The 72,075-nt window shown below is 38.7% G+C and overlaps 3 protein-coding genes and 1 pseudogene across 5 annotated transcripts; 1 reads left to right on the top strand and 3 right to left on the bottom strand.

Moving 5' to 3' along the window:
* The first annotated feature begins 6,988 nt into the window (after positions 1 to 6,988).
* On the top strand, positions 6,989 to 7,969 carry LOC111138858 (olfactory receptor 11H4). The gene has a single exon (XM_022490781.1). It carries the CDS (start codon positions 6,989 to 6,991, stop codon positions 7,967 to 7,969), a length of 981 nt encoding a protein of 326 aa, XP_022346489.1.
* Positions 7,970 to 32,139: 24,170 nt separating this feature from the next.
* Positions 32,140 to 49,413, bottom strand: LOC111140626 (tetratricopeptide repeat domain 5). 2 transcript variants are annotated; one of them, XM_022492823.1, is made up of 10 exons: positions 49,345 to 49,413; positions 45,552 to 45,684; positions 43,924 to 44,135; positions 43,411 to 43,561; positions 42,261 to 42,352; positions 40,321 to 40,377; positions 39,623 to 39,769; positions 39,224 to 39,438; positions 35,416 to 35,560; positions 32,140 to 32,693 (listed from the first exon to the last, which is right to left on the bottom strand). In XM_022492823.1, the coding sequence occupies exons 1-10, from the start codon at positions 49,393 to 49,395 to the stop codon at positions 32,574 to 32,576; spliced, it is 1,323 nt and encodes a 440-aa protein (XP_022348531.1). In that variant the 5' UTR covers positions 49,396 to 49,413; the 3' UTR covers positions 32,140 to 32,573. The 2 variants fall into 2 exon arrangements, with proteins under 2 accessions (XP_022348531.1, XP_022348530.1); XM_022492822.1 differs by having other exon boundaries at positions 45,504 to 45,684; positions 49,345 to 49,397.
* Positions 49,414 to 50,519: 1,106 nt separating this feature from the next.
* Positions 50,520 to 51,149, bottom strand: LOC111159149 (annotated as a pseudogene).
* A 1,728-nt stretch (positions 51,150 to 52,877) lies between these two features.
* Positions 52,878 to 62,388, bottom strand: LOC111140709 (cyclin B1 interacting protein 1). 2 transcript variants are annotated; one of them, XM_022492915.1, is made up of 4 exons: positions 60,999 to 62,388; positions 59,155 to 59,487; positions 55,720 to 56,053; positions 52,878 to 53,688 (listed from the first exon to the last, which is right to left on the bottom strand). In XM_022492915.1, the coding sequence occupies exons 2-4, from the start codon at positions 59,449 to 59,451 to the stop codon at positions 53,486 to 53,488; spliced, it is 834 nt and encodes a 277-aa protein (XP_022348623.1). In that variant the 5' UTR covers positions 59,452 to 59,487; positions 60,999 to 62,388; the 3' UTR covers positions 52,878 to 53,485. The 2 variants fall into 2 exon arrangements, with proteins under 2 accessions (XP_022348623.1, XP_022348622.1); XM_022492914.1 differs by lacking the exon at positions 60,999 to 62,388 and having other exon boundaries at positions 59,155 to 59,541.
* Between the last annotated feature and the right edge of the window lie 9,687 nt (positions 62,389 to 72,075).

Below are 72,075 nucleotides of genomic sequence, written 5' to 3'. Positions count from 1 at the left end.
TATATATATTTAAGTTGTACAGTGAATTTTTTGAAGATATACAAGATGATGATTTAATATATGTATACATTGTGAGGAAATGAGTACCACCTCAAGTTGATTAACACATTTATCACCTTTCACAATTACACTTTTGTGTGATGTGAACACTTAGGATCTATTCTCTTGGCATATTTCCAGTATGCAATACAATATTATTCATTATAGTCACCACACTGTATAATAATGCCCCAGAATTTAATCACCTTATAACTGAAAGTTTGTACCCTTTGACCAACATCTCCCCATTCCACTACCACCCCCATCCTTGGCCACCAGCCCCTGACAGTCACCATTCTGTTCTCTGGTTTGATGAGTTCAACTTTTTTAGATTCCCCATATAAGTGAAATCACCCAATATTTATCTTTCTTTGTTTGGCTTATTTCACTTAGCATCACATCCTCCAGTTTCATTCATGTTGTCACAAATAGCAGAATTTCCTTCTTTTTTATGGCTGAACAATATTCCATAGTTTTGGCCCTTTGGGTCTTTTGTGGTCTCAAACTTTTCATACAAAGTTTAAGATTGTTTTTTCTACTTCTGTGAAAAAATGCCATTGAAATTTTAATAAGGATTGCTTTAGGTCTATAGATGACTTTTGGTAGTACAGACATTATAATAATATTAATTCTTCTAATCCATGAACAGGATATCTTTCCATTTATTTATGTCTTCTTCAATTTCTTTCATCAATGTCTTAAACTTTTCAGTGTACAGATCTTTTCTCCTCCTTGATTAAATTTATTCCTAAGTATTTTTACTTTTTGATGGTTGACAGCAGGAGTGCTCCTGGCCTGTGACTCAATTAAAAGGCCATTTCAGGATCTACAGTTGGACCAAGCTCAAAGGGCCTGCCTCAGGGACGTGGACTTGGCATATACAACTAGTGGCTAAAAGGGACTAGAACTGGGTCACAGGCCATTTCAAGGTCCACAGCCAGACTGAGGTTGGCAGGACTGCTACCTGTGGCACAGGTGAATGTGGCTTCTACCAGGTCCTTTGGTTGATGGCTGGTGCTGGTGGGGAGACCAAGACCAAATATGGTTTAGCAAAGTTCACAGGGAGATGGGGCTGTTTCCAAATCTGTACCTAGGGATTAGATCAGTGAGTTTTCCACCTGGGCATGGGTCTGCCTATACAAAGTGGCCCTATTTGATCATGAGACACACTGGGGTTTCACAATCTCTTTTCTAGATCCCAAAGCTCCCACAAAGGCACTTTTGTCCATGGATGGCTGCCAAATTATTGGTCCTGAGGGGGAATACGAGGCCAGCATTACCAAAACCAAAGAAAACCACACTACAAGGGGAGCCTGGGTGGCTCAGTCAGTTGAGTGTGCAACTCTTGGTTTTGGCTCAGGCATGATCTCAGGGTCATGGAATCGAGCTTTATGTCAGGCTCTGTGTTCAGTGTGGAATCTGCTTGTCCCTCTCCTTCCCCCTCTGTCCCTCCCTCTCTACTCCTCCCCACCCTCTAAAATAAATAAAATCTTTTAAAAAGAGAGACTATTCAAATAGAAGACTACTGCCAATATCCCTGATGAATATACAGGCAAACATTTTCAACAAAATATTAGAAAACCAAATTCAACAACACTTTAAAAGGATCATACACCATGATCAAGTGGAAATCATCCCTGGGATACAAGGATATTTTAACATAAGTAAATCAATATATGTGATTATACTACATTAACTAAATGAGGGATAAAAACCACATGATCATCTCAATAGATGTAGAAAAAGCATTTGGCAAAATATGACATCCTTTCGTGATTAAAAAAAAAAAACTCTTAAAAATGTAAGTGGAGAAAAAACACACCTCAACTTAATAAAATTCATATATGACAAGCCCACAAAAAACATCGTACTCAATGGTAAAAGGTCAAAACTTTTCTGCTAAGGTCAAAAACAATGTCATGGTATCCATGCTTGCCATTTCTATTCAACATAGTACTGGAAGTCTTAACCAGAGCAATCAGACAAGAAAAAGAAATAAAAGGCACCAAATCGGAAAAAAAGGTAAATTGTTTTTGCAGATGACATGATCTTATATAGAGGAAGTCCTAAAGACCCCACCAAAAAACTATTAGAACTCTCAACAAGCTGAGTGAAGTTGTAGGATACAAAATCAAGATACAGAGATCAATTGTATTTATATACACTATGAAATATCTGAAAAATAAAGAAAGAAAATACTCCCATTTACAATAACATCAAAAACAATAAAATACTTAAGAATAAATTTAACCAAGGAGGTGAAAGATCTGTACACTGGAAACTATAAGACTTTAATGAAAGGAACTGAAAAAAGGACACTGATAAATGGAAAGGTATTCCCTAATCACAGACAGAAAAAGCTACAATTGTAAAAATGTTCAAATGACTGTCCAAAGTCATCAAAAGATTCAATACAATTCCTATCAAAATTCCAATGGTGTCTTTTTACAGAAATAGGAGTGGGGGGAAGCCTAAAATTTGAATGGAACCACAAAAGATCCTGAATATGCAAAGCAATTCTAAGAAAGAACAAAGCTGGAAGCATCACATTTCCTGATTACAAGCTATACTACAAAGCTATAGTAATCAAAACAGTACAGTATTTGCACAAAGACAGACACATAAACCAACAGAACAGAATCAAGAGCCAAGAATAAACCCTTACAAATATGGTCAACTAATATTTAACAAAGGAGCCAAAAATACTCAATGGAGAAATGGTGTAGAATGTCCTTGAATATCAAGTTTGCATCCAAACTACCTCAGTAACCAGCAATGCAGATTTTCTCATTTATCATCACTGTCACCTTTGCCTAAGAGTCACATTTTGAAGATGTGGTTTAAGAAGATCCTCAGAAGAAACCTCAATTTTTTTAAGAAGAAAAACAAAAGACCAATGATTAAAAAAAAAAAAAATCTCTTCTGTTTGCACTGGTTTCAAATTCCCCACTCTTAGAAAGGGAAATCATAATGGAAACTGACAATTTGATTAATTCAGTCTATTAAATGGCTCCTGCCATCTTGGATTTCAGTCACCCAAGACAGTTCCTTACCTGTTACCAACCATCTTGTCATTACAGTGGAAGACTCCAGAAAAATGCAGTAGATTTAACTTTAAAGTGACCAACAGAATATAGTTTCAGATTTCTCTGTTGCAACACCACTTAAGAATTTATTCACAAACATACTCAGTTTCAGAATTTGAGTCATGGGCAAAACTTCTATTTATTGCACTAATCTCCACAGAGGATGATTCTTTTATGGAATGTAATCTATGCAATAGAAAGTCTCCTGAGGGATTATGTTAAATGAAGTAAGTCAAGCAGAGAAAGACAATTATTATATGGTTTCACTCATATTTGGAACATCAACAATAGTATGGAGGACCATAGGGGAAGGGGAGGGAAATCCAAAGGGGGAGAAATCAGAGAGGGAGATGAACCATGAGAGACTATGGACACCGGGAAACAATCTGAGTGTTTCAGAGGGGAGGAGGGTGTGGGGAGGGTGTAACAGAGTGGTGGGTATTGAGGAGGGCACATGCTGTGATGACACTGGGCATTATACTAACTAATGAATCACTGAACACTACATCAAAAACTTAGGATGTACTATATGCTGGCTACCTGAACATAATAAAAAATACCAAAATATTTTAATTAATTAAAAAAAGGAAACCTCCTGAAATTTATTCAGTATCCCCTGAATTCTCTGTTTAGCTATTAAACAGAGCTAATCTACTAGGAGCTAATCTTCTAAAACCTGGATGAACCCCAAAGACTGAAAAGAGGATGCACTCCAAGGGAAACGTGAGGAAGCTACTGAAACCACTTGGGGCGAGACATTGAGTTTTAGAGTAATCCCTGAGAGGGATTAATCCCTGCAATTAAACACTGTTTTGCATGTTAAAATGTCTCAGTAAACTCCTAGAAAACAAGCTTCTGAAGCCTCCAGAAATTAAGGAAGTCCAGTGAACCACATATAATGTCCTCACCTGGAGTTTTCATCATCAAAGCCAATGAGGAGATGATTCCTTTATGTTCAACTTTATGTGTCCATTCCTCTTTCCTAGCTGAGCCAGGAATCCCATCATTGTATGTAAGAGAAAGGGACTAATTGTCCATATTATAACCACTGCTGTGATATACTATAGACTGCCTTTTACTAATTAGACATTGTTCCTCTGTAGTAGTATAGTGTGAACATTCCATATGTGAATACAGGACATTTGCCTTCATTGGGTAAAAAGTCATGTACCCTCTGGGAAGCTTATCTGTAAAATGAACAGAGTAAGTTATCTGAATCATTTTTCCCCAATTCTATCATTTTTTTAATTATTAAGGACCATCTTTCTGAAAATAATCTCTTTCCAGGAATAATCAGGTGTTATATTCTTCTCTCAGACTACCTGAGAAGACAGTATATCAAGTGAGGGACATGTGGAAGGAGACGATTTAATCAAACTACTATTCTTGGGGTGGCCACCCAAGAATGGTGAGTTGATTGGTTGGCTGGTTGGTTGGTTGGTCGATTTCTTGTACTAGAAAGGAGGGTATGAAAAAGCTAGTCCCTTGGATTGTAGCTCATACAGTGATTTATGAATGCTAAAAACATGAAAATAGCATTTTTTTATAGTATAAAATGGTGGATTTTCCATTCTAATATCCCACCTATTCTGATCAAGTGTTTTGGAGGCTTTCAAGGGTGGAGTTATGCGAAATTTTATGGAGTCAGTTTAGCCCATCAGTGGTTAAAATAAAAATTGATTACTCTGGCTTTTCCATTAAGCTCCCCACCCTTTGATTATCCCATTACTTACCAACACTTTGACCAAAGATTACAGGAAAAATAATGTTTCTGCTAATCAATTTTACAAGGTATGGTGTTAGAAAAAATGAAGGTAAGTGTGAAGTTGTTGGTGTATAATGGAGAGTGTTTTGAACTGTTATTTGCCCTAAGCAGTCATGGTCCATTTTTCATAAAGAAGGACAGGAAGCATAGATTTCAGGACCCTGGTTTCTAGTTTGACTCTGTGAACCTGGACTCAGTTCTTGACCAGCAGAGAAACTAGTTTATTTATACTTCATAAATAACAGTCTGGAAATTATCTATTGAGCACCTAATTCAGTGAAAGTGGAAAACAAATGTCTTTCAAGTTCAACATTGATTGGAAAACTGGGCAAATTTAGAATATGGATGCTCAAACCTCCTTTTTATGCTTCCTTCAAAACCACCAACAAGGGACTAGTAACTTTGAAGTCCAAATCTCGTCCTTATTTGCCTTTCAAATTTCTTTATCTTCCATTCCTGACAGTTATAACTGGTGACTTCCAATAGATAAGGCAAGAGGTCTGAATTTAATAAGAAAACTCAATATTGGAAAAAAAAAAAAAAGGAAAGAAAGAAAACTCAATATTGAAACTACCATTTCTAAGACTCTTAGTGCTGTCCATTATTCATTAAAGATTACTCTGTTGTTTAAACACATAAATTGGAACTTTTTGTTCAATTCTTAAAAAACTCTTAAAAAGTACATGCCTAATGTAGGGAGTATGGGGGGTAGGGAAGGAAAAAATGAAACAAGACAGGATCAGGAGGGAGACAAACTGTAAGAGACTCTTAATCTCACAAAACAAACTGAGGGTTGCCAGGGGGAGAGGGGTATGGAGAGGGTGGTCAGGTTATGGACATTGGGGAGGGTATGTGCTATGGTGAGTGCTGTGAAATGAGTAAGCCTAGCGATTCACAGATCTGTACCCCAGGGGCTAATAGCACATTATATGTTAATAAAAATAAATAAATAAATTTTTAAAAAGTATATGCTTATCCAAATATTTGAAAATGTCCTCTTCCTTTCAAAAATAAAATTAATTCTACTAGATAAAACAAAATTAATTCTACTAGATAAAATTTTCCTAGATAAAAGTGCAGATACGACCCTATTCAATCTCAGAACCCTTTGTTTTTAACATCCAAAATTACTTACTAATTGAACTAAAACTTTGTACTGAAAACATCATTTTCTTTATTTTAACTAAGTAGTATCTGAATATGAAAAGTAAAACTGCATTTTTTGTAGCATGTGTAAAAAACATGAAAATAAACACTTGCAATTGGAGATAATTGAAACTAATATCCTCACTTATCCTTTAGAGGAAGATATTTGATATGGTTGGTCTTTTGTGTATTTTTAAGGTGTCGCCCAACTGTTAGAGTGATATTTTTTTTTTAATCTTTAAAGGAAAATTTAAGAACAGCCTTGAGTCTTGAATGTAGTGATGTCTATAACAATTCAGTTGATTAGACTATTCTGAAAATCCCATGTCCTGTAGTAAGTTTTATATCCATGAGTAATTCAACTAATTTCGTTCTGTTGTCAAAGGTTTAACCCATCCTCACATCAGCTGTCCTCAAAATATTTGTCTTTATTTTTATAAACAAGGTAAGCTGAGTAAGAGAAAGTGGATGAGTTTGTGCATTGAGGACCCGTAATCAATATTAGGAAAACAAACCAGAATCATAAAAGGTCTTCTTAAGGATCAAAGAAATCAAAAAAGAAAGAAACTTGTTCAGTTGTACCACTGATGTAGGAAATTCTTGGCTGCATTGGATCCCAGCAAAAGAACACTAAGATTTAGAACCACAATCAATTCAAAATAAGGTAAGAGGGGCACCTGCATGGCTCTGTTAGTTAAGCATCTGCCATCAGCTCAGGTCACGATCTCAGGGTCCTGGGATGGAGCCTAGTGGGGAGCCTGCTTCTCCCTCTCCTCCCTGCTCATGCTCTCTCTCTCTTTCACAAATAAATAAATAAAATCTTTAAAAGAAAAAAAAAAGATTTATTCCCACCTGGTCTCAAAATATCTCATATTTTCCTGTAGAGTTTGAGGTCCCTTCTCAACAAAGTCCTTGAGACATTTAGGAAGCAAAGAAACTTTGTGTTACACTCATGTCTTTCTTCTTCATAGGTTTAAGACCCATGAACTGGTCAGCAGCACACATTCACATAGTAACTGAGTTTGTTCTTCTGGGATTCCCTGGTTGCTTGGAGATACAGATTTTCCTCTTCTTGCTCTTTTTGTTGGTTTATGTCTTGACTTTGCTGGGGAATGGAACCATCATCTGTGCAGTGAGATGGGACCCAAGACTACACACCCCAATGTACTTTCTGCTGGGAAATTTTGCCTTCCTTGAGATCTGGTATGCTTCTTCCACTGTTCCTAACATGCTAGTTAACATTCTCTCCAAAACCAAGGCCATCTCATTTTCTGGCTGCTTCCTCCAGTTCTATTTCTTCTTTTCCCTGGGCACAACTGAATGTCTCTTCCTGGCAGTAATGGCTTACGATCGGTACCTGGCCATCTGCCACCCACTGCACTACCCCACAATCATGACTGGGAAACTCTGTAGAATTCTGGTGTCTCTCTGCTGGCTTATTGGATTCCTTGGTTACCCAATACCCATTTTCTTCATCTCCCAACTCCCCTTCTGTAGATCCAATATCATTGATCACTTCCTGTGCGACATGGACCCACTGATGGCTCTGTCTTGTGCTCCAGCTCCCATTACTGAATTTGTCTTCTATTCTCAGAGCTCCTTTGTTCTCTTTTTTACTGTTATGTACATTCTTCGATCCTATATGTTGTTGCTCAGAACTGTTTTTCAGGTCCCTTCTGCAGCTGGCCGGAGAAAGGCCTTTTCCACCTGTGGTTCTCACTTAGCTGTGGTGTCACTTTTTTATGGGACAGTCATGGTAATGTATGTGAGTCCTACATATGGCATCCCAACTTTGATGCAGAAGATTCTCACACTGGTATATTCAGTAATGACTCCTCTCTTTAACCCCCTCATCTATAGTCTTCGCAATAAGGACATGAAACTTGCCCTGAGAAACATCCTGTTTAGAATAAAAATTAGTCAAAACTCTTGAGCCAAAAATGTCCACACTTCCAAATTCTAATGATGAGTAAGTTGGAAATGTGTAAGTTTTTTAATGGACTTTTAGTTCTTACTCGGAGTAATTAAAATCTTTTCTTTTTCCCCCAGAAGTATGCTCAGTTTAAAAACCAATGTGGACTACTAAAACCTAAATTCACTGCAACGTCAACATCCAGTGTAATTTTTCTAAAGGCGATCATCATTGGAGTGATGAAATGGAACTACTATACTATAGAAGTCAGACTTCCCTGAAAATTTTGCCTTCAGATTTAGGACAAGTCTAATGATTTTTACCAAATAGTTAAAGGTGCAGTGACTTTTTTAACAATTTTGTTTAGGTGTAATTTATATAGAAAAGGACAGCACGTGTTTAATGTACATTAAAAGGGCAGTAGATTTTAACTAGGCATGAGACCTTTCTATAAGTTTTAACAGACACTCCTTTCTTACCCCTAGCCTAACAATCTTATCTAAACAATCTTATCCCTGTATTAAAAGAGAGGAGAAAAAAAACTCTCTTGGCCAGTAGGAACTCTTCCAACAAATTTTCTTAGATGTATAGTTCCTCTGTGGTACGTTTGAGATAAAACTTGGATACATGCTAAAAAATCATTTGTTGATGTTTCTCTTAACAGTTCAATTATTACTTGTACCTTATTGTGGCATTATTTACTTATTCACATGTATTTCCCCCTGAGAGAGCTCCTTGAGAACAGGAATTGCCTTTTTCCTTCCCGGATTCCCAACACACAGTGACAGAAAAGAAGGCAGCCCCTGGAACTGGGGAAGTGGTCTGGCAATTATCACATAAGTCTTGGTGTGGCCAGGAACCTGCCTAGCACTGTCCGCCAGGCCATGGTGTATAAACACGTTGAACATAAACAATTACACAGAATGGCACCCACAGACCAGGCCACTATGTGAACATGATGGATCAAGTCAAAAAAAGACCACTCCACAATCACGTCTGAGCAAGAACAGTCCCAACTATAAAAAATGATCAAACATCCCCTTCTTTAGGCTAATATTAGTGGCTGCTGTCTCTTTACCAAGTAAAGCTTTAACCCAACTGCCTTTTAGATAAAAATTAAGATACCCAATCATAGACTTTTCTCCCACTTTCTGACAACATCCAGAGAAAATCTCTATTTCTTTAAATTCTCTCCAGTGTCAACTAACAGAAGCCCAAATCATATAATAAATCCCTTCTAACACCTTCCTTTTGGATGCCCCATGTTCCTCATGACATATGTTCTCCCTTACTGCAAAAAGCCAATAAACTTATCTTTGTTCAACTACAGGTGTGTTCCTGATGGTCTTTGAATGAGTGGGAATCAACAGTACTATGATGCCTAGCATAGAGTAAGAACTCAAAATGTTTGCTTAATATTTTTATCTCAATTTTTTTTACTTATGAAAATAATATGTAATTGTAACAAAGTCCAGCAATGAAGAAATGTATAAAATGGTGGATTTCTCATCTTCACTCTCATCCTCACCAGTCCTTCACTCTATTCCTCAAAGTCAACATTCTCAATTCCTCTGTCCAACATTCAACACACTTCATAGTATGGCTCCACCAAAACTACTTTGTTTTCTTTTCCTTCCCAAATGAACCCTCAGCTCTAGTGAGGCTCATCATCTAACTACTTCATTCTCTACCATCTCCACACTGTTGCCTGGGCTGCTCTTTAAACCTGAGAAGCCTTACTTCGTCTTCTTCTATGAAACCTGACACTTAGATTCTTAGGGCCTTATTTTGTAAAAAAGAGTATATGACTTATATCTTGAAAATAAGACCTTAAAGATTAAATGAGACAATTTATATAGGGACCAGACATAATAAAAGACACATAGGAGGTTCTCAGCACATGTTTGCCCCCCCCCCATCATTTAAATCCGACCATGGATAATTGGCTGGTTATTCTATCAGGTTTTCACTATGCTCATGAAAACCTCTGTTGCCAAATGATATACATATAAATTCATAGTTAATGCTTTAAAGTGCAAACTCTAGAGTCAGAGTTTCCATATCCTGCCTTATCTGCTAGCTATGTGACCTTGGGCAAGCAACTTAAATGCCACAATTTCAGCTACTTCACCTATAAAATAGGATGATAATAATAATAGCTATCTCATAGGATTATTATGAGTCAATATTTTTTTTAAAATGAGTCAATACTTTTAAAGCTCTTAGTATTGTGCCTGGTAAAGAGAATTCAATAAATATTTTTAAATCAATAAAATATAACAGTATATTTTAAAGTCAGTACATATAATTTTACCTCATTCTAATAGACATGGTGTGTTCCATTACATGAACATATCATAATTTGTTTACCAATTACTCACTTAAGATACTTTATTGTAGTCAATATTTTACAATTAAAACAATGCTGCAACTAATGTCCTGAAATATAAGACTTTCTATAGTCACATCAGTATTCCACAAATTAGAGAAAGGATGGGCACCTGGGTGGCTCAGTGGGTTAGGCCTCTGCCTTCAGCTTGGGTCATGATCTTAGGGTCCTGGGATTGAGCCCCACATCAGGCTCTCTGCTCGGTGGGGAGCCTGCTTCCCCCTCTCTCTCTGCCTGCCTCTCTGCATACTTGTGATCTCTGTCAAATAAATAAATAAATAAATAATATTTTTTTAAAAATAATAAAATAATTTTTAAAAATTAGAGAAAGGATTTCTGGGATACAAGAAATGTATATTTTTAATTCTGAGAAATATTGCTAATGGTGTTCAACTTTTCAACAAACAGTGCTGAGACAACTAGATATCCAGCAAAAGAATAAAATTGGACCCCTACCTCACACCACATGTAAAAATTAATTCAAAATGAATCAGAGGCATAAATGTAAGAGCTAAAACTATGAAACTGCTAGAAGAAAATATAGATTTAAATCTCTGTGACCTTGAATTATGCAATTTTTAAAGATATAACACAAAAAATACATGCAATAAAAGGAAAAATAAATTGACTTCAAAATTTTTAAAATTTGTGCTTTAAAGGTTACTATCAAAGTACAAGTTCACAAAATGGGAAAAAATATTTGCAGATCTTGTATATAAGAGGTCATTATCCAGAATATATCAAGAACTCTTACAACTCAACAATAAAAAGATAAATAACTTAATTTTTTAAATGCCCAAAGATCTGTCTATACATTTCTCTAAATGAGATATACAAATGGCCAATGAGCACATTAAAAGATGCTCAACATCATTACTCATTAGGGAAAGGTAAATCAAAATCATGATGGGATACCATTTTATACCCACTAGCACAGCTAGAATCAAAAAAGACAGACAACACCAAGTATTGGCCAGAATGTGGAAAGACTGGAATAGTCACACACTGTTGGCCAAAATGTAAAATGGTACACTTGCTTTAGAAAACAATTCATCAGTTTCTCACATAAATATTGAGTTATCATATGATCCAGCAATTTCCATACATAGGTATAAAACCAAGAGAATTAAAAAACATACTTTTGCACAAAATGGGTAAACAAATGCTCATAGCAGCATTATTTGTAATAGCCAAAAAAGTAAAACAACCTAAAGGTCCACCATCTGATGAATGGACAAAATGTGGTATATACATAGAATGGAATATTTGCTGAAATAATTATGGCTGAAATAAAATATGGTTAAGTATGATATTTGCTACAACATGAATGAACTTTGAAAACATTATGCTAAGTAAAGCATGCCAGATACAAAAGGTGACATATTGTATGATTCTATTTACATAAATGTCCAGAGTAGGCAACTCAGAAAGATTAGTAGTTATAAAGGACTAGGCAGGGGAAAGAATGGGGAATGATTTGTAATGGGTACCCATTTGGGGGCAGAATGGTGAAGATATTCTACCATCAGATAGTGGTGATAGTTGCACAACCCTGTGAATGTACTAAAAACTACCTACACTTTAAAAGGACGAATTTTAGGCAATGTGAAGTATATCTCACTAAAAAACTTGTGTTAACATGCTCATTTTCCCATAGCCTCCTCAGCACTGGATCTTATTGCACGTTCCCATTTGTTTGCCCATGAAAGGTGAGGTAGATACTGTGTTAATTTTCCTTATTTGAATTGGACATTAAGTACTATAAGAACTTGGAGAAATGAGATACCAGTAAATGCTGTAAACAAATGTATTGAAAGGAGGATGTTGTGGTTGATCCGTGGCTTGAAGATAGGAAGAAGAGAGAAACAATATATATTTGTAGATACTACCCCCTGGAGGGTAGTATCTTTTTCCCAAAAGGTGGTCTAGACTTAGTGACTTGATTCCAAGGAATATAAGAGAAAGGGGAAAATAGTAACTTTACAATGGAGAAACCTAGCAAACACAACACTGACCACATGATGAAGGTTAACATCATGAGAGTTGTCATGTGGATATAATGTCTCCAGATATGATATGACAAGGAGGATATTTCACCTCTGTGGTATCTTTCCCTAAGACCCATAATCACAGTCTAATCATGAGGAAAAAATATCAAACCCAGATTGGGGGCCATTCCACCAGAAACCATACTCAATACTCCTCAAAACTGTCAAGGTCATGAAAGACAAGGAAAGACTTTGAAACTGTCACAGTCTCAAAGGAGAGAGCATAACTAAATGTAATGTGGTACCCTGAATTGGTCCTGGAATAAAGAAAGGGCATTCAGAGAGAATTGATGAAGTCCAAATAATGGATGTCTGTTATTAATAATATACCAATGTTGGCTTATTAGTTTTACCAAATGTAACATATAAGATGTTAACAATGGGGGAAATTGGGTGACTGATATATTGGAATTTTACGTATTCTTTTTAGTTTTAATTTTATTTTAGATTGAGAGAGAAAGAGCATTGGTGGGGGGCAGAAAAAGAGGGAGGGAGAATCCCAAGCAGGCTCCACCCTTAGCACAGAGCCCCACACAGGGTTCCATGCCAGGCTTGATCTCACTGCCTGAGATCATGATGCCAGCTGAAATCAAGAGTCAGATGCTTGACTGAGCCACCTGGGCAGCATGTATTATCTTTTAAACTTGTATAAATATAAAAGGATAGCAAAATAAACAGTTTCTTACTTTTTAAATGACTTATCTGATACCTTTACCACCTGAATAATCTCACATAAAATGCCAAGGTCCACATGAAAATATACTGATGTACTGACAGCGTGCATGGATTCAAAATGAAAGCCTCAACTTCGGAAAACAGGAAGCTTAAGACTAGTTCATTTGTAACATTTAGTCAGTTTTATTACTTGAATCCTGAAGAATATTTATTAAGATGAGTACAACAACCTCAATTCACACTTGAGGAAAATTTTAAACATTTTCTAAAATACTTGATAAGAGAAATTTGATTAGATGTTACAACAATGTTAAAAGACCTCGTGAAGAAAATTTTAACTTTACATTATCAATGACAGAAAAGGATGAGCTGAGAGATTTAAAGAATAATTATATCAGGGCTCCTTTGAGTTCAAGCCCCACACTGGGTGTATAGATTCCTAAATAGATACATACATACATACATAAACAAACTTCAAAAAAAAATAAAGAGAGTGATCACACCCTGAAGCATGATCCAACAAAGTTGGATTTTCCAAATTCTGTTAAATAGCCAGAAAGGAGAAAAAGCAATAGATACCTTCTGCCATTTGCTACCATGTATTCATGCAAAGCAATTTTCTCATCAATGATGGATACCTAGAACTTGAAGAGTTTTAATATTTAATATGTTTTAATATATTATAAATTGTAATCATATTATATAATTTTTTCCTTAGGACATAAGAAATATAATGAATTTTTTTCACCAAAATTTATAGAACTGACTTTAAATCCCTTCAAGTTTATTCCAGTATGTCACAAAAACATCATTTTCTTGGGGTACAATTTTCTAAGCATTGTCATAATGGACAGCAAATCAGTTCAGTCAAAAATTCTCTATAATATCTTGGAGGAATTGATCAGATTCAATTCCTCCTCCCAGAACTGTTCATGAAGATGAATATATTTATAGCTTTAAAACTTAATGAACTCTCTGGAAGTTGATTCTACATCTATACAATTTGTCAATATTTGCTGATTCCTATCTCTTCTCTAGTCATTAAACATACTGTCCAAGGCAACCATCTCTATCCTTCATAATAGTACTTACAACAACCACTAATTCAATGCCCTCCTTGGTTTAATAAGATCTTTCTCATATTTCTTAGAGTAACATTTGCCATCGTTTTGAGCTTTGACTTTGGTTGCTTATTTCTTCCTAGAGGCTTGCAAGATAATTAATATTAAAATAAATTATCACACTGCTCATGTCCCTTGTGGAGAAAAAGAAATCGTCACTCACTGTTGATGGAAATGCAAATTAGTGCAGCCACTGTGGAAAATGGTGTAGAGTTTTCTTAAAAAAATAAAAATAGTATTACCATATGATCCAGCAATTCCATTACAGGGTATTTACCCAAAGAAAATGAAAACGCTCTTTCAAAAAGGTATATGCACCCCTATGATTATTGCAACATTATTTACAATAGCCAAACTATGATAGCAGCCAAGTGTCCATGAATGGATGAATGGATAAAGAAGTAATAGAATATTACTCAGCCAGGGAACACCTGGGTAGCTCAGTCAGTTAAGCATCTGACTTGGCTCAGGTCATGATCTCAGGGTCCTAGACTCGAGCCTCGAATCAAGATCCATACTCAGCGGGGAATCTGCTTGTCCCTCCCACTCTGCTCCTCCCCCCACTTGTGTTCTCTCTGTCTCTTTCTCAAATTTGGGGGGAAAAAGGAATATTATTCAGCCATTAAAAAGAAGGAAAGAATGAAGTCTTGCCATTTGCAACAACATGGATAGACCTAGTCAGGCAGAGAAAGACAAATATCATATTATTTCACTCACACATGGAATTTAAGAAACAAAATAAATGACCAAATAAAGAAAAGAGACAAGTAATGGTTATGTCTTATATATGAGCAACTACACATCAAACAGAAATGGTTTACTAAAAGGCTGGATTAACATGGTTTATCCTCAGTTACATATTTTCTATACAAAACAAGTATAAACATTATTTAAACTACATTAAAAATCAAATCTAAACACCTAAGGAGAACTAGGCATTATACACACTAATCTTAACTATTAAATTTTAGCCCTTTCTACATTATCTTTTTATGGGCTTAAATAAGAACATATAAAAGTACTTTTTTTTATCATTTTTGAATTTATTTTCAGCATAACAGTATTCATTGTTTTTGTACCACACCCAGTGCTCCATGCAATCCGTGCCCTCTCTAATACCCACCACCTGGATCCCCCAACCTCCCACCCCCCAACCTCTTCAAACCCTTCAGATTGTTTTTCAGAGTCCATAGTCTCTCATTGTTCACCTCCTCTTCCAATTTCCCCCAACTCCCTTCTCCTAACGCCCCATGTCCTCCATGCTATTTGTTATGCTCCACAAATAAGTGAAACCATATGATAATTGACTCTCTCTGCTTGACTTATTTCACTCAGCATAATCTCTTCCAGTCCTGTCCATGTTGATACAAAAGGTGGGTATTCATCCTTTCTGATGGAGGCATAATACTCCATAGTGTATATGGACCACATCTTCCTTATCCATTCGTCCGTTGAAGGGCATCTTGGTTCTTTCCACAGTTTGGCAACCATGGCCACTGCTGCTATAAACATTGGGGTACAGATGGCCCTTCTTTTCACTCCATCTGTATCTTTGGGGTAAATACCCAGTAGTGCAATTGCAGGGTCATAGGGAAGTTCTATTTTTAATTTCTTGAGGAATCTCCACACAAAAATAAAACTGGGGGCATCACGTTACCTGATTTCAAGCTTTACTACAAAGCTGTGATCACCAAGACAGCATGGTACTGGCATAAAAACAGACACATAGACCAGTGGAACAGAGTAGAGAGCCCAGATATGGACCCTCAACTCTATGGTCAGTTAATCTTCAAAAAAACAGGAAAAAATATACAGTGGAAAAAAGACAGTCTCTTCAATAAATGGTGCTGGGAAAACTGGACAGCTATATGTAGAAGAATGAAACTCAACCATTCTCTTACACCATACACAAAGATAAACTCAAAATGGATAAAAGACCTCAATGTGAGACAGGAATCCATCAGAATCCTAGAGGAGAATATAGGCAGTAATCTCTTCGATATCAGCCACAGCAACTTCTTTCAAGATATGTCTCCAAAGGCAAAGGAAACAAAAGCCAAAATAAACTTTTGGGACTTCATCAAAATCAAAAACTTCTGCACAGCAAAGGAAACAGTCAAGAAAACAAAGAGGCAACCCATGGAATGGGAGAAGATATTTGCAAATGACAGTACAGACAGAAGATTGATATCTAGAATCTATAAAGAACTCCTCAAACTCAACACACACAAAACAGATAATCATATCAAAAAATGGGCAGAAGATATGAACAGACACTTCTCCAATGAAGACATACAAATGGCTATCAGACACATGAAAAAATGTTCATCATCACTAGCCATCAGGGAGATTCAAATTAAAACCACATTGAGATATCACCTTACACCAGTTAGAATGGCCAAAATTAGCAAGACAGGAAACAACATGTGTTGGAGGGGATGTGGAGAAAGGGGAACCCTCTTACACTGTTGGTGGGAATGCAAGTTGGTGCAGCCTCTTTGGAGAACAGTGTGGAGATTCCTCAAGAAATTAAAAATAGAACTTCCCTATGACCCTGCAATTGTAAAAGTACTTTCTTATTTTGCAATAATAACTCCACAAAACAGCCAAGTATAGTGTCAAAAGCACTAGACCTGGTTTCAGGAGATTTAAGCCCAGGGTTACCACTCACTAGCTATACAACATTCATCTTAAAACTCTCATCCTGCTACATCCAATACTAGAGCAGGTATTCAATCAATGTTTATAAATTTAATCAGGAACTGAGTCTAGGAGAACCCAGTGAAGAAGTGAAAGAGCCCTCCTCTTTGCTTGCCAACTTACGAATTTGGCTATAACAACAGGTAAGCAAATAAAATAAAGGATAGAGTTCTCCCCTCACCAATTGTTCAATCATGGCAAGGCAAAGAGGAAATGGCCTGCACCCGGAAATGAGCACAAAGAGAAGGAAAGCCAACAGGGCAAAAAGACTGGTAGACTTAGACTCTCACTAAGATTTTTTATCCCCTGGGAAGCAGTTTTCTCTGACCCCACTGGGAAACCATGCTTTCTGCCATGCAGTGGGGCCATGACATAAAATCCCAGTACTCTAGATCTGCTTCTTTATTCATCTGATAGAATTCTGGTTAATATTTTCTATAACCATCATGACCTGAGCAAAGATAAGCTGGACCATGAAGCCATTTTGTTTATCTTCTCTATCAATATGAGCATATAAAATATGCAAAAAAAAAAGTGAGAATCTGATAGCTTAAACCTAAAGAAAAGATTAGATATGTGGGTATGTGGGTAGCTCAGGCAGTCAAGTGTCTGTCTTCGGTTCAGGTCATGATCCCAGAGTCCTGGAATCAAGTTCCATGACAGGCTCCTTGCTCAATGGGGAGCCTGCTTCTCCCTCTGCCTTCTCTGCCTGCTCTGCCTACCACTCCCCCTGCTTGTGCGTGCTCTCTGTCTCTCTGTCTCTCTCTCTCTCTCTCTGACAAACAAATAAAAAGGAGAGAAAAAAGATAGTTGTGATTTAGTCACAGATCACTGACTAACTTAATGGTATTTTATAATGAATCATGTCAAGAAAATTATATTCAATTATTATTTCATATTACAAGGATGTTAGAAATACAATGGCATATGAGGTATGTAATGATAGTTGATATTTTGTAATAAAGATACTTTCTGAAAGAAAAAAAAAGATTTGTGTAAGCAAAAATAGAAAAACACGTGTTCAGAGAATTGTAGTCAACAACAGAATAATGTATATTCATTCAACATTTATTGTTTACTAAAAACAAATAACTAGGGAAACATTTTAGAAAGACATATTTCCTACTTAGAAGAGATCAAAATCTTATGGGAGATATTGATAATAGTTTACAAATCACTCATACATTAGATAGTAATAAGAATATATAAATACAGTTGCTTTAGTAATAAGAATATATAAATATGGTTGCTTTATCTAGAACACAATTCTCAATGAACACTGATAAAATTGTATAGATTGAGATTTCCATGTCTTTCTTGGGCTTATCCCAAGATACAGCCTTATAGCTGGTGCAGCCACTCTGGAAAATAGCACGGAGTTTCCTCAAAAAGTGGAAAATAGAGCTATCCTACTACCCAGCAATCGCACTACTGGGTATTTACCCTAAAGATACAAATGTAGTGATCCGAAGGGGCACGTGCACCCGAATGTTTATAGCAGCAATGTCCACAATAGCCAAACTATGGAAAGAACCTAGATGTCCATCAACAGATGAATGGATAAAGAAGAGTGGTATATATATATGCAATGGAATACTACACAGCCATCAAAAGAAATGGAACCTTGCCATTTGTGACAACATGGATGGAACTAGAGAGTATTATGTTAAGCGAAATAAGTCAATCAGAGAAACAATTATCATATGATCTCCCCGATATGAGGAATTTGAGAGGCAGAGTGGGGACTTTGGGGGGTAGAGAAGGAAAAAATGAAACAAGATGGGATCAGGAGGGAGACAAATTATAAGAGACTCTTAATCTTGCAAAACAAACTGAGGGTTGCTGGGGGGAGGGGGGCTATGGAGAGGGTGGTTGGATTATGGACATTGAGGAGGGTATGTGATATGGTGAGGGCTGTGAAATGTGTAAGCCTGATGATTCACAGACCTGTACCCCTGGGGCAAATAATACATTATATGTTAATAAAAATAATTAATAAAAAATATATATATACATATATTTTTTTTAAAAGATACAGCCTTATAAGCACATTTACCTGTAGGCTGACAACAATCCTATCATTCAGTAGAAAGGTTACAATTCAACCCTCAGAGAAATTTTCCATCCTAGATTTCAACTGGCCTGGCCTAAGAGCATTGGTAAAGGGCACTCAAAGTCAAGTCTACTATCACTTTGCTTCTCCAAGGGTGAGCTGGAACCAGGACAGTTTCCTTCAGCAGTATCCATTTGTTCAGAAAGAGGTCACATGAATGTTCTTGGGTATGCTAGAAGGAGATTAATTTATTCTCTAACATAGCTTTAAAATCATACTTTAAAAAATATTTTTAAATGTCATTTAAAAATGTAACCCAAGAAGTCAACCCAAAAAGGCTACATACTCTATGATTCCAACTGTATGACATTATGGAAAAGGCAAAACTGTAGAGACAGTAAAAAGACCAGCGGTTGCTAGGAGTTAGAGGAGTAGGGAAGGATGAATAAGTAGAGTGCAGAGGATTTTTAGGGTAGCAGAACTATTCTGTATGACACTATAATGACGGATAAAAGCCATTATACAATTGTCAAAACTCACAGAATATACAACCTCAAGAGTGAATCCTAATGTAAACCACGGATTTGGAGTGACAATGATGTATCAGTGTAAGTTCATTGACTGTAACAAATGTACCATTCTAATGCAGGATGTTGATGGTTGAGGAAGTGTGTGTGTATGTACGTGTGCATGTGTGCAGAAGGTACATGGGAACTATCTGTACTTTCCACTCAATCTTGTTGTGAATGTAAAACTGCTTTAAAGAATGAAGCTTATTTTTTAAATAATCATAAAAATGTAACCCAATAATAATTATTAACCAAAACTACACAATTAGTGTTTACTCTCTTTTGGGCAGTGACAAAAAGCAGACAAAGTAAGCTTTCCACAATTCTTTTTGTGGTACAGAAACAGTCTGTAGACCAAAATATAGAGGCTCAATTAGTAAGTTTTCCTTGAATAATAAGTTTTTTTTTCATCTACTCATTTCTGCCATCATTCACTTGGCCCATTTGGGAAACCTCAACCAAATATCTTCTTCTCCCCTTTCTGCTAGCAAGAAGAAAAAACTTCAGGCCCAATGCAGTAGTTGGCAATGTCCTGAAGTGGTTGGCACTGTTCGAGCTGCCTCTGTGAAAGAAATGCCCAAAGGATTCCCATCCCCCCAGGCCTAATCCAAAGACCGAGTTGTTTTAACAGATTGAAAAGAAACTTGAAGAATCAGAGTTATGGCAGAAGATCCTGAGGTCCCCAGGTACCAGTTTGGGACTCTTTGCACCAGCTCTGCTTTGGTTGATTAAAGCAGGAGTTGGAGGCCCCTGAGAGCCAATTAGAAAAGAAAGTCAGGGTGAGGAAGAGAAAAAATGATTCCAGAAACTACCAATTAAAAGTGAATGGATCCCACATCACCAAGGGACCATGACTCAAATTGTTGCATCAGCCAAGTTTCAGTACCAATTCCCCAAACATGATGAGGGAGCAAAAGGGAGGGAGCCAGAGGAGTTTCACACACTGGGCAAGCATCCACTTCTTACCCCAAGTGCATCCATACCTGGCAAATTAAAGTGTAAGTGGTATCTCTTGATTAGCCATGTAGAAAACCCAAAGAACATGCCATGAGGGCGATAGGCCCTGTAGGCTGGAAAGCAGACCCAGTGGAGTTACACAGGGTGCTGCTGACACAGCAGCCCTGCTACAGACTCCAAATCACACCTGTCAAGTCAGATCACACGTGACTCGTTGACCTTGGTGTAGCACAATACTACCGCCATGATTACACTCCCTCACCCCGTGCATGTAAGATACTTGATGATTTTCACACATGTTCACAAACAGCACTTCATTCATTGTCACAAAATCCCTGTGGGTTTTGTCCGGTGTGTGTTAGTATTTCCATCTAGGAATTTAAAGAAGTTAATGCTGAAGTTCAAGACAGGTGCCTAATATCACACAGATTGCATATTTTAAGTGATGGGCCACTATGCTCATATATACATAGACTATCTCTAGAAGAAAATATGAGAAAGTGGAGCAGTTACTACAGCAAGGGAACTAGGGGTCAGGAGTGGAAATGAAGCTTGCTTCTGTTACTCTTTTTATGACTTTACAATTTTATAGTCTTGTATATTTAACTTCCTGAAATTAAATGAAAAAGAAAGATATAATTAGGGAGTAGAAAACCGCAATCCAATTCTCTTCCCACTGGATAATGCTGCCTCCCATGCAGGGTAAGAAGCCAGAATAGCTTTCTTTCTCTTGTATCCTCCCACTTCTTCCCCATTCCATCATCTCCATCCACATATACATACACAAGCACGATTTTCTACGAGAAATTTCCCATTAATGCCTGCTCTGTGCAATCTTCCAGGAGCTAAGATTGTGCTGAAAACCAACCAACTGATAAGGAAAGTGAAAACATGATTCTTGCTTATAGATTGAGTGATCCTAACGATAGTTTCATTTGGAAAAAATATAGCATCTTTGTCCAATATTTTAAGAGAATAGAAATATAAACAAACACTTCAGCATAAAGGATCAAGTATAGGGGCACCTCGGTGGCTCAGAGGGTTAAGCGTCTGCCTTCGGTTTCAGGTCATGATCTCGGGGTCCTGGAATCAAGCCTCCACGGAGCCTACTACCCCCTCCCTCTCTGCCTGCGTCTCTGCCTATTTGTGATCTCTCTCTCTCTGTCAAATAAATAAATAAAATATTTTTTAAAAAATAAATAAATAAAGGATCAAGTTTAGAAAGAATGAAGCCCACAAAACCTGCCAGTACTAGGTACTGTGGCTCCCTAATACTCAACAGGCTGGCAAGTCACTGACTGAAGGGGAAGAACTCTCTGCCCTGAATATCAAGGGAGATTCCTCCACTTGATACAGTGAGACGGACTCCCACAAGAAGAAAAGGTGAGAGGACATGTGACACAATGGCGATTGCAGCTACACACATCTAGAGACCAAACAGATAAAACTAAATTGATAGAGAACTGGAAGATATTGCTCATCCCACCACTTGCAATAATACTCTATGTCTACTAATCATAGATGCAGGTAGAAGGGTAAGCAGAAAGAAAGTGCTGGAGCACCTGGGTGGCACAGTAGGTTAAGCATCCAACTCTTGGTTTTGGCTTAGGTCTTGATCTCAGGGTCATGAGATCGAGCCCCCGTTTAGGCTCCACACTCAGTGTGGAGTCTGCTTAAGACTCTATCTCCCACTTCCATTGCCCCTCCCCCACACACTTGTGCACCCCCGCTGCTCTCTCTCACTCTAAAATAAATGAATAAAGTATTTTATTTAAAAAAAGAAATTAAATTTTTTAAAAAAGAAAATGCTGACAGAATCCTGACACCAAGAGGCAGTCATCAATTTGGACTACACTCTTCTAAAGTTTGTTCATCTGTTCCATGTAAATTTATTGAGCACTTGTGTCAGGTACAGTGCTAGGATCTAAGACCATGAAAATGAGTAACTTCAAAAAGCTCACAGCCTATAGGAAATTAGCAAATAATTAAAATACAATGTCATAAGTGCTCTGAGAGTATAAAGACAGACACATTAAAATCTGCTTCCAGTGAGCTCAGGAAGTTTTTATAAGAAATGTAACATTTAAACTGAATCTCAAAGGACAGTTAGGAACTCTCCAGTGTGGGGGGGGGACAACACATTTCAAGCAAAAAGAATCACATGTGCAAAAGTACTGAGGTATGAAAGAGCACGGAAAATTTCCAGACATTAAGAATATGTTGAGGGTGCCATGCATTAGGATTACAAGGAGAAAAGAGCAGGAATGAGAGAATATAAATAAGCAGACAAAACTTGAAGGCTGTGCCCATGTGAAGGAGTATCTTGCTGGAATTATAAAACTGTTGAAATATGGTTGAAAGTTTTTAAATAAGGAAATAGGGGAGTCCCTTTAACCACCACAATACTGTTCCAATACCCCCAGTGAATGCCTGAAATCCTGGAGAGTACCGAACTCTATATACACTGTTTTTTTCCCATACATGTACATGTATGATAGTCAAATTTGTAAGTGAGGCATTGTATGAGATTAACAACAGTAACCAATAATAAAATAGAACAATTATAACAACATGCAGTAATTAAAGTTATGTGGTCTTTCTCTCAAAACATCTTATTGTACACAACCTTCTTCTTGTGATGATGTGGGATGATACAATGCCTACATGATAAAATGAAGTGAGGTGAATGACAGAGGCATTGTGACCTAGTGTTAACCTACTAATGGCCTTCTGACAAGTCATCAGAAGGATCATCTGTTTCCAGACAGTGACTGATGAGAGTAACAGAAACAGCAGAAAGCGAAATCATGGGAGCGGAAACTTGGATGAGGGGGGACTACTGTAATGTTATCAGACTGATGTTTGAGAAAGGTGAAACTGTTGGCAACACTTGCCATTTCTGAAACAGCAGCAGAGCACATTAGCAGAATAGATAAACCTATAAGATCTGGAGCAGGATCACAGGGGTCAAATGATAGCTGCCATACAGTTGGAATATCAGTATAATTGAGTGTTGTCCTGCTTGTCTCTGCCTGTCCTGTACCACAGATGACATAAGTTAACTCATTTAAATCTCACAACATTCCTATAGGGTAGGTAGTGAAATTATCTTTATTTCACAGATGGGGACACTGAATCTCAGAGAACTAAGAAACTTGACCACAGCCTTTGAAGCAGAATAATAGTTAAGATGTCAAGTCCCAGGGGCTCCTGGGTGGCTCAGGCATTAAGCATCTGCCTTCAGCTCAGGTCATGATCCCAGGGTCCTCGGATCGAGCCCCACATTGGGCTCCCTGTTCAGCAGGAAGCCTGCTTCTCCCCCTCCCTTTCCCCCTGTTTGTGTTCCCTCTCTCACTGTGTCTCTCTCTGTCAAATAAATAAAATCTTTTTTTAAAAATGTCAAATCCTGGCTCTGTGGCTTACTAGCTTATAAGCTTGGACAAAGTTACTATTATGATCATTATTATTAAAAAGTTTTAAAATGGGGAAAAAGATTTCAACTGTTGAGAAAATAATTCTATTCAACTATTGAGAAAATAATGAAAATAGTAATTCATTGTAGGGATGCCTGTGTGTCTCAGTGGGTGAGCAACTGACTCTTGATTTGACTCAAGTCATGATCTCACCATTTCACAATGACTGAGTTCCATGTTGGGCTCTGCATTCAGCATGGAGTCTGCTTGAGATTCTCTCTCACCCTCTCTGGTCCTCATCCCCACTCACACATGCACACATACTCAATCTTCCTCTCAAAAAAAAAAAAAAAACCATTGCAATAATCAGACAAGAAATGCTGAACTATTGAATTAAGATAATTTAAAAAAAGCGAAAACAAAACAACAACAACAAAAAAAGATTTAACCATGTTAAAAAAAAATACAAATGGAAAGAAAATAAATGAGATATTTAGAAGGTATGATTAACATATCCAATGACAGACTGCATATAAGAAATGAAGAAGAAACTGTCAGACTTCACAAGTTTCTGACCTGGATAACTAAACACAAGTGAGGTCAGCTGCTAATATGGAGACAACAGAGGTGGATGCCAGAGATAATGAGTTGTGTTTCAGAGATTTTGGATTTAAAGTGTCTGTGGCACATACAGCCTTGTAAACTGGTATAAATCTATCACTAATGCTTAGAGAAACCATCTGGAAATAAAGATTTAGGAAAATTGGTAATTCATTTGGTAATTGAACATATAGCTCTGAATGAAACAGTGAAAGCAGAATGTTTTGAGGAAGAGAAGCCGCAGGCCACAGGTAGAACTCTTAAGGCCACCATTGTTTAAATATGGGGAGAGGAAGTGTACATGCAGGAAGTAGGACTCAGGAAGATTCTGACCTCACACCAGGGCTATGCTCATCCACAAATCAGAAACAATGCCTATATTGGCACTGTTCATTGCACTCATGGTTATTCTCTCAGATTGAGCGCTCGGCGTTTCGTTTCACCTCTCAGTTCTTCCCCTAATTACTATAATTAGGCTTCTTTTCCATCCCCTGCAAAACCTAGTTGTAAGCTTCAACTTCTGCAACCCTTGGAGGATCCTCCTCCTGGTAGTTCTGTGTTGGATTGCACTGTGTCAGCCTGCTGAGCTGGAATTACATTTCCAAGCATCCTCTGCCCTTCACAGTTCTGGTTTGGAGTGGGCCAAAAAAGCAATTTTCACAAGACCTACAAGGTGGAAATCAATCAGTAGTCATTACTCCGAAGGTCGTTGTGACAAGAAGTGGTGACAGACACAGAGGTGTCAACAAGTTCCAATTTGTTCTCACTCTCCCCTACTCTGCCCTGCTCTTCTTTATAATGGACGGGCAGGCCAGTGGTGGGCAGGCCACACAGACTGTGTTTACAGTGGTATAGCCTCCCAAAGACACCTCCCTAACTTCCCTCTGCAGTCCCATTTCAGTGCCTGGTTGTGCTTGGCTTCTCTGACTGGCTGGGGACTCCTAACTTCCTCCTGCCCTCTGACAAGTGTAGAAGGTCTAATTTGTATGATAAATCCTTTATCCCATAACTCATAAAGGTTCTGCTCCCAATTAAACCATGGACTGATATATTCCACCCTCTCATGCCCTAATTTTGACCCCTATATTCCATATTCTGATAAAGAATAGCACAGTTTCCACTGTCTCTCTCTCTCTCTCTCTTTTTTTTAAAGATTTTATTTATTTGTCAGAGAAAGAGAGAGAGAGAGCACAAGCAGGGGGAGCCGCAGGTGGAGGGAAAAGCCTCCTGGGCAAGGAGCCCAATGCGGACTCGATCCCAGCACTCTGGGATCATGACCTCAGCCAAAGGCAAATGCTTAGCAACTGAACCACCCAGGTATCCCTCCGATTTCTTTGAAAGGCTAGAGACCACATTGACCTACAAGAGGAGCAACTACCAGAGCAGGAGCCCTGCACTATAGGCTCTTCACTCCAATAGAATACAGTTTCAGCATTATTATTATTCTGCATACAATGTGTCAGCACCCTCTATATTAGTTGAATATGTCCTTCTTTCCTAATCCACCATCTATCCAGCCAGCCAGCTCTGTCATTGAGTCAGGCAATGTCTAACCCTCCGAGGTATGTGATAATGTCTAAAGCTCAAAGGTAAGTATGAATTCGTGTCTATCCTTAAAAAGTTCAAACCATATAACCAAGTATTTCTAACACAATAAAACATATGCCATATAATATAGAATGTACAAAGTGCTGTATCATTTCCTAAACATATGTTCCTAACTTTTTAATACGGTTTCCTCAGTCCTGGATGTCCTCTGTTATATTTCACATCAAATTCATAAGTAACTAACAAATATTTTGTTAAAATATGTTCAATATCTGTATGTTGGCTAATTGAATTTAAATTTTAAAAATGTTCAATATCACAGATAAAGGAATATAAATTTAAAAGAATGAGGTGTCATGTTGCCTATCAGATATAAAAACCATACACCACGTTATGAATAGCCATTCTTATAACAGTTGGGAAGGGAGAAAAATCAATAGTATGAAGATACAAATAAAATTAATAAAATGGAAAAAAAACTACAAAATATGGGGGTAAACAAAGTCAAGTTCTTTCAAGACTTGTAAGAAACAAACTGCTGAAAGAAAAGATACAAAGTACAAATAAACAACATCAGTAGAGAAAAAGAGAACAAAAATTCTCATACCACAAAGAATAAATAAATAAGGAACATAGTACAAATAATTTGGTAAATTTGAAAATTTAAATGAGATGGATAAATTACTAAAAAATAAAAATATCACAATAAAATCAAGAGAATAAGAAACATTAAAGAATTTAAATCAGTAGTTAATCTTTCCATTAAAAAATGCCAGGCGGTAGAAGACAGGAATAGACATTTTTTCCATGAAGACATCCAGATGGCTAACAGACACATGAAAAGATGCTCAATATCACTCATCGTCAGGGAAATACAAACCAAAATTACAGTGAGATATCTCCTCACACCTGTCAGAATGGCTAAAATTAACAATTTAAGAAACATATGTTGGTAAGGATGCAGAGAAAGCAGAACAATTTTGCACTGTTGGTGGGAATGCAAACTGGTACAATCACTCTGGAAAACAGTATGGAGGTTCCTCAGAAAGTTAAAAATAGAGCTACCCTACACTCCAGCAATTGCACTACCAGGTATTTACCCAAAGGTTACAAACACAGTGATTCAAAGGGGCACCTGCACCCCAATGTTTATTGCAGCATTATCAACAATATCCCAACTATGGAGAGAGCCCAAATGCCCATCGACTGGAGAATGGATAAAGATACACACACACACACACACACACACACACACACACACACACACACACGGGAGGGAATATTATTCAGCCATAAAAAAGAATGAAATCTTGCCACTTGCAACAATGTGGATGGAACTAGAGGGTATTGTGCTAAATGAAATAAGTCAGTCAGAGAAAAACAAATATCATATGATTTCACTCACATCTGGAATTTAAGAAACAAAACAGATGAACAGAAGGAAAGAAAAAAAATTGGAGACAAACCATAAGGGACTCTTTAACTACAGAGGACAAACAGGGTTGCTGGAGGGGAGGTGGGCAGGGGATGGGCTAGATGGGTGATGGGGATTAAAGAGGGCACTTGTTAGGATGAGCACTGGGTGTTATACATAAGTGATGAATCACTAAATTCTACATCTGAAACCAATATTACACTATAACTGGAATTTAAATAACTAACTAGAATTCAAATAAAAATATGAAACAACAATAATGAAAGTCAGGTACTGATAATTTTATATGCAAGTTTTACCAAGAAAAATATAAACTGATTTAAAATAAACTTTTCGGGATGCCTGGGTGGCTCAATGGGTTAAGCCGATGCCTTCTGCTCAGGTCATGATCCCAGGGTCGTGGGATCAAGTCCCGCATCATGCTCCTTGCTGGCCAGGGAGCCTGCTTCTCCCTCTGCCTCTGCCTGCCACTCTGCCTGCCTGTGCGCGCTCTCTATCTCTCTGACAAATAAATAAATAGTCTTAAAAAAATAAAATAAACTTTTTAAATAAACGTGTAGAAGAAATACTCTTTACTCATTGTATGAGGCTAGCTTATGTTTCATATCAAAACCAGACTAGAGGGGCACCTGGGTGGCTCAGTGGGTTAAGGCCTCTGCCTTCGGCTCACGTCATGATCCCAAGGTGCTGGGATACAGCCCTGCATCGGGCTCTCTGCTCAGTGGGGAGCCTGCTTCCCTTCCTCTCTCTCTGCCTGCCTCTCTGCCTACTTGTGATCTCTGTCAAATAAATAAATAAAAATCTTTAATAAAAAAAGACTAGACTATTATGTGCTTTTAATATACACTTGATCTTAGATTCTACACCTGTTTTGAGTATTTGCCATGAAAAGGTGTTATAATTTATCCAATGCTTTTTCTGCATTTATTGAAAGGGCAAATAATTTTTCTCCTTTAATCTGTTAATGTGGGAAGTAGAACACTTGACTTTCAATTAATAAACCAAACTTGCATTCTTGGTACAAACCTTCCTTAGTCAGGATATATATTTTTGTATATATTGCTGGATTCACTTGCATACTATTTAGGATTTTATATCTGTGGGTCACGAGTGAAATTTATTAGTTTGTGAGTTTACACTTTTTATTAAATATTGAAAATATTTCCTTTAAGTATAGCAACAAGACCAGGATGCTTGTATTCAGCATCACTTGTATTCAGCATACTGGAGGTCATAACTACACAGAAAAGAAAAGGTAACATGTAAAAGGACTGGAAAGAAAAATACAAAACAGTCATTATTTGTATGTTGAAAACCCAACAGAGGCAACAAATTATTAGAATGAGAGATTCTGAAAAGGTCACAGCTATGAAAAATATATAAAAGAGCCAGTTGGGGGCACCTGGGTGGTTCAGCTGGTTAAGCATCTGCCTTCAGCTCAGGTCATGGTCCTAGGATCCAGCCCTGTGTCAGGCTCCCTACTCAATGGGAAACCTGCTTCTCCCTCTCCCTCTGCAGCTCTCCCTGCTTGTGCTCATGCATGCTCTCACCCTCTCTCGCAAATAAATAAATAAAATCTTTAAAAAAAAAAAAAAAGCCAGTTGTATTTCTAGTCCCACACATAGCAAATGTAACTTTTATTTTTTTTTAATTTTTTTATTTCTTCAGCGTGACAGTATTCATTTTTGCACCACACCCAGTGCTCCATGCAATCTGTGCCCTCTCCAATACCCACCACCTGGATCCCCTAACCTCCCACCCCCTGCCCCTTCAAAACCCTGATTGTTTTTCAGAGTCCATAGTCTCTCATGGTTCACCTCCCCTTCCAATTTCCCTCAACTCCCTTCTCCTCTCCAACTCCCCTTGTCCTCCATGCTATTTGTTATGCTCCACAAATAAGTGAAACCATATGATAATTGACTCTCTCTGCTTGACTTATTTCATTCAGCATAATCTCTTCCAGTCCCGTCCATGTTGCTACAAAAGTTGGGTATTCATCCTTTCTGATGGAGGTATAATACTCCATAGTGTATATGGACCACATCTTCCTTATCCATTCGTCCGTTGAAGGGCATCTTGGTTCTTTCCAGAGTTTGGTGACCGTGGCCATTGCTGCTATAAACATTGGGGTACAGATGGCCCTTCTTTTCACTACATCTGTATCTTTGGGGTAAATACCCAGATGACACTATTTACAATAGTACTGAATACTACTTAGTATTTAGGAATAAATTTAATAAAATATATATAAGAGGTGCCTGGGTGGCTCAGTTGGTGAACGACTGCCTTTAGCTCAGGTCATGATCCTGGAGTTCCAGGATGGAGTCCCCATCAGGCTCCCTGCTCTGCAGGAAGTCTCCTCTCTTTTACCCTTCCCTCTCTCAAGCTCTCTCTTTTTTTTCTCTCTCAAATAAAATCTTAAAAAAAATAAAATATATATAAGACTTTTCTGGAAAAAGTATATAATTATATTGAAAGACATTGAATTAGACTTAAATAAATGAAGAAAATCATGGATAAGAAGATTCAAAGTTATAAAGATGTCTATTTTCCTAAACTGATCTATATATGGAATGCAATCCCTCCCTCCACCCATTCCCCCTCCCCCCCTTCTCATTAACTCTCTCTGAGGGGGGGTGTGGGGTGTGGGGTGGGGTGGGGGATAAGTAGCTCCAGGTGGTGATGATGCGGTTGGTCTGGGGACCAGTTTTTGAGAACCATTGCTATTAAAGAAACTCTTACACTTACACATTCAAGACAAGTGCAGAATATTAATAATGTGCTACCTTGACAACAACAAGCCCAAATATCCTTGAACAGTAGGATGACTAAACTGTGGCACAATCATACAATGAAATATTTTCCAGCTGTGAAAACAAATGAGCTCATGGAGAAGCACACAAGGGCTTCTAAGATACTAGGGATGTTCTAGTTTATAAGCCAGGTGGACATTTTCACAGGTATTCTAATTACTCTCTAAACAACGTACACATTTGCATACTCACCTGAACATGTACTTCATCTTAAATCTTTTAAGTTCTGTTTCACTCTACTGTAGAGGTCGTTTTTAGTCAAACAGGTTTGAGCGTTAGAAGGTAGAGAGGCCCACAGCTACCCCACCCACCCACCCATCCGGTGCCCCACCTCAAAATTTCCATAGGCCCTCACTGACCAATGTGCTACTCACAACCAGGCACAGTTACCAAAAACGGGAGAATTCCATAGGCCGCATTACCTCTTCACCATCTCCCTTTAAATACAGCCCCAACCCACTGCCTCGAAGCAGACAGCCCCTCCTCTGCCCTCCTGCCTGCTGCTCCCTAGTGGTGTAGTCAATAAACTTCTCTCCTTTTCTGCCTCAGGTCCATTCTTTCACCACCTGCGCCACCAGCTTCCAACCGATGGTCGCCCCACATCTGGGAACCCCCATCCAATGAAGACACCCCATTTAGGCACATTTCTCTACTGTCTGGTCCTAACACCAAGTATGTAAAACCACACCCAGGACTTAGGTAAAAGGGGAAGTGTGACTGGCTCTCATCTCTCTACTGACTCGAATGCACACACATCACACCACCCCCACACCCTCCCCAGTTGCTTTCAGCCTTTTCTCAAGGCATTTTACACCCCTTCAAGTTCCTGATTGCTCTCCCATGACTGTAGGTCTCAAAATCAATGCCCAGAACTGCACACAAAACTCCATGTGTGGGCTGTGTTGAAAACTCCCTGGCTACTGGATTCACTGGTACAGTCGGAAAACAGAGCTTTTTGCAACTGTGCACATGGACTACTCACACTAACTTTATCTACTAAAATTCCCAGTAATTTTTTGCACATGATGCTAAAGAGACACCTATGAAGTTGGCCTTTTGGGACCAAAACAATGACTTTAAGCTTTTATCTTAGATTCAGCCCCTGTAACTTTTTCAGTTTTAACATCCATTATTATCATCCATTTAGCTTATTTTTATCACCCATTCTCTGAGCAGTCCTCTGAGTTTTATATTCTTTATAAAATGAATGAGTCACCAATGATATTCAAGCCAATGATCAAGAGCTCAACAAGACCGTGGTGCCTGAGTGGCTCAGTCAGTTAAGTGTCCCACTTGGTCTTGGCTCAGATCATGATCTCAGGGTCCTGAGATCAAGTCCCAAGTCAGGCTCCACACTCAGTGGGGTCTGCTGAAAGATTCTCTCCCCTATTCCTCCCCCTACCGTCTCCCTCTCAAATAAATAAATAAATCTTAAGGGGTAAAAAAAAACTACTACAAAACATATCACTATAATCTAAAGGAACTGAATACCTAGCTCCCTCTGGTCTTGCAGCCCAGTAACACTATTAGAATAATATTACTGTCATCTTATACCATGGTGAGGGCCACCCCTAGGGATGACAGAAGGGTGAAATGGTAGGAACCTATTGACTTTGTGGGGTTATCATTCCTGCCTTGGGCTGCTTGTTGTCAGAATTCTTTTAACTGGGAGAGAAATGAACTATTTTATGTGAAGAAAAAAAAGGGTGGTGTGGGGTGGCAGGGGAGAGTACAGACTGAAGTGATCCTAAAACCAAAATCTAAGCTTGGAGAGAATAAAGCCAAACTACAGTATTATTTTTCTCCAAACAAATTTAATTCTGTTCTAGCCCCAAAGAAGGGGAAGAACCTAAAGTTTAAAAATAAAAATAAAATAAAAATTGAAAAAAAAAAAAAAACCAAGCCATTAAAAAATTAAGCCCCCTCCCTCAGCAATAAATACTGAAATGATATATACACATGAGGCTCAGGAGGGAGGCAAGAACAAGAACCTTGGGAACACCATCCCATGGCAAGATCCCACACTTCTACCAATTCCATGCTCTTTGCCTAAAACACAGAAGAGCAATGAAAGAGGCTGCAGGTATTACACCAAGGAGTGTGTGGCCTCAGAGAGAGCTTGAACAGGATAAAAGGAGGAAAAGAAGAGACACACAGTGTCTCACAGGGCAGAGGAAAGGAAAAGTCATCATCTCAAACATCCCCCGCAGCCTGGCTGAGTCATGGGATGTAGGTGGTCCAGCTGCTAAGTGCCCGTGAGCTTCTCCTCTCAACCCGACTCCTTAGCATGCAAGTCAGGTAAGGTCATTCACACTGGGGCCGAGATGCCACTGTGGCAGCAGCCTGACTGCTGGAGCCCTGAGGCTTCCCATTCACCACCAGCAGGAGGGGTGTCTCCACACGAACACTGGAAAAGCAATAGTCCTAGAAAAGACAAACACAGAGGTGCGTTACAGATCCTAAGATAGAAGCAACTTCAGCACAGGGATACACCAGTGGGGCTTTCTCCCCATTCCTTCCCCCTCAGGACATACACCCCTTACCTCTATCTCACACTAAAGAAACAAAGCTGAGCTAGCAAAGGGATGTCATTTTCCCCAAGTTTTCAATCTTCAGAAGGAAAATCTGGGGAAAGTAACACGCCAGTAATACCACTACAAGAACGGGACAATTCTCTGAAAAAAGACAGGTTCCGGCACAGCCTAGCAAAAGGGCACCACCACCAGTTCTCACAGAATCTGCCCTTCCTGTTGTTTCCTGACAAAACCAGATACACAGAGGGGCACCAGGCAGGCTCAGTCAGTGAAGCATGTGACTCTTGATATCTGAGCTGTGAGTTCGAGCCCATGCTGGATGTAGAGCTTACTTAAAAATAAAATCTTAGGGGCATCAGAGTGGCTCAGTCATTAAGCATCTGCCTTCAGCTCAGGTCATGATCCCAGGGTCCCGGGATCAAGCCCCACATCAGGCTCCCTGCTCGGTGGGGAGTCTGCTTCTCCTTCTCCCTTTCCCCCTGCTTGTGTTCCCTCTCTCACTGTGTATCTCTCTGTCAAATAAATAAAATCTTTTAAAAAATAAATAAAATAAAATAGAATCTTAAAAACAAAAACAAAAACCCAGATACACAGAGCCACCAGTAAAAATTCTGAGAAACTCCAAGTCCAAGTGTTTGTAAGGCCCAAAATTAATCTGCCAAATATAAATTCAAGTTACCTCTCCTTTTGCATCAGCAGGAAGAAACAGAATGTGTAGTTTAGACATTCTTCTAATAACAGAAAAGACAGCTCCCTTTACCAGTTCAAATGTATTTTAAGTTATAAAACATGTTAAAAAAAGATCTTTATCCAAAAAATACTTTCCCACCAGGAGTGTGAAGGCAGCCCTTTTAAGTCAAAGTAATGAGGTGAATTAAATCAAATTTTTTTAACATCCTAACAGGAATATGGGCAATGACCAAAAAAAAAAGAAAAAAAAAAGCTGATTTATAAAAGGAATAGTCAATAAACATCTGATAAAATGTCCAACCTCACGAATATTCAAGAAACCAAAGCAAAACAATACTGATGCTATATTTTTCATGTAAAAGCAGCATATAATGTTTCAAAGGTTTCTCCCCAGAGCTGAGAAAACTACAAAGAAACACTCGCTCACATCTACTGTTGGTAAGAACTGGTACGACATTCCAAAAATTAACTTGGCAATATGTGGCAAAAGTCCTAGAATTCTGCATACCCTTTAGAGCCAGAATTCTACCTTAAAATTCATTTAAGTAAATAATCCTGGACACAGACAGATACAAATTTTTTCACTGCAGTGCCTTTATGACAGGGAAAAATTAGAAATAATCTATATCTGGGGGCACTGTATTTTTTCTGTAAATGTCCAAGTAACAGTTTAGGCTTTACGGGCTCTACAGTCTCTGTCACAGAACTATTCAACTCGGACACTACAAAAAGCAGCCACAGACAATCATGAACAAATGAGCGTGGCTAGGTTCCAAAAAAATTAATTTGTGGACACTGAAATTTGGATTTTCTGAATTTTCAGGTATCACCAATTATTATTCTTCTTCCGATTGCTTTTATTTGAAAATACAGACACTATTCTTGTCTCACAGGCCATATGAAACAGGCAGGGAGCCAGATTTGGTCAATAGGCCACCAGCTGTCAACCCCTAATCTAAATGTGAAAAATGGTTAAACAGCGACTCATGTAAGATTTCTGTGATGATGAAATGAGCCAGTACAGGCAAAAAAGCTCTTAACCCAGCATCTAACAGTCAGTTAAGTTTTCAGTAAATGTTAACTATCATCATCGTCCTTATCACCACCTCTGCGTGTCCATTTAAAGCAATGTTGTAGAATATGTAAAAACACGGGAAATGTTCACAAACATTACATATACTATTCCGCTCTTTTTAAAAATATACATATGGATGTGCAGCATGTGCAGATTTATGAAAAAAAAGACTGGAGGTGTACAGACAAAACCGCTAACAGTAATAACATCTGAGTGATAATATTTTGGTCCAGTTTTTAAAAAATTTTTGTTGAGATAACTGGCATCTAACATTGTGCAAGTTTAAGGTGTAAACATGTTTATTTAATGTATTTATATACTGGAATCTGATGACCACCACGGTGTTAGCTAACACCTCTATCATGTCATGTAATTGTCATTGCTTTTTTTGTCATGGGAACAATTAAGATCTAGTCTCTTGGCAGCTCGGAAGTATATAATACCATGTTGTTGTCTGTAATCACTGTACTAAGCATTAGGTCTCCAGGACACATTTAACTACTGCAAGTCTAACCCTTAAACAATATCTCCCTAATATGCCGACTCCCACAGCCCCTGGCAACTACAATTGTAGTCTCTGTTCTCCTAATTTCAGCTTTATTACTTTCCAGAGAAGTGATATCATACAGTATTTGTCTTTCTCTGTCCAGTCCTTTTTTAAAATTCTTTTTGTTTACCAGTAGTTTCCCTCTTTAGTAAAAAAAACAAACAAAAATTACATGTATGCATATGTATACACACATACATATACATATACATGCATTATTTTACATATTTGTTAAAGGAAATAAACTCGGCCCCACTTTCAGAGCCTATGAGCTGGGAACAAATCCTGGCCATCACTCACTTTTCCTTTGTGCTGAATTTGGTGAAGCCGGAGGTTGGGCTCGGGAATGGCTACAGAGTCCCCAATGAGCACTCCCCAACTCTGTACCATGTTATACACCATCACTGCATAGCAAGGTCCATCTGAATCTACCAGGCCAAATGTACTGCCAGGTTAAGATGGGTTAAGGGAGGGGTGGGGAGGAAAGTGGGCAGGAAAGAAGAGCAAAAACAGTGGTTTTAAAATACCAACAAAATAAACAAATGCTTTCTCAGTTACTTAGAACACTTATGACAGGTAACCATCATCCACTACGCACGTCTGAGTCCTCATTTTTCATACATATACAATATCTTTGATAAAGGTTATGCACAAGACTCATCAGTCACTTTGCGACACACTTGAGATGTATGGACGCTGGGACCATTCAACAAATACTAATAATGAACCAGCTCAAAATGTGGCAGCTGCAACTTTATTCCTGGTCCTGGTCATAACCTTCCAATTCTCTAAGCATCACCGCCAATGTCACTGAATCCCACAAACCTTCAGTGAATACCTATCATGTGTCAAGCTTTGTGCTTAGTGAGAAGACAGTGATCCAGCTGTGAGTAAGCTTACAGTCTAGCAGGAGTCAGACACTTAAACCGTCACTTACAAGACAAGTGTGAGAGGTGCTAGAACAGCTTCTCCCTCATGCTGAGTTCAGTGAGGCCAAAGGTGGGACCTTGGGAACCCAGAGGACAAAGCAGGGGAGGTTTCCTTAGAAGGAGAGCCTCAAACGGAATGTAAAGGATGAAAAATTATCTGGGTTACAAAAAGAAAACTAATCCTCAGTAGGAACAGAAAACCTCTGGGGGAATGGGAACAGGGATTACCTGGGAGGGAACACAAGAGAACTTTCTGAGGTGCTGGTAAGTAATGCGCTCTATCTTGACAGGTGTTTGGGTTACATAGATGTATGTTAGTCAAAATTTAGCAAATGTACACTAAGATTTGTATATTTCATTCTACGTAAATTTTACATAAAAAGAAGAATAAATACTGAACTCTAGTTAATGATTACATGCTTAAGTATTTCAGGGAAAGTATGTTGATCTTTGCAATTTACTCTGCAATGCTCCAAAAATAAGATGGATTAATAGATTAATAAGGGGACATAGAGATACATGAGGAACCAAGTAAGGTATTAGTGGTAGAATATGGGTGGTTGGGTATGCAGATTTTTTTTTAAGATTTATTTTTTAAGATTTATTTATTTGTCAAAGAGAGAGAGAGAGCACAAACAGACAGCGGCAGAGAGAGAAGCAGGCTCCCCATTGAGAAAGGAGACCAATGTGGGACTCGATACCAGGAACCTGGGATCATGACCTGTGCTGAAGGCAGCCACTTAACCAACTAAGCCACCCAGGCGTCCCTGTTCACTGCAAAATTCTTTTAATTTTGCGGTGTCTGAAAAGTTTAAAATAAAATGTTGGGGGGAAAATGTGAGTTGTATCAAGAAGCAGCCAAAGGATTATCCAGACAGACATGTGCTGTGTGTAAAGGCATGAAAACAGCCGTTCTGGAACCTACAAAACTATGACAAGACAGGAACAAGAGGCACAAGTGGGAAAGTGAAAGAAGAGAATGGAAAGAGGCAGGCACAGAGCAGATTATGAAGGACTTTGCACGCTAAGCTAATCTAAGAGTTCAAACTTTATCCTGAAAGTAAGCACAGGCGTAAGAAGGGATTTTATACAGGAAATGGCATCTAACATTGTGTTGCTTCTCTACACTGTGAAAATATTTCTCCACACTGTGAAAATATTTCTCCGCACTGTGGAACACTGGACAAAAAACAAGGAGTCCAAAGACCTGTCTGGAGAAGCAATAAGGGGCTACATTGTGTCCACAGAGACGGGGCGGTGGGGGGATGTATTGGACTTGATGAGTGCCGTAATGCAGGAGAATGGAGAATTCCAGAACAACTTCCAGAAGTCTTAATTAAGTGACTGAGCAGAAGTGCACCACTGATTGACAAGAAAGTCAGGGTGGAGAAACAATTTAGAGAGAAAGAGAAAGCAAGCAATTTTGGACATAGTGAGTTAGACATTTCTGTTGGGAGCCCAGAGGCAGCTGGATATAGGAATTCAAACTTAGAAATGAGGCTTGGACTGGAGATACACCTGTGAGCATGGTGGGGGCAGCCACAGCCTTGTATTTATAGGACATCACCAAAGGAGATGACCTCTAAAGATGGCAAAGAACTGGGGCTCATGCCACCACTTGGTACACCCAAATTCATAACCAACACCGCAATCAATCCCAGCACTCTGCTAGTGAATCCAATCAAAGCCTCAGAACTGTAAGTCTCCTGGTAAAGGGAGAAAAGAGGAAAGGACAAAAACAGCATCCTTCTGGACTTAACATTTAGAAGTTAAAAAGAGAAACCAAGGAGTGACAAAATATTTGTCCTCGAGACCCCCTAAAATCCACATTTGTCCATCTCTCCTTCTCATTCCTCTCAGTTTTCGAGTCTGCACTAGTTAACTAAACTTTTCTCTACTACTTTATTGCTCTTCAACTCGTGCATCTCTAGAGAATGCCACGGAGAAAGTTCAGACATGTAACAGGATGTATTTGGATTTGGATGAAGCAGAAGAGATATGAAAAGGAACAGTGAGAAGGAAGTCAAAATGTTGTAGAGCCATGTAGTGGAAGCCACTGGACCAAACACTGGTGATGCCAGACAAAATAAATTCAGTAGAAAACAAAAAAAGGAAACCAGTCAATGAGGGATCAGGAAGTAAGGAAAGGACCAAGGGTAATGACATGGACTAAACTGCAATTTTTCAAGAGTTAAAAATTTTCTAAGTGAAGGACGCCTGGGTAGCTCAGTCAGTTAAGCATCTGCCTTCAGCTCAGGTCATGATCACATGGTCTTAGGATGGAATCCCGCACTGGGCTTCCTGCTCAGCGGGGAGCCTGCTTCTCCCTCTCCCTGTGCTTGCTGCTCCCCCTGCCTGTGCTCTCTCTCTGACAAATGAATAAAATCTTTTAAATAAATAAATATCTAAGTGCCTAGATGGCTCAGTCAGTACAATGTGTGACTCATGACCTCGGGGTTGTGGGTTCAAGCCCTGCACTAAGAGTGTACAGATTACTTAAAAATAAAATCTTTCAATGAATCACTGAACACTATATCAAAAACTAACAGTGTATTATGTTTGCTAATTGAACATAATAAAAATAAATAAATAAAAATAAAATCTTTAAAAAATACATATTTTCTGAGAGAATGTTCTTAACTCATTCTCTCTGCTAGACTGTAAGCACCTTCACTTGGATCCTTTACATTTCACTCCCTACCATACATATACCAGATGCTCAATAAATATTTGTTGAAGAACATCTAAGACTATCTCCCCATCAGGCCTTAAATTCTAACTTAAAGCTAGCCTTCCAGAACTGCCTAGGCATACCAAAGTCCCAACAGGACTAAAAACTCTCCCTCTTCCAACTTCTGGGATCATGAAAACACAAAGAGGCAGAATTTCAAGGTTTCCATCTGCCTTATAAAAACAGCATTCAAATTTCAGCTATGGATGTAGGAATCCAGAGCACCAAGCTCTGGGGGGGGGGGGGGGAACAAAAAAAAAGGGGATGACAAAATCTAGGGAGAGCTTTGTGAAACATCTCCTAGATAATACCTGCTCATAGGACAGTCAGCGAAGCAGAACGCACTAATCTGTGACCACCAACAACGTCCTCACTGTCAGAGAAGGGCCAGGAAGTAAAACCCATTAGTTCAAAAGAATGAAAAAGAGGAAAGGCAAGAGAAACTCACAAGGGGACCTTCTCCTCTGTGGTGAGGCTGAACACCACCTTTCCTAGGACCACAGCACCACTGTTCACCCCAGGCTGTAGGGCACTCAGTGGCTTGAGCTCCAGGGTCAATTTCTGCCCAGAGGCTGACTGGTAGCGCCCATCGCCACAGGGGCCTAGATGGGCTGGGCGCAAGCTTCCCAGCATGCTCTGCAACTTTTTGGCCTTCACCTTTCCCTGCAAAAAAAAAGAAAAGGAAAAAGATAAAAAGCTATAAACTAGTCACTCTCTGTGAGAGTCTACTCCTACTCCCACCTACCCACTTCTGTAGATAGAGTCACTACGAATGAAGCCTATTTTATTCTTATTGTATTGACCCCCAGGAGAAGAAAAGCAGGATCCAGCCTTTTGACACCTTTACCTTGCTCTCAAGGAGGCTGGTTAATCTATTCAAGAATTCCAGAAGTTGCTGCTCTCGTCTCCGGGGCTCTGGCCAGGCAGGGTCCAGTACTGCAGCCCGACAGAAGCCCTCCAGGGCCTCCCCATAATTCTCTTCATATTTATGTAACTGCACAAAAAGTAAATGAAAACCTCCCAGTTACATGTGTATCTAACACGAACTATGCTAGGGGGAGTAACAGTACAACGTGCTAGGAATCTACAGAAATAAATTGTTTTCTTTCTAGTGGTTTCCCTGATCTATGACAAACAGCCTAAAGAAAGAACAATGCTTTACATCCCTCCTCCTGGCTCAGAGGATCACAAATCCCGAAGATGGAATCATTTCAAAGACACTAACTTCCAAATTCGAACATATTTACGCTGCATACAGTGGGTCATTCTATTTTTATATTTATAACGAACATTTCAGAAGAGTCTCCTAAACTGTCCCTCCATCCTCTGTGTACCCTCCTGCCTCTTCAGCCCCGTCCTCTTTCCCGCCATAGACTCCATCAGATCCTAAAGTCAAACTGGGCCAACCCTCCCTCAAAATAATGTGGCTTTTCTCTCATAGTTTGTACTCAGCCCTGTCCCTATGAATACTCAGTTACTGTCCCAGGCAAAGACTCAGATGTCACCTAGGTGACTTGCAGATGACCACCACCCCACAGGTCTTACCGTTGCCCTGTTCAGATGAAGATCAGGATTGCTGCAAGCTGTCCTGTCAACCTTCTCCTGTAGCAGGAGAAAAGGATGATCAGTGGATCCTGTCTCATTCTTACGGATGACCATGCCCAACATGGCCTAGTCCTCTCCCCCTGCAAAAATTCGAGTTTCTTCCTTGTCAAAATGTTACCTATACCCACACTGTTATACAGTAACTACCTGAGTGGTATATTACGTAGTCCCTGACACCTTAAGGAGGTAAGGGTTTGGGGATGTGTATGAAACTTTGAATATAATTTATCCATGCAATAGTACAAAAATAAACGTATAAAAGCATTTTGATTAAAAAAAAATTTAATGGTGATATAATGGTATAAATGAGGAAAGCCTAGAAAAGAAATGTCATCAATTTAATGCATTTCCTGCGCCCATCAGCCCCGCTCCAGATACAGGAAGAAGCATGTTTCTACATTCAAGCCTCCTTCAAAATCCACTGAAAATCAAATTCTGATTCTCTAATTTAAATAGATGACCAGAAACCACATGAAAGTGCAGATGGATGTGAAGAAACTGCTATGTTCATGGCCATGTTCAGCTTATTTTTCTGATTATGTTCATTGCCTAGCACGTTATAAAAGTAAAAACAACATGGATTAAAACTATTTAAATGGGGATGCCTGGGTGGCTCAGTCTGCTGCCTTTGGCTCAGGTCTTGATCCCAGGGTCCTGGGATTGAGTCCCGCATTGGCACCTTGCTCAGCAGGGAGCCTGCTTCTCTTTCCACCTCTGTCTGCCGCTCTGCCTGCTTATGCACTCGCTCTCTCTCTCTCTTTCTCTCTCTCTCTCTGACAAATAAATAAAATCTTTAAAAAAAAACTGTTTAAATGGTTGGTTTAAACATGTTTAAAAATGCAGATTTGGGTAAAGAAATTAAGAGTTAAAAGCAACAATTTAGTGGAAGCCAAATATAAAATTTTTAAAGAATACACCATTACTATTTTTTAAAATGTAAACATCCACCAAAGTAAGAAATTAGACTAAAATATAACTCCTCTGCCTTCAAGTTCCCTGATGGAAAAAACATCAGTCCCTCAACTACAAACATGAACAGAAGGTAGCTTATTCTCTATTTTGTCACACAGAACAAATAAGTAATACTAAGTTAAAAGACAATTCTTTATGTCAAGACAAGCAAGAAAGCAAAAAAAGAGAGATGAATACGAGGCCCAAATAAAAACTGCTTAGGCCAATGTGAACCTTTTATAAGGAGTAATCAAGAGCTCAAGCCTGAAGGAATCCCTCATGTAAGCGACTATTGATAGAAAAACAGCCTGAAAGGCCTAAGCAGAACATGAGCTCCACTGGACTGATCCTGAAGAAATGATGCAGAGTAAGCTAGACGCTGTTTTCTATTGTAAAGCTTTCATTTTTAAGTAATCTCTACACCCCACATGGGGATTAAACTCACAACCCCGAGATCAAGAGTCTTATGCTGAGCCAGCCAAGTGTCTCCACTGTTTTTGATTTTGATTTTAGCCTGTGGGAAACCCAGAGTCATAGTGTCTCATGGTTAATCGCAGGATAGCACTTCATTTATACTTAAGTATTAGAGCTTTCATTTTTCTTTAAACACATACAAATATTAATAAACATTATTTTAATATAGACTTTTATCCCCACCACAAAAGATGAACACATTGGGATGGGTTCTGGGATTTGGTCATAAGTGCCCGCAGGAAATCCAGGTAGTTCAAAGAGCTATCTAGCACTGAGGCACCCTTTAAGTAGCTGCTAATACCCCAGTTATAAGAAGAAATAAGTCACCCCAGCAGACACAGCTTTGCAAAACCATGCACACTTGATGCCACTGATTACTGTCCATGTTGCTTGCTAAAGAGCCACAGAGAAGACTGAATGACACTCTTGCTTCTGTTGTGACCATACATACTTACTGCTTGGGCATAGGCACTGAGGGCTTGCTGGGAGATCTTAGGGTTCTGGCCAGTATTGAAGTAAAGAGAAAGATACGCATTCCCCAGAATATCTGAAATAGAAACAAACGGATTCTGGTTCCTCGTGTAAAGGGCTTGGAAGTCACCACTCCACCCTGATGGACTGAAAAACCCACAACTCTTCTTGGATCCATAGGACAGGGAACAACGCAGGGCAAACTACTGCCCCTAAAACTGGAGACAGACAGGCAAACACAGGTCTTGTGGCTCACCAGGGCAGAAACTCACGAGCCGCAGGAACCAGTGCTGAGGTAGGAACACCTCAAATGTAACTGACGAAGAGCTGGGGGTTCAATATGGACAAGTCAGGGAGTCAGAAACTCCCAGGGTCCCAGGCATAAGGAGGCCCCCACAATATTGTTGAGATTTACCTCCAGAAGCTCAACCAGATTCGTATAGCAAGTATCCAAGAAAAATCCCCTTCTTTCCCCTACTTCCAGCAGGGGAAAGGGGAGAAAGAACTGTTCCGAAATATGCTAGAGCACCCTGTTCCTCACGAGGCCTGCCCTCAGAAGAAACTAGCTAACTAGAGCCTAACTAACCTAAGGAAGGAAAATTTCCATCTGGCTGTAGCCATCCACGTGGGGGAGGGGAGACACCCAGCCGCAGCCCACTCTAGCCACCCTGCCCCACCTAAGTAGGGGAAAAACCCTGAGAAACACAGTGGTGAGTCACCTCAGAGCCCAGGTTCAGGATACGACCTATTTTGGTTACCCTCAAAAAACTCTCTGAAAGGTCCCCCATCTGACAGACCCCAGTGATAACACCATATTTAGTATACTCCAAATTCCACTGGGATAAAGAGGTGAACACAGAGCCAAAGCAGAAACCTGAGCAGACTGCACAAAAGCCCTGCCTTGCTTATGTGGAAACATAAGCATCCTCTCTTGGATGATAAGATCCAAGAGTTCCTAGAACCGTGGTTCATCAAAATACCTTTCAGGCTTCTTCAAAACAAAGATGCCCAGGCTTGACATTAAAAATCAGACCCAATAGGTGGGCTCCAGAAGATTCTGGCATGTGTGGCCATGTTGAGAACCACTGCTCTGGAAACTTGTGGGACTGTGGGAGATCTTTCAAGAGCACTCACACCAGGAGCGGCCATCGTGGACATCCATCTGCACAGCCAACTTAGCCTGTCGGACACTGTCCATGACATGACGAGAATGTTCATCTCCAGTGTCAGTTCGCAGCTGGCGAAGCACCATGGACAGGTTTTGAAGAGAGACCTTGTTCTTGCACTGCAAACAAAGAAGACACATACGCAACCTTCCTGATTCTAATTCCCCTTTCCAGATCTCTTCTATCTTTATCTTCTAAATCTAATTTCTCATCTTGATTCTTAGCACTGTCTACAAGGATCAACTTGGCTGTTAATTTTTCTTCACTTCTCATCTACCCCTGAAACTGATCCCATCATGTTCTTCCTTTCTTAGTCTCTATCCCTGTTTTCCTCAGCCACATCTGCTCCCTGACTCCTCCTCCCCTCTGATTCCATTCTCCTAGGTCTAGTACAGTCCTATTCTGGTATTCACATCCTAGGGAGATTCACAGAACCAAAGGAATGTCGGCCTTCCCATCTGTGTTTCCCCAGTTGGCTCACATGGGTCAGGGCTCCTGAGAAGCAGGTGTGGGCAGCCGCAATATCGCCTTTCTTCCAGTACACCTCTCCCAGCTGGTTCCAGGCTTCCACCAGCTTGGGCTCCAGCTTCACAGCCTTTGACAGAAGCTCCTCAGCCTTAGGACTGTAGTCTGGAGTCACATTCAGTGCCTTCCCAGTCAGCATCAGAACCTGTGCCTTGCCCTGGACAGAACCTAAGAGGAAGGGAAAATGGAGGAAATTGGAAAAACCCAGGCAGTCTTAGAGAAGACCAGGGTACTTTTCTCAAGACATAACCTCAGGTCGGCCCCAGGAATGAAATAGTTGAAGAAAATCTTTATGAACAAACCACTTATTGAAAGCCTACCAAGGCAGAGTAGTATGTTAAGTAATGGGGAAACAAAGTAAGTATTATCCCTACCTTGGAAGGGCTTACAATCTAGTGGAGAGGACAAAGCATATTCATGGAAGATTAAAACAACAATGAAAAGGGGCATACGCCAATAAATGGGCTTTACCAAGTGAAAAGGAGAGGCACCTGGGTGACAGTTAAGCATCTGACTCTTGATTTCAGCTCATGTCATGATCTCAGGATCGTGAGATCAAGCCCCACATCAGGCTCCATGCTCAGCAGAGAGTCTGCTTGGGATTCTCTCTCTCCCGCTGCCCCTCCCTCACTGACTCCCCACCCCAAACAACATGCTTGCTCACTCTCGCTCCCTCAAATAAATAAATCTTTAAAAAGATTTTAAAAAGAAGTGAAAAGGAGAAAAGCCAAGATCCTCCAGTTAAGAAAATGATGTACACAAAGACAGAGAGGCAGAAACCCATGTGGCATGTTCAAGGGAGAATAGATAGTCCAACCTGAAAGACACAAAAAGTTCCTCTGTAAGTAAGTAGTCAGAGATAAGTGTAGAAGAGAAAAAAAAAAAGAAAAATGGTCAGTGAGACCTGAATACCAAAGTAAGGTGTTTAGACTTCAACCAGTCAATAGTAGGAATCTCTGAATATACTTGAGCAAGGAGGCAGAAAAAAAGGTAAGATTAAATACAGGAAGTAATATTAGAAAGATAATTACATGATCATTACATATATTAATTTGAAAGTAAAAGAAATTAGAGGCAGAAAGGTCAGTTAAGAGATTAAGGGCACCTGGGTAGCACAGACGGTTGAGTGTCCGTCCAGCTCTGGGTTTCAGCTCAGGTCATGATCTTGGAGTCTTGAGATCGACCCCCGAGTAAGGCTCCACTCAGCCAACAGGGAGTCTCCTTCCCCTCCCCCTTGACCGTCCCCTAACTCTCTCTCTCTCTTTCTCTCTCACACACACACACACACACACCCTCTCTCTCTCCTCCCTTCTCAAGTAAGTACATAAATCATTTAAAAAAAAGGTAGTTTAAGGAACAGTTATGTTCTTTTATTTCATGGAATCTGCTATAATCAAACTTCAGAAAACATAGTTTAAAGGACTAAAAGGTAGCCATCCTACAGAGGGGCCCTCAGAAGAAATACTCTGTTGTACCATCCTGTAGCAACCACAAATGGGATATCAAAGGGTTTACAAAGGGAGAGCAAAACTCTACCACATTTCGGTGAAGGGCAGGGGGTTGTGCGCTCCTTGCCACTCATACCCACTACTTCCTCCATCTGCTGCAGGGTCTTCTCCATCTCCTTCCGCACATCCTGTTGCTTCCTTCCAGCATCCTCAACACTATGTGTCTCAAAATAGCACTCTCGAAACGAATACAGCTGATCCACCAGTTCCTGGGAAGCGTAAGAATGGTACCATTAAGAGGAGAGAATGCCAGACACGGAAACTGGAAACTGGCTAGCCATACCAGCTCTGTTCTAGAAATACGGATCCGCTCTCTCACTGAGGAATGACACAAGAGGCAAGCAGACAGGTCTCCCAAAATGCCACAGATCATGAAGAAAAGTAGCCAGGTCCCAGACCACTCTTGTGTGGTCCCCTGCCGGTCTCAGCACCATGATGATAGTTCTCTCTCCTCCAGCCCCAGCAGGGCTTCCAGCATGACTAAGCACTTCATGTACCACAGTCAAGAGGAGGGAAACACTTTGCAACTTGAGATAAAACAGAGTTAATAAGGTAATAAGGTTACTGGTCCCCAGAGCACAAAACTTCGAAATGCACCCTTAAAGCTGGACTTCCTAACAAAAACAATCCTATCCCTGATTTTTCTTGTACTAGTACCTGAGCTTTGCAATGATGATGACCAACATGAGAGAACCACTGCTTTCCAAACAAACAAATCAATTTAAGTTTAAGTTTAAGGATCTTGGTATTTTTACAGGATTTTGTTTCTTTAAATATTTGTGGATTTTATTGTTTTGTTTTGTTTTGTTTTTGTCAAGTCACCTTCTTGCTCTCTTGCATTTGACCCAAGTAAATGTTCCCTTTCCTACTTTTTTTTTTTTAAAGATTTTATTTATTTGTTTCAGAAAGAGAGAGAGCATGAAAGGAGAGAAGCAGACTGACTCCCTGCTAATCAGGGAGTCTGACATAGGACTTGATCCCGGGACTCCAGGATCATGACCTGAGCTGAAGGCAGTTGCTTAACGAACTGAGCCACCCAGGCACCTCCCCGGTTTCCTATTTTAAATGCCTCTGTCTCTGAGTCTTCCTGTGACAACAAAGCCTTTCCACTATCTATTCTTTACTGAAACTGACCAGCAGCAGAAATATATAACATAGTTCTGTCACATCTTAACTACCTCTACAGCACATCCTAAACCCATCTACCTGTCTTCTTCTCACTAGGACTATCCAGGACTAAATCAGCACCATTACTTGCCTGGACTGCTCCAATAGCTTCTAACCTGGTCATCTTGTTTCTACTCTCTCCCATTCTCCTCATTGTAGTTGGGACAACCTTACAAAAATGTACATCACGTTTCCGTAGTGTAGTGGTTATCACATTCGCCTCACACAAAAATGTACATCACATCACAAACTGTGTTCCACTATAGAGAGAATAAAATCTAACTCCTAATCACAGCCTAGAAGACTGTACGATCTGACCTCACACTACTACTCACCCTGCCACAAACTTCTCCCTTCACTCTCACATGCCCTCCCTTCTACAATAATCAAGCCACACTGGCTTTCATTCATTTCCTCAGATCCAGCAAACTCAATCCCACCCTGGGGGTTCATACCTGCTATTCCCTCTGCCTGGACACTCCCTAGATCTTTGCACACCTCATTCCTCATTATCATTTAGACCTCAGTTCACTATAAACTTCTCAGAGAGGCTCTCCCTGACTACCCAAACTAAAGTAACCACTTCCTCTTCTGCCCACTGTTAATCATACTTATTTTTCTTCACAGTCCCTATCAGCTGAAATTGTGTGGCCTATACAGTAACAGTCTGTTGTTGTCTCCACCCCTAGAATGTAAGCTCCAAGAAGGGAGGGTCCTAATCTCCCATCTCCCACGTTCAGAGCTATACCTGAGCACGTTCAGAGCTATACCTGAGCACGACAGCAGGGCTTAGGACATGACAGGCTCTCATTAAAAATGTTAATGGAATGGCTTAACGAATCATCCCTGTCTCTAACACTCATGGGCTATACTTAATTTAAAACCCTGCCCACAGCAAAGAAAATGGACAGTACCCTCTGTAGCAGCAATGTTTCTCAAATACTCTTTGTGTTATTTTCAGGACTCAGCCTGCAGATTCCGATTTTAGAAGTTTTAGCAGAACCCAAACACCTTTTAACAAGTACCGCAGATGACTGTAATGAAAATGGCCTGTAAAACACACTTTGAGAAATAACCTTTTATGACATTCCTTCTGTCCTAAAATGACAAGGAAATCAAAACATACTACCATTCCCATGGATAGCAGTATCACTATCCTTTTCCTCTCCTCTACTCCATTTCCCCATTCCATTCCTGCACCATTCCTGTCCACCCACCCCAAGATACCCCAAGGTACTTGCTTAATCCATCTACCACAAATGAGCCCAGGAAAAGAGAGTTCTCAGCAAAACTTGTAACACAATTCCTTTTGCCCTGCAATCAGCATGGCTGTAAATTAGGAACTTTAGAGAGGGTTTCATTGTTTGCTTCTAGTCCTGAAAACGAATATGCAAGAAATTATTTGGCTTTGTTGTTTTGTTTTGCTGGAGTGCACATTTTTAATAACTTCTTGTCTCATGGAAAAATTAACATATGTAAGTTGCTAAAATTCATGTAAGTATACATAAAAAAAATACAAAGTAAGAAATTCCTCATTATCTCCCAAACAATCTCAGAGATAACCACTGTTTAGTATACATATACTAACATATATACACAATGCTTCCAATATGGAGCCAGGATTGAGAATCTCTGATTTCAGCCAGTCACACTAGGAATTCCCCAGTCACACTAGGGAATGAAATTAAATTAATCTCAGTCAAGTGGAAGTAAAATAAAGTTCACACTCTAAAAGGTGTTATTATCTTAGTCTCCTCAAAAAACAAACAAATCTCACCAATGTTTAAACTTTTGCATTACAAGCCTTTAAGCAGGTTATAAACCTGCCACAGGTCTAATGTTTATTCCAGAGGGAGGCATCTGGCCAGCTCAGTCTGAAGGGCATGCGACCCTTGATCTCCAGGTGGTGAGTTTGAGCCAAACGCTGGGTATGGAGATTACTTCAATAAATAAACTTTTTAAACTTTTTAAAAAATAAAAATAAAAAATAAATTCTAGGCTGTCTCAGAACACAAAGAACTCAGTTTCTGAGGCTTAAAGAAAATCTTGGGTCACTGAAAGAAGGTAAAGAGCAAACAAGCAGTTAGTGGCTACCTACCAAGTACAAAAGACTAGTCCTAGTCACAACGGCAGTCAACTCTGAACTGGGTGGAATGTGGACCCCTCGGCATCAGATGTCAAACTGGGATTGCAAGTGTGCAAAAGAATCAAAACTGTGGAGTCCTGAGGGGACTGACCAGGATACTAGTGGTGCAAGCTCTTACTCTGCTTGTTGTCCATTTCAAAGCAGGTAAAGCAGCGAAGAAATGGCCTTTGTGGGAATCACAATACATGATAAGAGCCCCTGCAGATCTACCATACACATGTGTATACGACTTGTAACGGGTGAACGGAGGGAGAAGAAAAACCTCCCTAAGAACGTGCAAGAATAAAGTTAGCAACAAATCCTCTTCCACACGGGACTGAAACTGAGTGTAGTCAGGGCGGCAGCAGGAGGTCCTACCACACGGCAGTGCTCCTCCCCCGGCCCGGGAGGCTCCCCTCTCCCACCTCGGCAGCACCCTCAGGAGTTGTTATAGTAACCGCACTGACACATGCAGCGTCCTGCATGCGCCACGAAATTCGCTGGTACTACATAAACTGGGCTCCCCGCTTCTTCCCGAGTAACAAAGGCACATACAGATTTTAATCTATGGTCCCACCTGCAATTTCTGCAAGACCTGCTTGACTTCCTCGTCTTCATCAGCCATCATTTCCCAGCCACTCTCTGCTTCTCCGCCCCCAACTTTGTAACCACAGAGACTCATACCCACCCACCCACCCCCGCATCGTGGAGCCAGAGCGACATCTAGGGCACTGGAGGCTTATCTGCATCTGAGTAGAGGAGCTGGTGGATTAATGGGTTTGGTTTGGGGGTTTTGTTTTTGCTTTTTATGTGTCCAAACATTTTTTTAATTAAAAAAAAACATGGACTAATTATACATTTAATAAATTAAAATGGTGGTTTCTGATTGCAAGAAAAAAACAAAAAAAGCTTTCGTATAAGAATCACTGTAAAGTTACAATGCAAATACATTTTTTATTGTGAAAAGGCATAAAATTTCCTTTATGGGCAACTTGTCATTTATCCATCGTATAATATCAAATACACCCGTACTCCCGTAAAATAAATATGATTCTTTTGAGGGCAAAGAGCCAAATCAAAGACATCATTGAGGAAAAACTTGAATAGTAGACTATGAATTCTACAGAAGACAAAAGCTCTAATTTTAAATGTCTTTAAACTCCCTAATTCCTGACAGGGTTCTCAGAATATAGTTTCTCAGTTAATGAGTAGCAAATTGACTTACTGGTTAAATTAGCAACTCTGGAGCTTTCTGACAACAGTATAAAATAAATGGATAATTCGGAGTAACTAGCTTTTGGACTTTAATTTAGTTACTTTGAAACAACATAATTTAGTACCAAATGTTTAAACAGCCATTAGAATTGCTAAACTGTGAAATCAGCCTTATTTATATCTGATCGGGTATACAAAACTCATCAATTTTTTCCTGAAAAAAACAAAAAAGCAGTAGAAATCCCAAAGAATAAAGAAGAGACTAGTAATTAGGAGTCACATTTATGGATCTAGCACCATCATTCCAGTCTTAGACCATCCCAAGTGGCTAGAAGGAGGAAGGGAAGAGATGAGCATGTTGGAAAAGGATAGTTCTTAATTTATGGCCCATTGGTACTCTAAGCCAACACAGGATCTAGCAGAGAGGAAAATCACTGAGGCTGGAATTTAAAACAAAAAAACTTTTGGCTCAGAGGGTAAGGAGGCACTCAAGAACAACAGAATCAGTATATCCAGAAGGCCGTGCTGGAGTCCACGTCATGAACTAGGGAATTTCTTCTTGACGTCCAAGTCCTTTTAATTTCTATAAGTTTTTTTAACCAGGTGTGATATGTCGTAATTCTGAGCCAGATACATTCCAACCACATTACCAAAAGTACATCCAAGCAGGAACTAGAGCAAGGTTATATGCTAGAAGTGTGCAAAGGATGGCTAGAAACTGATTTTCATGAAACGGCACTGCTGCAAATCAACTTAACCCAATGCCTGTAGCTCAAAGAAGATGCTCTATAATCACTTTTGAGTTTATAAACTTGTTCTTTTCCCAAATCCTGGAAACTTCTAATATTCTCAGGTTGATTGCATGTATCTTTTTGTTCCATATCTTTCTATTTATACCAAGATTATAATACCACCTTCCGCACCAAAAAAGGACAGGTTCAGACAGTGTATGCCTATGTTGTAAGTTTAAAACCTTAAGGGAAATGTAGTACAATGGTAAGGTAATTTGTCTGAATATTTTCCAAACTTGACAGTTATTTTCTATATCAGAGGGATTTCATCATTTTGAACACACTATATTAATAATTCTGCTATACTCAGAATGGTATCATGAAAGTCATAACTAATAAACTAATAGTATATCAGTACATTAATATATACCAACATATTGATAGACTATGTCTAGAAGGATAAATAAGAAACAATGACTATCTCTGTAAAAGGAAATGGGGACCAAGAGTTGTCAGTAGGCAAAGAAAATGCTTTTGCTGTGTACACTTTTGAACTTATCATGTGCATGTACCTATTTAAAAATAAACATAATTTTTACATAAAATATTAGTTGCTTCCACATAGACTATCTCTGAAAGAGACACAAGATACTGACAACAGTAGTCGCTTTCAAAAAAGTGAAGTGAGTGACTGGGGGACAGGGTGAAAGGGAGACCTCACTCCATGCTTTGTTTTACACTTTTTTTGAATTGGTGTCATGTGACTATATTAAACTCTTCAATAAGTAACTAATTAAAAGTAGCATGTATAAGTCCTAAGAAATTCTCTCTACTTTTTAATTATAGCTTATATGTATTTCAAACTGATCCTATAAACCTAACACAAGAAGCAAAGTTTCAAAGCAGAAGTAAATCATAAATAAACATAAAATTATTTCCCCACCATTTTCTAACAAAATTTAAACTGCAGAGAGAAAAATACTTTGTAATGTAATCTATAAAATGTGTTAACAGCTATGAAATGGGAAGAGATATTTTAAAACTCTTTAAGTGAAGACTTTTCATCCTCTTTCTGATATACCATTTTAACTTTGGAATAAGTAAAAAATGTTTTTGAAAAAATTTTATATTCTATACTACTAAGGAAGAAAACAGTACTTGCTATCCAATTATGTAAAGCAACGATATTCACTTGCTTTCCTATGACTCAATATAAAATATCCTCAAATACATTCAGTATGACTTTATTACCCAAATATCAAAGGGATTTGGTATTTAGAGTAATTCTACTATAATTCCTCCTACACCAATAGAAATAAATAATAAAATTCAAGAGCTAGAAAAGGTCTATAGGATAATTTAATTCAGTCCCTCATTTTACAGATTCAGAAGCAATCCCAGAAAGTTTAAATTCAAACTCAAAACCAGCCTATGGGGAGAAAACATAGTTAGATCCTAGATGTTCTGCTTTTGCAACCAGTATGCTTTCAAGTCATGCCACTAAAAGGATGTACAGTAACTGAAAGTATTTTTCAAATTTCTTTCTTGGCTTTATGTTTGTTTGTTTGCTTTTTAAGATTTATTTAAGAGAGCACATGTGCAGGGGAGGAAAGGCAGAGGGAGAGAGGAGACCTGAAGCAGACTTCCTGCTGAGTGCACAGCCAGACCCAGGGCCCTATCTCAGGACCCTGAGATCATGACCTGAGCCAAAATCAAGAGTCGGACACTTAACCCACTGAACCACCCATATGGGCCAGCTCTACGGTTTAAATAAGTTGTTTGTGATAGTGATCATAAATGCTATTTAATAAAGGAAAACAAGGAATAAGTCTTTAAAGGTATTTTAATTAATATAATCTCTTGAGATCAATAACATATTTTAAGTTTTCTGTGGTAAGAGTGCATCCCTAAATAAGGCACTGCTGTCAGAAGGGTGGAGTCATTTCATTTTAAAATAAATGCCAAAAAATCAACTTTACAAAATAATTTTATCAATGTGAATTTTTTTTTTAATTTCTTTTCAGTGTTCCAGAATTCATTGTTTATGTACCACACCCAGTGCTCCAGGCAATACATGCCCTCTATAATACCCACCACCAGGCTCACCAAACCTCCCACCCAATGTGAATCTTTTTTTTTTTCAATGTGAATCATTTTTAATTGTAAATATAGACTTAACATACAAGCATGAAATTGTATTCTTATTCACCAACATGAGCACACTCCAAACAAATTAATACAAGGGTAAATACAAAAATACATACAAATAGATGTACATACCCAAATAACAAACTACAAAGATTCACCTGCCACTTCCTGAGAACAAAGTCTCTGCATAAATATACTGGAAAATACAGCAAAATATCAATATAAAGGAACACAAATACACACACACACACACACACACAAATACACACATATATGCGTAAATACCAGAACACAAAGTGACATGCAGACATATAGGTGCTTATGTACATATACATAAACACCTAGTTCAGTCAGAAATAACACAGACAGAAAACAAATGGTGATCTACAAAACATGAAAACTCAACAGTCACAATAAAATTGGGCTCAATACAATGCTCATACTTTAAATAATGGGAAAAAAAAAAAAGCCAGACCCTAAAGGGACTCCTACTGGCACTAAGTTTCTCATAAGTTGAAAATGTAATAACACACAAAGGTTGGTGACTCCTATCCTAATCAGAATAAAGATTATTTGCTAAATGAGATCACTAACAGTGAACAGAGAAATATTCTGTAAAGTGAGCTAAATTCTTTTTACTTTAAAGGCCCTGCTAGAGATTTGCTGCTGCTCTAATTCACGACTTGGGGAAGCAAAACTAAAAAAGCTGTTGCTGGGTTCAGGTGCTGTGGGAGACCCCACAAAAAATGGTCTGAAGTGAAAATCTCCATCTCCACCACCCCGATTTCGAACTGGTGTACCGTCCAAAGGAAACTTGGAGTTGTTCCCTAGAAAAAAATAAGTGAAAAACTTAAGCATCTATTTCTTCACAGATCTTTAGAAACAAAACACAATATTATTTAAGAAATTTTTTTATTTAATAAATATTTTAACAGAAATCAACTCCTATGAGACTGTAAAATATAAACCTAATTTTGGATAAAGAAAGGGCTATGATAGCTCCCACTCCCTCCATGACCACAGTATATACCATATCTTCTGCTGTGACACAGTTTCCAATAGCCATGACCTCATCAGCCAAAGTAATTTGACACAATGAAATATGTTTTTAGTAATGCTAGAACTTATAATTCATAATCTTATTCATTGTCTATGTAATCTACTTCAAAGGAATATTGTGTGTGTATAAAACCATTTGACCCAGTGCTTTAAGAATAATTTTTCTTTTAAAGATTGCCATAAACACTCTAAAAAATATATGACAACTATGAACAATTGGCATATACTCATGATCCAAGATCAATTAGAATAACCTTAAGAAAAATCAGACAATAGATCTGATTAAATAAGCATTTAACAACTTTAACCGAGCCGTTCTCTGGCTTCTACAAGTTTTAAAGGGAACATGTAACTAACTAAAGGCAGAGTGTGGACTATATCTGCTTCAAGCCAACAACTGTAGCAAGAGGTGAAAGTAAAAAGTTAAGTGTTCAGGGACGCCTGGGTGGCTCAGTTGGTTAAGCAGCTGCCTTCGGCTCAGGTCGTGATCCCGGCGTCCTGGGATCGAGTCCCACATCGGGATCCTTGCTCGGCAGGGAGCCTGCTTCTCCCTCTGCCTCTGCCTGCCATTCTGTCTGCCTGTGCTCGCTCTCTCTCCCTCTCTCTCTGACAAATAAATAAAATCTTTAAAAAAAAAAAAAAAAAGTTAAGTGTTCATAAAATGTGGAACAGGAAAGAACTAGTAAATATGAAAGAAATTAAAATAAATGTGGATAATAACGAAAAAAATATCTACAGTGTTAATATACAATAACATTTTGACTATAATTATGATTAACTGAAAGTTAAGCAAAAATTTATTTTTGTTTCAGTTCTTCTATCTGATAAACCTCATCTCATTACTTCCTGTCTTTTCTAGGATATCTCCTTCCCACTAAATCTTTTTCTTCAGCCTATAATTCAAAAAATGCATATTTAGGAAAGTCAAGTACAAGAAACCTCACTTTTTTATATGCCAAAACTAACTAACATTAATAGCATTACAAAAATCTATTGGATTCTGTTATATCAAGAGTAGTATAAAGAGGGGGACTCAGGAAGAGATACGATATTCATTGCATTTGCCAAAGCACCTAGAAAGCAAAAAAGTACTGGCATCTTCCTAGATTGTACACTTCCAGAAAGCAGGAATCCTATCTGGATAATTCTTATATCTCATTGCCTAGGATTATGTCTAGCAGCTTAGCACATGAAATATGTCTGATAAATATTTGGTAAATGAAAAAATTTGAACCAAACAACCAACAATAAGTTAAGAACGGTGCACTCAGTATTGCCATGTGAAAGAAACCAAACATGGCCCTTTTGAGTGTGGGCTCTGAAGACAGTTCTGTGACCTTGACCAATTTACTTAAATTTTCTGTGCTCAGTTTTCTCATCTGTAAAATAAGGATAATAATAATAATATTAATATAATAATAATATGATGTACATGAAGTTTTGAAAATAAGAGGAATACATGTACAACTGTAACAGTGTCTAGTATTTGGTAAACAATCAATAAATAGCAGCTAATATTATTATTATTACTGCAAGGAAATAGCTTTCCACTTAAAGTACCAATATGAAAACTTTTACTTTGGAGAGATTTTTTTCTCTGTTTACATTGAAGATGTAATTTAATCACAAACAAATAAAATAGATAAAAGCAAAGATGCACATGTTGAGACATGGATGAAGAATCTGGAGCTTACTACCACTTTACGCCTTTGGAGTCTCCACTAACTTCCTGGAACTGTGCAGAACACAGTGTGAAAGATTTAAAGAACAGTTATTGGATATTACATGTTGCTTCTTACCTAACGGAAAGCCAAAAACACCAGACTGTGCAATCATGGATGGCTCAAGGGTACTTTCCTGGTTAGCAATAGTGATGTTTCGCAGCCTAAGGCTATCATAGAGGCCTTGGAGCTTTTGATACTGACGATTTCGCTCCATAAGTTTCTCAGATATGTCACTGAACTTTTTCTTATATTCTTCTAGCACTTTCTTCATAGAGGTGACCTCCCCCTTCATAGAGGTCAATTCTACATCCTTGCTCTGTATTTGCTGAGTATATATCTTTTCCATCTGTTTCAGATGGCCCTCAGCCTTGCTGAAATTATATTCTTGATAGAGACGCTCCTGATGTACCTGTCCCAAGACAGGAAAAAAAAGACTTTTAAGGTAATAAATATAGTTATATATTGTAAAACTTTAAATGTAAAAGAAAAAGAAAGACTTACACTGGGATGTTATTAATTTAACATTTAGAACCAGGTTAAGAAGGAATCCAGATGTACAATAGGATGGTTATTATAGTAAATAATACACTGTGTCACTAAATGCATAGGAAAAAATTCTGAAGGAATACTCTCAAACTACTACAAATATACTAACAAAAAAAAGGATTTGTCTAACCTTAACAAGTGACATGTAGTCTTAAGGTTTTTATGAAATAATTTCATATCTCAAGTAATCCATACTACAGAGAGCAGATTATAAGATAGCCTCCAATTAACCCTGCCTCCTTGTACTCAGATCCTCTTTTTGAATGTGGACAGAAACTATGACTGGAATACAGGAAAAATGACAGGATGAACACACTACATAAGACTATAAAGTCTGCCTTAGCACATTCTCTCTCTTGGCTGGCTTTGTAGAAGCAAGTAGCCATATTACAAAGGGCAATAAGCCAAGTTACCGAGAGCACTTTTTGGGCAATAGCCAGCAAAATACTGAGGTCACACTGAATCTAAACATAGACTGTACAACCTTCACAAAAATTGACTCAATACGAATCAAGACCTAAATGTAAACACAAAACTGTAAAATTGCAATATGATAACAAAGGAGAAAATCTAAATGATCTTGGGTTTGATGGTGACTTTTTAGATGCAACACCAACAAGCACAATCTACAAAAGAAAAAATTGATAAGCTAGACTTCATTAAAATTAAAAATTTCTGTTCTGCAAAAGATAATGTCAAGAGAATGAAAAGACAAGCCACAGACTAAGAGAAAATATTTGTAAAAGACATTATCTCATAAAAGACTGTATACCCAAAACATACAAAGAACTTTTAGAACTCAACAGTAAAAAGGCCAACTTAAAAATCAAACTAATAAAAGATAACTGAAAAAAGAAAATTTCTGTAACATCTGAGTTAGATATATAGAGAATTCTTATCAATAAGAAAAAACCTATAGCAATTGAAATAAGCAAACTGAAACAGGCAATTCATAATAGAAAAATTCATGAAAAAAATACAAGAAAATGTTTTCATCTAAAAGTCATCCAAGAAAGGCATATTAAAAGATAAACAAGATTCTACTTTACTCATACTAATTGGTGAGTAGAAAGTATGGAGAATCATGCACCATCATACACTTAAGGGAACACAAAATAATATGGCCTAACTGGAGGGCAATTTTAAAATACTGCAATTTTGGGAATGCCTGGCTGGCTCACAGCATGCTATCTTGATCTTAGAGTTGTGAGTTCAAGTCCCACATTGAGTATAGAGAGCACTTAAAAATGAAATCTTTAAAAAAAATTAAAAAATAAAATAAAATACTGCAACTTTTAATTTTTTTTTAAATCTTTTTTTAAGGGTGCCTGGGTGGCTCAGTGGGTTAAGCCTCTGCCTTCGGCTCAGGTCATGATCCTAGAGTCCTGGGATCGAGTCCCGCATCTGGCTCTCTGCTCGGCAGGGAGCCTGCTTCCTTCCTCTCTCTCTCTCTGCCTACTTATGATCTCTCTCTGTCAAATAAATAAATAAAATCTTTAAAAAAATCTTCTGTTAAGATTTTATGTTTCTCAGAGAGAAAGAAAGAGAGCACAAGCAGGGGAAACAGTAGAGGCAGAGAGAGAAGCAGGGTCCTCGCTGAGCAAGGAACCTGATGGGACTCATCCCAGGACTCTGGGATCATGACCTGAACCTAAGGCAGACGCTTAACCGACTGAGCCACATAGGTGTCCCCAATTATTTACTTGTTTATTTACTTATTTATTTAGGAGAGAGAGAGAGAGAGGAACCTAAGGCAGACGCTTAACCGACTGAGCCACATAGGTGTCCCCAATTATTTACTTGTTTATTTACTTATTTATTTAGGAGAGAGAGAGAGAGAGGAGCATACAGGGGAGGGACAGAGGAAGAGAAAGCATCTTAAGCAGGCTCCACACTCAGCTTGGAGCCCAACTTGGGACTTGATCTCACGATCCTGAGATCATGACCTGAGCTGAAATCAAGAGTTGGATGCTTAACCAACTGAGCCACCAGGCATCCCAAAATACTGCAATTTTTACAACTTTGAAATGTATTCATCCACTTTAAGGAATTTAAATTAGCAAAAAATTAAATGTGGAATTTGATAAGAAAGCTCATCACCACTTTTTTTATAGTGTGAAAATAAATTATGATGCAATACAACTATTAAAATTATAATTATAGGATAGCTAACTTTAAAATACCTAATAAAATATTCATAAGCATAATGTCAGCTTTAACTGATTATTACCCTTACTTTTAGACAAAATACATATTTATGCACAGAAAAAGTCCAGCAATACACAAACAAATATATCACAGTGATCTTGGAGTGATGGAATTATGGTTCATTTTTTTTTCTTTCTTTTGGATTTCCAAAAATTAACCTATTACTTAAAAAAAATTTATTAGGGTTCCTGGGTGGCTCAGTCAGTTGAGCATCTGCCTTTGGTTCAGGTCATGATCCTAGGGTCCTAGGGTCCTAGGATCCAATCCCAAATCAGGTTCCCTGCTTGGAGGGGAGTCTGCTTCTCCCTCTGCCTCTCCCTGATACTTGTGCGCAAGCTCTCTCTCTCTCTCTCTCTCTCTCACACACACACACACACACACTCTCTCTCTCTCTCTCTTTTATACTCTCTCAAATAAATAAATAATTTTTTTTTAAATTATTTAAAAGAGTGTTTTCTATATATTCATAAAAAATGAGGGATGCCTCGGTGGCTCATTCGGTTAACCATCTGCCTTTGGCTCAGGTCATGATCCCAGGGTCCTGGGATTGAGTCCCCCATCAAGGTCCTTGCTCAGAGAGGAACCAACTTCTCCCTCTGTCTGCCGCCCCCCCTGCTTGTGCCCTCTAACAAATAAAAAAAAATAAAATAAGATCTTTTAAAAAAAATGAATACAAACACAATGAAGGAGAAACATTAGAAACTTCTACATATGCGTCAAATCACACTCTCCAAAAAAACAAGCCTAAGCACTAACCTGATATGTCCAGAATGCCAGTGCACGGGAGCTAATGTCCAACACAATTTCCGGTCGAAGTCCTGCCAATACCATGGCTTTATATTCCTCTGATGGACTGAGTTCTGTGCGGACAATGTCTAGCTTTCCAGAAAGGGTACTATTGCAGGCAGGGCAGATAGCTGGTGACCGACTAAACTCACCACTGCCATGCTGATCACAGAAGATGTGAGAGCAGGCAGTGACCCATGCATAACCAGAGAGTTTGAGGCGACACTTGCGATAGTTACAAAGCAGCATGTCTTCACACAAAGACATAATAGAGAGTCAAGTCTCCAGATGCTGAAAAGAATCCTAATAAGAGGTAAATGAAAAAGTGAAATAAGTCAAATTTCAATGAAATGAAATAGAGCATGTTTTCATTTTATTATGATAAAATAATGTATTTTATTGTTTGCATTTATTATAATCAATATATTGATTTCAATCACTTGACAATATTAACTGTGCTCCTTTATATAAACCTCTAGAAAGCCCATGAAAAAAAAATTTAAAGAAAAAATTAAAGACACAAGTGATCCAAATCTTACTAAAACCAAAAATAATATGCACATGGAAAATAAAGTTTAGGAATATTTACAAAGTACAACTAAAAATTAATCAGTGCCTTTTGCCATTCCTCAATGCCTAAACAAAAAAGCTAAATTTATACCCATCCATAGTTTGCCAGAATATTTCAGTACCACTTCTCACGCTTGGCGGATATAAGTCCAGGCACCAATTTCAGCCACTCTTTAGGAAAAAGTGTTTTTTAAGTTACAGTTTTAGGTTTTTCATATACACTGATTTCTCAGATTCTTTACCTGTGTTGCCTTACCTAAAAAAGAGTAATGATATGATAGTATTAAATGGAAAATAATTTAATTTGTTCCAGCAAATGACCATTATGAAAACTGAAAATCTGAACAAAAGCTGTTTACCATCAAGTAATTCACCTATTAATATAAATACTATTGAATGCTATACTCTCAGTAAAGAAGTTTGTGAAACTAGGGTGCCTGGGTGGCTCAGTTGGTTAAGCAACTGCCTTTGGCTCAGGTCATGATCTTGGAGTCCCAGAATTGAGTCCCGCATCAGGCTCCCTGCTTGGCAAAGGGCCTGCTCCTCTCCCTGACCTCTCTGCTCTCTTGTGCTCTCTCCCTCTCAAATAAATAAATAAAACCTAAAAAAAAAAAGTTTGTAAAACTAAATAAATACTCATAAATAAATAAATACTCTTCTGTTATTTTTCAATACAGTGTCCACTCTCACTGGTTTTACTAATCCAAACTGGACAGCAATATTATGGATATACCAAAATCATATGTTATATGAAATAACTTTGACACACCAATTACACACCAAGGAAAACATTCATATTTAACACATTTATTAACCGACAAATTCTGTCAAGAATGTTGCCTTGATCCAAAGGGGGGGAAAAAAAAATGTTGCCTTGGTCACATGGGTCGATGAGGGCACTCTGACATCTTTACCCCTAAGTACCCACTGCGATAGTCTCCAACGATAAATGGCACCTTGCAGCGCGAATTATGAGGCCTATTTTACCTCCAGCAGGATAACAGGCACAGGGGAAGCAGAAGAGCTGGGAAGTTTTAAAGCTGAGAGCTTTCTCAGGCAGAGCGGAAAGTGCAGCTAATTCCAAATTTTCCCCGACTCGGGGAAAAGCCAATTCGGTAAATTTTAAGTTACTGAAGACCAAGTTTTTAAGAATTGGACTTACGGAAAGTTCACTTGAGTTCTTTCTGCTTTCTGCACTGTACAGAGAAAATAATAACAACAATAATACAAATAATATATCCAACCTGAGGGGCCCAGAAAAAGCGCGGGAAAACGCCGTCGCCTCCACAACTCTAGCACTACACGAGCGAGGATTCGCGGTACCTCTCCAGTACGACACAGAACGCATGCGTGGGGTGGCCCTGGAGCCCGCTGGGTGGTGGGCACACGGCTTCCGGCCGCGCAGGATCCTGGGACCGTCAGGCTGTGGCACCTGGATTCAGGCACATATCCCCACGCACGCGCGTCTCAGGCGCTGTGAGGGCATGACTCCCACTGAGCATGGTCCGGATTTCCCACATGGGAGCCCCGTGGATAGGTCATGGAGTACCCTTTACTGCCCTCAACTGGCACAAAAGGTAACATCCTAGGCTATCCTGGGTATAACATTTGAGGTTAGAGGCTCCTGAATAAGAGCAGGACAGGTACAGCTGGGAAGCTAACAGGGCTAGCTTGTGCGCCTGAGTATACGCGGGTGTTTGTCCTGGGAGCTCTTGGGGAGGACCGGCTGGGCAGCACAGACTTGCTAAGTTGTTTAAAGGAAAAGTCCCAGAAATTTGAGATACCTGTACTTGGATAGTTATCACCTCCATGTTGAGGTAGATTCTGCCGTTTTATTTTTCAATCCATCTTGATAAAGACATCTTTCTAGCTTTTACACATCCTCTATATACATTTAAAGAAAATAGAACTTTTCCTTCGTTTAAATCTGTATTAGGAACATTCATTACAGCGCCTGTAACGAAGCGAGAGGATCAGGTGTCAGCTTTTTTGAGGTGATCTGCCTGCCTTTTTTGAGGTGTCCGCTTTTTTTAGGTGCTCTCCTGGACCTACTTGTAATTGTTTAAATGTTTGTGCCTGTTTTACCCCAATGCTATTACCTGTCACTTTCTTTTCTGTTCTTTGTAAACTGTGTGATTTTTTGCTCAATCTATATGAGTTCATTAGAATCCATATTGAAACTAAACTGAGAAGGGCTTGAGGGGTTCTCAGAATACAAGCCTTAATGCTGTCTTTTGTGGCCAGCCACCTATCCAGATGATGTGACCCCATTGTGAATTAGTAAGACACAATCCAATGAATCAACAACACAATGGATACCAAAGCCCTGCAAACCTCTTTCTGGGTAGTGAATTTCTAACCCATTCTTCTTCAAACAAAAACCTATCCTAATTAAACAATTTTCTGCTAGTTTTCGGTCTACTTAGCGCTTGTTCACAGTACTTAGAAAAGGTCATCTTGACCTCTGCATACATTTCCTAAAATGTCTTGAAAGTTTAGAGTGGTAACTTAATTCCAGTGGTACAAATTGGATTCAAACAAAATTGGGGTTTCATGTGTAAACTCCTCACATCTATTTTGGCTATCTGAGCCTTTTGTGCATTTTCTGATTTTTAACAATGCCAAATGTAGTACAACAAAAGAGTACAATCTCAAAGTTAGAAAACATAAAGCATTCAAATTCAGCCAGAACCTAATTTTGTGATCTAACTTACCTTTGTACTGCAATATGATCTCTTCTACTTCTTCATTAAGACAACTGATTCCCCAAACCTTAGTGTTCCCCACAAAATTTTCCCACTAACTCAGTTACAAATTTCTAAACCATTTGGCCAGAAGTTTGTAGGAGTAACATATATATGTGTGTGTAGTATGTACATGTTATGTATGTATGTATACTTTTTTTTTTTTGCCAACATGTTTTGGCAGATAGAATAAATGGGGGCAGGGTGCTACAAAGTCTTAATATCGCAGTAATCTGGAACACCAGGACCTGAACTAGCCTGCTTCTCAGTGGCACTGTGTACTCTTCTGTTATGGCATAGACAAACCCTTCATTGGCTCTTTTCTAGAGGGCTCCTGGGGATGATACTACTGAACTCAATCAAGGCTGAAATACAAAGACCCAACCACCAAAAAGAGCTTTTTTAAAAATTTTTATTTTTTATTATTAAATATTAAGCATACAAAAAAAATGTGTGAAGAATGAACATCACTCAGCTTTAATAAAATGAAATCCTTCTCACATTTTATATTATTCCTCACATAGCCAGATTGTTTTGGTAGCCATTCTTCATTGACTCTTAATGGGTCAGGCATCATAATTAGGTATCAAGAGTTTAATTTTTTTTAAGATTTTATTTTTTAAATAATCTTTATATCCAAGGTGGGGCTTGAACTCACAACCCTAAGATCAAGAGTTGTAGGCTTTACCAACTGAGCCATCCAGGCTCCCCAAATACTAAGTGTTTTAAGTAGACTCCGTGGTACTCAGATAGTTTAATGTACCTATATATACAATTTCAATCAGAGTCAGAATGAAAATTGAAGTCCCAATTATTACATATAAATAAATATCTTGCTGAAATGCCATTAAAATGGTTGCCATTTTCCAGGGACTTAAAAAAAATTTTGCGACGCCTGGGGAGTTCAGTTGGTAAAGCAGCTGCCTTCAGTTCAGGTCATGATCCCAGGGTCCTGGAATCAAGTCCTACATTGGGCTTCTTGCTTGGCAGGGAGCCTGCTTCTCCCTCTGCCTGTTCTGCCTGCCACTCCCACTGCTTGTGCTCTCTCCCTCTCTCTGAGAATTAAATAAATAAGTAAAAATCTAAAAAAAAAAAAAAAAATTAATGGAGGTTTCAAATCACTTCATGTATTTTTCAGTATCTATTCTGGGCCAGGCATTACAGATAAGGAAGCTTTCCCACTTTCATGGAGTTTATAATCTAGCAAAGAATCTAAGAATGATAAAAGCAAGTATTTTACTCTTTCCTTTGGTGTCTCTTATATTTTTGCAAGTTGATTCTATAAGCCATTTCTGGTGAGAAAAGTCACGTTCCATCTTTAATTTGAAAATCATCTACCTTCATGCTGGAAAGAAAAAGACATTTTTAATGCTAACCTGAAATATATAAACAGCTACTCAATAGAAAAATGATCAGTAGAAACTCATCAATAGAAAACTAATTAAACCACTTAAAATTTAATGATTTCAGAGCATAATGTTTCAGTAACTCTCAGAATCAATTTACTAGACCTCTTTTATAGTCCTAGGTCAGTGCTATTCAAACACTTTTGTAGTCAAAAGGATTTCTAAAAACTACATCCTCATGTTTTCATATTAGTTTTATTTTTCAATCACAGGTACATTCTTAATCTATCACTACCTGATTTGTAATTGTTTGACTCCGCAAAAATCAGAAGACACTAATGGATGGCCAATGCATCCCCATGGTGCCCTGAGTGAAGACAAGTCAGCTTTGATATACGATGGAATAAAATCCCACTACCAAAAGCTCCAAGCAGTGAGAGGAACAGCCATCAAAATTTATCTCCAACCATTTTAATAAATGCTTTAAGGAACATTTATAAAAATAAAGCTATCAAGTCGCTCTTAATAGGAATCACTACGTCTAAGTTTTTAGGTGAACTAAGAGCTAGAAGAGCCAGCTAGATAGACAAAATGAGGAATAAGATGATACATAAATTGGTACCAAAACAAGATCAATCAACTAAAGAAAATGTTACTGGGACAGTTATATAGAGATATACCCTATAGTCCTTATCACTATACTTTGCCTAATTCTAGAATTCAATTGAGTTTTGTGTGCTGGAGATGAACATAATGAGGTATAGACCAACTGGCAGAAAGATGCATATAAGCAAAAACTGCACAGGACTTTGAAGATAAAACAGCTAACATTTTTGAGTGATTACCATATGCTTAAACAATGTTTTAAGCCCATGCATTTATTACATAATCTTCAAAGTCAAGTACTATTCTTCTGAATCCAGTACTATTATTCTCATCTTCTAAGATACAAGGGTACTAAGACCCTGAGATGTTAAGAAACTTGCCAAGTTTACATAACTGATTACGTGACAAAAGATGGGTCTGAACCCTGTCTGACTCCAGAAACCATGTGTAACTATTATATCATGCTAACCTCTCAACATCCTTAATTGACTTTTTTAAAAAACAAAATTTTCTGTAGCAACTTAGCAGATGGCCATGAAGTCATAAAGCTGAATTTTCAAAGATTCATATATATGTCAAAGTTTCTTGATTTCAGATAAGCCTTACCATAACAGAAAAATGTTGTCATCATCTATTGTATATCCAGGACTTAGAGCACCCAAGGATTCCAGCCTGGGAAAAGAAGTGAGACTCAGATCTAGTTTCAGTCTCCTGAAACTTCATTTCTGCAAAAGACATAGCCAAAACTAAAAACTACTTCAAGTGCTGATGTTACTTTGAATTATTACCGTTTCCTGTATTTCTGCCTCATGTGTACCCCATTCTCTGCCAAAACATGCAGGCACGGGTAAAGGATAGAAGCCTGTTCTGTGTAGGTTCAATTATACAATACCTGAATATAGTAAAGTCAGAAAATACAGGGGCGCCTGGGTGGCTCAGTGGGTTGAAGCCTCTGCCTTCGGCTCGGGTCATGATCCCAGGGTCCTGGGATCGAGCCCCGCATCGGGCTCTCTGCTCAGCAGGAAGCCTGCTTCCTCCTCTTTCTCTCTCTGCCTACTTGTGATCTCTGTCTGTCAAATAAATAAAAATAAAATATTAAAAAAAAAAAATACAAGTTAACAAGATCACCCTTAGAATAAAATTCTATAGGAGACAATAACCCCTGGTATTTGAATATATCCTTTCAGATAATTTCTGAAGTAAACATAAGTATATGAAAATGTTTAAGCGTGAGTGCCTGGGTGGCTCAGTGGGTTAGGCCTCTCTGCCTTCAGCTTGGGTCATGATCTCAGGGTCCTAGGACCCAACCCTGCATTGGGCTCTCTGCTGAGAGAGAGAGCTTCCTCCCTCCCTCTCTCTCTGCCTGCTTCTCTGCCTACTGGTGATCTCTATCTGTCAAATAAATAAAATTTTAAAATCTTAAAAAAAAAAAAAAGAAAATGTTTAAGCATAAAAAGGGTTACACATACTGCTCTATAACTTGTTATTAATGTATCATGAATACCCTTCCATTTCAAGAAAGATAAACCTCTATCATAACTTTTAAATGTCCATATAGTGTCACATTTTATGATCTTGGCAAAATTGACTTAACCCTCTGGGATTCTCTTAATCTTTTTTTTTTTTAACATATAATGTATCATTTGAGATTCTCTTAATCTTACATATAAATTAATAAAATAGTGATAAGTTTAAAACTGCTGAGTAAAATGGTTGACAGAATTATACCAGTTATCAGTGTTTTTTCCGTAGTGTTTGAATGTTTAGATTAAGGATTCTTGACCCTAGTTCTGCCTATCTCAAGAAGATACCACAAAAGATCAAAGCACAACAAAGTGTTGTAGTGTCAGATCTGTAATTCAAAGATTTAAGAACTACCTGGAACTGGAGGCTAGAATCCAGTAAGAATTCCAAGAAGCAGAATTCAACTCCAGGTATTTGCCCTAGCTTTAGTCTCTCAGAGCATGTGTTTAATCAGGGTGATCAGCTGAAACACGGACTTAACATGCATTTCATCATGGCAAACTGTAAATGACTGATGAAGGGCGAACCACCACCAGCTCCTCATCTTTAAACCAAGCAAACCCTCTTAACGTAAGAACTAAGGCTTTTTCAAACTACCAAATTCTAGCTACTAAGAACACGGGGCCCCAAAACTTAGGAGGTGATTAAAAATCCAAACAAAGTAAAAATAGTTTTCTTTTACACTTACCTCTGGTATCAAAAGAAACAGCTTCTATCTAGGAATTAGTTGAACTACACGATCTACCAACTACCTGAATACCAACTTTCCAGATGTATCATCTCTGGAAAATAAAAAGTAAGCAAGTAAATAAATAAAAGTTATGATTACATGACTTGAATGCACACCAGCCTACTCCCAAGTGATACCCCTATAGCCTCAAGGAAAATTAACCTCAAGGAAAACTTCATTGTATATATTAACTTCTAGTCAGTAATATAAATTGACCCATCTATTCGGAGAACATCATGAAATGCCCAATCTCAGTATCACATTAGGGCAGGACTCTTACACAAGCTCAACTTTTGTATGAATTTAAAGTTTTGGGACGCCTGGGTGGCTCAGTTGGTTAAGCATCTGTCTTCGGCTCAGGTCGTAATCCCACAGTCCTGGGATAGAGTCCCACATCAGGCTCCTTGCTCAACGAGGAGCCTGCTTCTCCCTCTGCCTGCCTCTCCCTGTTCTTGTGCTCTGTCTCTGACAAATAAATAAAATCTTTTAAAAAAAAAAAAGTTTGGGGGCACCTGGATGGCTCAGCCAGTTAGGTGTCTGCCTCCAGCTCAGGTCGTGATCCCTGGGTCTGAGATTGAGCCCACATTGGGCTCACTGCCCAGTGGGGAGTTTGCTTCTCCCTCTCCCTGCATCCCCTCACCCCTGCTTGTGTTCTCTCTCTCTGTCTTAAATGAATAAATAAAATCTTTTTAAAAATTGATTAACTGATTAATTTAAAAGTTTGGGTAAAACAATACAATAAGACTAACCACACTCTGAAAGGATATAAGTCAACAGTTTCACAATAAGAGAACAGGTGTGGAAAAGGAAGGAGCTGTGTGCTGGCTGCTACCAGAGCTTGACAGCCCTGGGGAAAATTCAGCAATATGGGGCATAAAAGGCATGGGATACTGCAACCTCTCCAAGTCCATACGGTGTGTAACTACAGAAAACCCTTGTAACCAGTCACTAAATTCACAAAATCCTTAAAAAAAAAAAAAAAAAAAAAAGGTAACTCATAAATAAGAAGGTAATCTGAGGCCCCTGCTGGCTCAGTTGGTAGAACATGAAACTCTACCTCAAGGTTTTGAGTTCAAGCACCACTTTGGGAGTACAGTCTACTTTTTTAAAAATGAGAAAGTAATCCAAAATAGTTAACATTTTTTTTAAAAGCATGTTTCAATTTCATTTCATCCAACGTTGGTTGTATTTAACCCTTTACTCTTGGTAAAAATTAATCACAATAAAGAAAACCTTCCTCTGACAAAGCAAAATTGTAGCATCATTCAGAGCGCAACGTGGCCACAAGATGGCAATATAAGAAAAAGTATAATTTCCTCTTCCAACATTTGGTGTAATCTAACTTCTAGGTGAAACAGGCCGAACACAAAATTCATCACTGCAGGCAACCTTCAGACTATTGCATGTTCACCAGATTACTAACTAGAAAGTTTCTTATATTGCATTTAATGATAATTTAAAACTTACTACTAAAAATATTGCTATTATATTTTTACCATGTTCCTTTTCATGCATCACTATGAAGATTTAAAAATCTATAACCTCAGATATAATCTAGCTAGAAAGACAAGATTCATGAATATTAGTGTCCATGGGGGACACCAAATAAGCAGTAGAGCAAGCAACGCTAAGAATAAGAACCACTGGTCACAGATGTCTTCATGAAGAAAAAAGGTACAGGTCTTGAATGAGCCTTAAAATTGTACTTAAAATAATACCGTATTGTATAGTTTAAAGTTGCTAAGAGAGATCTTAAAAATTCTCATCACAAGAAAAAAAAATTGCACTGTCCTATAGGTAACACCACATTCATTCGTTAAAATTAAAATTAAGTTGGGGCGCCTGGGTGGCTCAGTGGTTTAAGCCGCTGCCTTCGGCTCAGGTCATGATCTCAGGGTACTGGGATCGAGTCCCACATCGGGCTCTCTGCTCAGCAGGGAGCCTGCTTCCCTCCCTCTCTCTGCCTGCCTCTCTGTCTACTTGTGATCTCTCTCTGTCAAATAAATAAATAAAATCTTTTAAAAAAAAATTAAAACTAAGTTAAAAACTAACTTCCTGGAGCACCTGGGTGGCTAAGTGGGTTAAAGCCTCTGCCTTCAGCTTGGGCCCTGATCCCAGGGTCCTGGGATTGAGCTCCACATCGGGCTCTCTGCTCAGCAGGAAACCTGCTTCCTCCTCTCTATCTCTATCTGTCAAATAAATAAATAAAGTCTTTTAAAAAAAAACTAACTTCCTCAGTCAGGCACATTGTAATTGCTCAATCAGTAGTCACATGTGGCTAATGGCCACGATATTGAACAATATAGAACAATTCCCACAGTAGTCACATGTGGCTAATGGCCACGATATAGAACAATATAGAACAATATAGATCACACAAAGTTCTGATGGACAACAGTGCCTTAAAGGATGAGTATAACTAAAATATACTGACTGAAAGGAAACAGTAGCTATCATTCTTAAAAATTCCTACTTTCTCTCAAGAACTGTACAAATCACTCAAACTTTACAATCTTGTATTTACACGGAAATTTGAGGCTCAGAGGAGTTAAATAAATTTTCTAAGGTTACCCAGCTATTAAGAGCTAGGACTTAAATCCAGTTCTGTCAATACTCCCAATTTTCACTTCACCATACCACTTCCTACATGAAATAAGAAGCAGAGCTACAGAAGATGGTTTGCTTTGGCATATATCGAGAATGCTCTAGAGGCTCGGTAGGTCAGAAAGAGACTGAGGTGTTTTAAGTACCTGAGATATGAGATCAAAGTGTTATTTTAACTCCTGTCCTAGAGTTGAATACTGTTTTAATTATGTAAAATGTTTTCAGAGGAGCAGCATATTAGATTAACCAAGGGAACAGAGACAGGAAATAAGCATTGAAGTGCAAGGTTTCTAAAGCTTTAACACTGTCTCCCTCAAAACCCCATGATCCAAGTATTCCCTACCAGAGAATAATTATATATATACCTAAAGGTGCAACTTCTCTATTCTCACAAACCTAGATTGTAACAGTTCTGGTCTCTGTATCCTTGGCACATAACCTAAAGTTTAGGACATAAATCCTGATGTTAAACACATGACCCCTCTCCTAGGGTGAGATGCTCCCTGAAGGATTCTAGCTATGCTTCAGCAAATGTCACTGTACCATGTGAAGGCCACTTCATATTTACTGAGCATTTAGGGAGCTTAAGCAAATATTTTGTAAATACCTCATGAACTATCAATGACCCACTCATTTTGTTCCCTGTGAGAAGTAAATGCTACCAAGTGCTGGTGCTCATGGCCAAAAGGTACATTTTACATTATGTGAACAGATGCTTCATGAAGACCTGATACAAACTCCAAATTGATCATACCAAATCATTTGATGCTTCTGCTTTAAGATTACTACCACTGCTCAGTTTTACCCTGTTCCATGCCAATTACTCAGTGCCCACTCTGTGTCTAGCATTATAGGATACAACAGGAATTCAAAGAACCTATTCTTTTTTAGATAGAAAAGACACATAGACATGGGTGAGACAGAGAGAACACTTAAAGGCCTATCTTAGTCAAAGTTCAAGTACTTGCTTTATGATCCCATCAGCCTTTAACCATTCCTACTGAGAATGTCCAAATCCAAGCCCACTTGATCGTTAGGGCATCTATAGCAGATGTTACAGATGCTTTCACAGTGCCACTTCCGGACTGGCACCCAGGGTTCTGAAGACCCAGGCCTTCCTTCCTCCATGGATTCTGTCTTCAACCTGAAACAAAAGGAAAACAACACAAAACTTCATCTAGGAAGTAAATGTGGACCTGTCACCTGTCATGGCTCTCTTTCAGGGATAGCTCTGTAAGATGCTGCTATCAGAACAGATTCCAAGTTTTGTTTCCCACTCACTGTCAGCTACTTTAGAAATAGTGATTGTTTTAACCTCTCAGAGCATATAGAAAATAAAAGTGGGGAGTCCTTTATTGCTCAATCAAGACATTTATGGTGTTGGTTGGTTTCTAGTCATTACTGTGTACAAAATAAATATAAGTAACAGGAAACACTGCATGTTTAGTCCTTATAAATATATCAAAACCCACCTGAATGTAATATGTGACAAATGACCCATACACACATATGTTGGGGGAAAACAACAAGATTGTAAACTACCTAAATATTGACCAATAAAGGTTAAATAAATTACGGTATGCACATACATTAGATTACTAATGTATAACCATTATAAAGAATGTAGATGGGTCCACCTGGATGGCTTATTCTGTTAAGCCTCTGCCTTTGGCTAAGCTCATGATCCCAGGGTCCTGGGATCAAGCCCTGCATCAGGCTGTCTGCTCTGTGGGGAGCCTGCTTCTCCCTCTCCTGCTCCCGCTCCTGCTCCCGCTCCCTGTGTTTGTGCTTTCTCTCCATAAAATAAAATCTTTACCAAAAAAAAAAAAAAAAAAAGAATATGGATATTCTTTATTTACTCATTTGGAAATCCTAAGTGGGAAAAGGTAGATAACTGGTAGAGAATGTAAAGAAGACAGGAGGGTGAAATACATGTATTTGCTTATACTTACATAAAATATCTCACAAAGGATACAAAAGAAACTGTTAATGCTATTACTGGGGAGGAGAATTAGGTGGCCTAGGAGACTTCGTGATACATGCTTTGATCCCTTTTTAATTTTGAACCATGTGAATTTATTATTTTCAAAAAATAACATAACAATAAAACTTGAGAATTATAAGGATTATGAGAAGTCTACAACCATCTATTACCACATTCCATTCCACATTATCTCTTTCACATCTTGTGCCTGGAAGAATAATGAACACCTACATTATATTCAAACTGATGTAGATCAAGGAGGAAAATGGGAATCCATTTACACTGAAGGTCACAAGGCAAAACATTTTTATAAGAAGAAAGATATCCAAAATAAATGTAGTGTTTACTTCTAGAAGGTATCTTACATTTATTATAATACCGGCCTTCCTACATTTTGATTTTCTGAAGGGGAGCCTCACCATGGTTCACTGACTCACCCAAGGTCCCTGGAGGAGTAACCTGTGGTGCTAGTATTTGATAGGCTTGTCCTGAGCTAAGATCCCTGATTTTTCTTTAGTGTATCTTGGGCTTTTTAGGGTACCCTCACTACAGTGGCCACATTAAAATTGGGAGCTCCTTTTAGGGCTCACTAAAGTCATCAACTTCAGAGGTTGCTGCCTAGGCTCACTAAGAAAGCTGGAATGCTCTGAGCAAAGACCAGGGCAAAGACAATGTTTGCTACAGCTCCCTCAATCCCAGCAAGGACCTGGGCCCTGCAGACACAAGAGAGTTATAGTGTATTAGTCTGAAACTCCTCCCAAGATCTACCCTCTCACCCCAAGA

The sequence above is a fragment of the Enhydra lutris genome, unplaced genomic scaffold (assembly GCF_002288905.1).
Source record: "Enhydra lutris kenyoni isolate GAN:26980312 unplaced genomic scaffold, ASM228890v2 scaffoldscaffold4, whole genome shotgun sequence".
Lineage (NCBI taxonomy): Eukaryota > Metazoa > Chordata > Mammalia > Carnivora > Mustelidae > Enhydra > Enhydra lutris.
This window is presented reverse-complemented; position numbering and strand designations above follow the sequence as displayed.

What these genes read in the sequence shown, in the direction of transcription:
- LOC111138858 (XM_022490781.1), top strand. Translation starts at nt 6,989, where the DNA reads ATGTCTTTCTTCTTCATAGGTTTAAGACCCATGAACTGGTCAGCAGCA.
- LOC111140626 (XM_022492822.1), bottom strand. Translation starts at nt 49,395, where the DNA reads ATGATGGCTGATGAAGACGAGGAAGTCAAGCAGGTCTTGCAGAAATTG. An exon ending in AGGTCTTGCAGAAATTGCAG is followed by an intron (nt 45,685 to 49,344) that starts GTGGGACCATAG and finishes TACGCTTCCCAG; the next exon opens with GAACTGGTGGATCAGCTGTA. An exon ending in CCAGCCTCCTTGAGAGCAAG is followed by an intron (nt 39,439 to 39,622) that starts GTAAAGGTGTCA and finishes TTTTTTTTGCAG; the next exon opens with GGAAAGGTGAAGGCCAAAAA.
- LOC111140709 (XM_022492915.1), bottom strand. Translation starts at nt 59,451, where the DNA reads ATGTCTTTGTGTGAAGACATGCTGCTTTGTAACTATCGCAAGTGTCGC. An exon ending in TGGCATTCTGGACATATCAG is followed by an intron (nt 56,054 to 59,154) that starts GTTAGTGCTTAG and finishes GTCTTGGGACAG; the next exon opens with GTACATCAGGAGCGTCTCTA. An exon ending in TGTTTTTGGCTTTCCGTTAG is followed by an intron (nt 53,689 to 55,719) that starts GTAAGAAGCAAC and finishes ATTTTTTTCTAG; the next exon opens with GGAACAACTCCAAGTTTCCT.